Raw genomic sequence first — 60,964 nt, forward strand, 5'->3', positions numbered from 1 at the left:
CACCTGAGCCCACTTTTAGCAGGAGGTTGGACTAGAGAGATCCCCAGGTCCCTTCCAATTTGAATAATCCTTTGATCCTGAATCATGTTTTTTCCTCATCATTAGCTAACTCTCTGTAAGTCAAATATGCAGGGTCAGAACTGTACAAGTCCTCTATAGTCTTACATATAAGACTGTATAAGTCAGTCAAATCAGAACTGAAACTTTTACCTCGCTCTTCTCAAACATTTGAAACAAGTCCAGATTTTCTTACTCTGATTCATTTTTTTTCACATTTTATGTAAGAATGAAAATCTCCTAGCCCCTAAACAGCTAGCTGCAAACACTAAGAAGGCTACCTCATCAATCAATGCAATAGTCAATTAAACCTGTAAAAAATACAAAACAAATAAAAGAGCAATGTAATGTGTTCAGTTTCTCACAACTCCGTTTCACTATCTGAGCATCACCAATGAAGTACAAACACACAACTCAGACACAAACTGCAGGTGCATCTGAGTTCAACCTACTTTTCTCTTTGTGACTGTTGCATCTTCTGTCGAATTTTCCAACCTTCTGTTGATGACTGAGACAAAAAAGTATTTTCCCCTTCAACATTCATTTTCCACATAAATATAATTACATGTTACATTGATTCAAAGCAGCATCTTGATTAAAAGACATCATATGAAGCTATTCTTTTGATTTAATGAATGTGGTTTACTCAGGTATTTATAAAGTATATTGTGTAGCTATCCTTTCTTTTTTTTTTTTTTTTTTCTAGATGCCTTAGTTCGCTATGAGCAAATCTCTCTTCAAAGTCTACATTATACTTGTTTTGTTCATTTAGGCTAGCTTATAAAAGTTCTTGATGAATCACACCAAAAATTTTTGTATATTTATGTTTCTATGGAGATTTTGAATAACTTGTACAAGCCGGGCTAACATACATTGAGAGAACCAATCAGGCATAACTCCATTGTGTGTTAAATATCTAAGGAGATAAATCCTCTCTGAAAAAAAATGAATTGATTCCCTTCGCAAGAAAACCAACTTCATATATTTTTAGTCTTTTCTGCTCTTAAAGCAGCTATGGAGCAAAACACTTTTTTCCCCCCAAATCACAAGTATTTCCTTATACTTCCTCCAGTCTTTTGGGAGTTCAAAGACAGGTTTTATGAAGTTGAGAAAAGAGCACAGCTGCAGATGCCCTCACACTGCTGAGGTCTAGAACCAAACATTTCATCATCTATTCAGGCAATCCAAAACAGCATCTCCATTGTGAAAGATTAGAATGAGAAACGCAACAGCTCTACTCTTCTCTTCTCTTTTCTCCTCTCATCTTTCTCTTCTCTTCTCGCTTCCCTTCCTTTCTCTTCCCTTCCTTTCCCTTCCCTTCACTGTCCTTCCCTTCCTTTCCCTTCCTCTCCCTTTCTTTCCCTCCTCTCCTCTCTCCTCTCCTCTCCTCTCTCTTCTCCTCTCCTCCTTCTCACACACTCTACCCTGACAGTGCCTCCTTCACGAAACAGCCATTTAAGATGTTACATGCAGTTGTATAAGTAAAATATGTGATTGCCCAGTGAGTACCAAAGCTACGGCTTTGTTTTCACATAGTCTCCAATCATCCTCCAAGAAAGAAGGTTTTGCCTGAGTTCAGAGAGTGACCTAGAGAAGAAATATTTGCACTCTTGGCCTTAATCACAACAAACTAGTATACTACTTATCACCTTTTATCAGCTGTACAGTCTGCTTGAAAGTCATACATAGAGATACCCATATCTTAGGTATATCTGAGGAAAAAAAGTCATGGAGTAACTTTGAATTGCTGCCACTTTTCTTCTGCAGGGCATGTATCTCATTAAGTTTTTGATCTGATGAAGTGAAACTGGAGATACCACCTTCATTGGACGTCTCTGTCTCTTTAATTACAGCAGTTTGTCTGAGTAGCTGCTGACCTGAGACATGAAGTACTACTTGATCTGCTTTAGTGGTTGCTGCTGTTTTCACCTTTTCCAGATACTTCCAAAGCCTTTGCTATCTGGAGGCATTTCTCTGCAGTGGCATCCTTTTCAATTACCCATTTCTCTGTAAGTTAGAATCAAAACAACCTATAAATAATTTTGCCTCAGGTTATACCCTTCAAAGTCTCCAGAGTTGCATGTGATGCCAGGGTTCTTATTTTAACAGCATAATAACAGTATATTGTTCTTTAGTTTCTTGGTTTGGGGTAAAAATGGATATTTGTCTATATTCCAACTTGGAAAACAACACTTATTAAATACTTTATTGGCAGTTCCAATGCTCTGTGTATTACTCCTTCTTGAAGTTATTAACCTCTTTGGGCCAAGGATTTGTCTGAAAAATGTCTTTCTTCCTTTTCTTCTGAGACAACAGTACCAAAATACATTTTGAAAGTATGAACACCAAGACAACAATCAGGAAGTGGCATTTACATTTTTCATAGGATCTGCCACTGGTGGAGCCTGCAGCATGGAGTACTCTTCCCTTTGATCTCCAGCTGGACCCTGTAACTGTTTAAAAGCTAGAAGACTCCTATCAGATGTTACTTAGTACATTTCTATGGAGGCTGCATAGCAATTTTCTAAGATTAGTAATTTTCTGATAGGATCATTACTCCTGAAGAAACATACCCTCTCTTTTCAGTACAGCTTCTACTAAGCTAGATTCACTTGCTGGCAAACATCTGCAGAATGCCTGTGTTTCGAAAAACTAATGTAAGGGCTAAATCTATCCTCTCAGACAAAAAATAGTCTTTTTGTAGTAGTAAAAACCGCATTTGTCCATTTTTCAGATTAACTTCTTCACCCACTGTGAAATACAAAAAACAATGGAACTCTTAAACAAGAGTGAAAAGTGTCACTTTATTTTCCCCACAGAAATCTATCCTCATATGGGTTTTAGTAACTAGCTTGAAATCAAACTTTAGCAACCTTCAAAGAGTTTTTGCAAGAACCAAGTTTTCCAGAATCCTGAGAGTATCACAGTAGTAAGCTGAATGCATCTGCTGCACTGTTACCACACATATCTGCACTTGTGACGCATCCTCTATGGATGTCCATGCAAGATACAAGGAGGAGGTAAGGTCATTCACTACTGTGGCTTGTGGTGATAAAGATGGTAAGAGGCAGCCATCCCAGCACGCAAAAGAATTGTATTTGGAGCCCAACTGCAGTTGCGACTTGTGTAAAAGCAATCAGGGCTGGAGGAAGAGGAATTCTTGCACCTAGTCATGATCTTTCATATCAACACAGGGATTAGTTAGTGCCTGGACCTAAGCTGAAATTTAACGCTAAACTGACTGTTCAGCAAGGCATCAGTCTGGGCGCTGATGGGCACAACTTAGGCAGCCAATTGAAAAAAGACCTGTTCCACAAAGTCTACAGTTCATTGTATAAAATGACATTTCATACAGGTTTTGAGCATATGAAAGGCAAGCATTTCTGGATATTAAATTCTGTTCTATTTCTCATTACTGTTTCAGTTCACAAGGTCACAGACAGTGGGGTTGGCAAAAGCAAAAGTTTTAGACACAATCATTTTAAAAATTAACCTTCTCTCTATTTTGTTATAAGCAATAAACCCGTACAATGGAAGAAGGCTCGGAGGAGATGGGCAAGGGCGGGATGCCTATGAAGCTCAGGAATCGTGTAGGCTGACTCATTAACCACAGCTGTTGCACAGAGACCGATTTTATCTCAACATGAAGGGGACCGGAGGGTGACCTTTGTTTTAGATTTGCCACCAGTCAAGTGGATCAACGAGTGTAAATGTTTCTCCCAGAGATGGCCAGACCAACATGGTGGAAATATACATGGCTCAGCCCAACACAGCATATAAAACCTGAACTAATAAAAGAATTTCGAAGAGAGCAGTGGACTTGAGCTTGTCTTCAACCCACACATTCTTTCCCTGCGATGGAGGATGCCCAGTGTCATGAGGGTAAGCATGTTACAGAGACCGGTAATGGGAACCACACTGGCATTGTGATTGAACTGTACATTGCAATTGCTATATTTTGTTAAGTGTAACTTACACTTGCATTGTGATTTCAGTATATTGCTGTATCACTCTGCTAAATCAAAAAAACACAAGTAACATCAAATATCTTCAAAGAAGTAAATTTTGGTATTGAACATTACACCCTGCATGTGGAATATCTAATTCATACGCCTTCCATTGCTGGAATATCTAAAAGAACCTGGTCAGAGAGTATTGGACTCTGACAGTTGTCTCTTCAGCTTTTTCTCCATACAAGCTGCTACTGTTAGATGGAAGATCAAAGTTACTCTTTTCTTTACTTAACTGTATGTATTGTTTTAAAAGTATTTTTATTTCTCCTTTAAAGATCACATAAGTTTTCTGATATCTTCCCCTGAAACAATGATCACGAATCTCCTTTTAGAGATTAGGTGGAGTCTGCTTCTGACCCCCCATGGCTGTGCTGCTCGTGAAGGCAAGAGTAACTCCCAGTTTCAAGACAACTCTCTTCCCGCCCGAGCCCCCCCTGTCTGACCGCGCTGCGCTCATAGCTCTCGCCAGCGCTGGCGGGGGCTCGGCGCCGCCGCCAAGGCGACCGTTACGGGGCGGGGCCACTCCTCCCGCCACGCAACCGTTGGGCTCTGCGCGCGCCAGGGAGCGGCAGCCAATCAGAGGCCCGACTCGCGCCCCCCAGGCGGGGGGGGGAGGGGCAGGACACGGCGGAGCTGCCGCGTCGCTGAGGCAGCCTCGTCGCGTGGCGAGGGCCGTCGCTCGAGCGGCGGCTGGTGGCTTTTCTGCTCCCTTTGGGACGTACGTTATCCTCGTGTTCCCTGCGCGTTGTTCCCCGAGCTTGCAAACCGCAGGTTTAAAAACATGCTGTCAGAAATAACCGATAGTGTAGTTCTATTATTTATTTTAAAAACATGACCATTTTAAGTTACATTTTGATTTTCTCATACCTACATAGACGAGTGTAGCTCCCGCGCCTATTTAAATTTGAGACTGTGAAGTGTATCTGATGGAGATGGCCATGGTATTTACTGATTAAGCAACTCAGTTTTAAGAAGCTAAGAATATTTTTAAGTGGCTAATAAACACTATTATTACTAGAAGTATTAATTCACAATTATATCATTGCAAGTAATAGTTGTAATTTTGTTGTTTAGTATTGATGCACAGTTATACTACTATAAGAAATCCTAGAAATGGCACACTATAAGTTTTAATGCTCTTCCCTTTCTTCCTGCACTTTAGTATTAAGGTACAAGTCTGCCTCTCTTTAAAAGCTTATCCTGTCTTACACCACCTTCTCACAGCGAGTCTTTTGGATGTGGAAGCGAGGGAGAGACCAGCAGGTTGTCCAAGGGGATTGACTATCCAAGGTGTCCCTGATGGTTTGGATCCTCAGGTCAGCCTCATCACTGTCTGCAATCACGTACACTCCTACCATCAGAAGACCCCCTCTTTCTTCTCTGCCTGTTTTTATACTTTATTTCCCTCCCTTTTTTTTCTTCTGTTCCTGAACCCACCTCTTCACCACCCCAGCATCTCTTTTTCTCCACCCAGATGCATCCCAAATAAACAACCAGTGCTGAATCACTTTTTAGTCCTTGGTCCCGGGTCTGTTACATTTGTAACCAAATTTAGTGTTTCCCACACTGTTACCTAAGCAATTTTGGTGTCATGTGGTATTACTTATGGCTGCAGTGCCAGATGCTGGCACCTTGAGTCCCAAGAGTCCCTGCTGACTCTACCTTTCATGGAGTAACATTTTGTTTCATTTACATTATACAGTTTTGGAAAAAATTATCTTACTTTAGCTTTGACTCCCCTACCTGATTGTAATTAACCGCAAGCAGTGTCTCACGCATACCAGAGCAGCAATATAACCTGTTTTGCGCACATATCCTATCTCTGCCCTTGAATAGTTTTCATCACACTCCTGGTTCCCAACAGAGGCTTTGTTTAGAGGTCTGGTGTTACAGCAGGACCTCTTTCTCACAACCAGCCAGTACAATCCCCTTCCTTCTTAAACTGACATAGATTTTAAAAGGTCCCCTTATTTTTACGTAAGTCAATGTAAAGTTAATGGTATACATAGTTAAAGTGCTATTGTTAAATTAGAATCCATATAAATGAATTAGATGAGTTCGGGACTCATAATTACTGTTTAAGACTCTCCTAATTCAGGGGAGTTACTTTGTATGCTTACATTCACTTAATGTTTTGAAAAGTTTTCTGTGAAACTAACTGTAACAGCAAGAGGTATAGCCAAGAAAACCCCAGCTCATTTAGATTAAAATCAGCTGTCCATGGTCTGTAATTAGTCTGTTACATTTTTCCAGAGGAGGAATACTGAATGCTTGAATGCTTTGGGTAGCAGTATTCTAAGGGAAATTCCTTCCAGAGTGCATGTGCTAGCAGAAATTAGGAAGTTATTATTGGCAAATTATAATTTCAGCTTTCTCTTTTATCATTTTTGTATAATACAGAGGGGATTAAATAATTCATATTTTATTTTTAGACAAAATCCTTTCTTTTTTTAGACAAATGAAGTGTTGAATACATCACAAAACAAAAAAGATGATGTTTGCAGCTTTTAAGTATCACTCAACAGACTATTTATATGAGGTATGGTTTTATTATTTCTCTTAATCTCTTTCTACAAGACATAAGGCAGTAATTAAGTAAAATTTGGTACACATTAAAAAATACAGAGAATACTAATTTCTTGGGAATTCTGTTTTAGTGAGTTTGTTTTACTGTACTTTTGCTGCAAATAGGACCTTAATTCTCTTACTGATGGTGAAGTGATGCAGTTTTTTTAATAAAAAAATTGGAGTACAGTTTTGCCAAATCTGAAGAGCATCAATTTTTTGATTTTCTGTTGGAGAATCATGTTTTATAGCTGGTTTCTTGTTCAGTGGAAAGTGCATTGTGACTTCTAAAGCATGGAGGTCAATCAATTATCTTTTCTGGAAATGAATCCAATTTTCTAGCTACCTTAATATCCAGTAGGGTAAGAGTATCCAACACTGTATTCCCTCCAGGTATTACAGAGGAGTATTTCTTCATAATGTTTTAGATGTAATTCAAATTTCATGGACTGCAAATATTTTTTCACATTTACGATGAATATTTTGGCTTTATCGATGTTGATTTGTTAAGACGTAAAAACCTGATGAACTCCTGTTTTCCTTCCTGTCTACTTTTGTGTGGTGTGATGGTATGAATTGCTTATCACTGCATCACACTGTTTTGCCTATTTAAGTTCTTATTTATTTGCATTTTCAACAAGAAACTATAAGCCAAAGAAAAAACTTCTCCAGCACAGTGAGGCTTTGCTCAGAGGGGCTGTTTTTGGTGTGTGGATGGAAGAGGGAGGTATTGAGACATGACGCTTTAAAGAGTTCAGGGAGCGTGCAAGTACACATACAAGTACTCATGCACACATTCGCACAGCTGAAAGAAATGCAGCCTGAGACTGGTCCAGTGGTAATACCTGATAATTACTAAGATCCACAGCATAAAATAGCTTGCCTACATCCCTTGCCTTTGAGTGCAGAAATTGTTCCTTATAGTACCCATGTATGATGTTGTAGTATTTTTCTTGAGTTATAACGACAGAAACTTCTAACTCTACTGTAACTCCAACAGTATGCAAACTATCATTCAATATTTGTGTGAAAACCTTCTCACAGTAGTTCCATTAAGTTTGCTCTTCTGATGCTTCTGTGTGAATAAAAACTGAAGTACATGAGCAAAATATATAAGAGGCTATTGTGGAAAAGAATTAAATTTTGGGCTTTTCTGGCCTGAATTTTGAGGAGTAGAGCAGTACTGACTAGAACAGAACAGGGCAAATGAAAACACGTAGAAGAGAAACGTCTAGTGACCTGCTGAATGGCAGCTCTGGATCTGAACAACAATATAGCTCTAATATGAGCTGTGCTGCAGCATGCTTTCTTACCACCAGAAGGGGTCAATAGATGGATCACACACTAAAAGTATTAAGCAGTAATCTGTCTGTACAAGCAGTAGGCTCCTTTAAAACTGCAGTGTCTTGTCCAACTCTTATTCCTAACTTCTATTCTATTAGATTGTAGATGAGAGTTAGATTGATTTTTCAGGCATCTGTTACAGCAAATGCACTTGCTTAGTGTTTCCAGTTCTTAGAAAATATTGAAGTGCAATGAGCATACCACACTGATTCTTGCACACATCTGACTCAACTGGCTGTGGAATCCTGGTCTTAATGTACTTGTTGTGCATTTTTATCACCCAACAGAGACTGTTTTTCTAACTGCCCAATATAAATGAATTACTGAAGAAAGGGCATGTTTCAGTCATTAAAGACTCAGCGTTAGATTCCTTATGCTAGAAGTTCAAGCTTCTCTTACGTTACAAACTGACAATACATGCAAGTCATGTGGAACTGTAAAAATACTCCATGTTTTTTGCTTAAAAAAGAAATCCAGGTTAAAAAAAAGAAATAAACGTTTAGATTTTCTTAAAAGGAGTATATATGCATGGATTAAATTATAGCCATTAGTAGGGACGTTTAAAAACACTTTCATCTGAGAAAGGCAAGAGTATATGGTAATCGACTTCGTAAAGTGAACTGATTCGTCTTAACCTTTACACTCAGAACAATTTCATTTTGAAATGTTCTGTAACATGCACTTTTGCTCTTCATAAGGCTACCATCTGTCTAGATAGCCCTAGCACATACTTGTTCCACTTCACAAACATCAGTGATTGAAAATAAGCTTAATTCTGGGCTGTTAGTTTAAAGTTATCCTCAGTAAAACTCCACACTTATATTTACAGTTTCTTGCTGATCTCTGTCATTTTATTCCTTATATTTATCTCTTTAGAATTTTCTACATAAACCCCAGCAGGTCATTTATTTGTAACCCCAGAGTACTTTAAGAGCTGTTGCATCACAATCCTTACACCTTGTTTTACTAAGGACGAGTTTTTACCAACTCTTTTTCTCTTTATTTGATTTCTTCCAGGAACTTCACTAGCTGTACTTTATTTTACTGTAAATGTAATAGTTTTTGTAACAGTTACTTCATAGGCTACTTAATCTAATATATGGCCAGCAACGTGTAGCAGGCCTAGATCCAGTTGTCACTTTCTGCTTTTTTAGTACAGAATCAATAGAGAAGGCGATCATACAGGAACTGTCATGCTTTGACTTAGGCAAAAGGGAATATATTGCATCAGTATGGTGTTTATCAAATATTGATAAGAACCTTCTAAAGCAAAGATTGTATTATGGCAGTATTTTTTGCCTTTTGGTTAGAATTAACTGGCATTTACAGGACTGGGAATTATATCTGTTGTATCACAGAGGAATGAACTGAAAGGGGAAAGGTTCCGTTATGGTGAACTTTCACAGAAGTGACTGTGTTTGTTCACATTGCTTCCTGTATATTTTTTTCTTTCATTTTCATTTTCTCCCTGCCTATACAGAAAGGTTTTGAAAAGTGCAGCTGACAGCACTGTTCTTCTGGTAGCAGTCCAAGTCAGTGAATTATCTCTACTTTGTCACCTAAAATGTCTAACTTTACAAACTGTAACTGACTTGACAGCGTATGCTGAAGTGAGTTGACTGAAGTAGGAAGATCCTAGGACCTTAAGCAACAGAGTTGAAGCAGGCCATGGACATAGAACTACAAAGAGATTTCCAGTCTCGCTGATAACATTCTCCCACATTTATTGCCAGTTGCATTTCCCAGTATGTCTTTTACACCAGAATTTTGGACAACTTCTTCCTAAGTTATAAACTTGTTAAATCCAAACGTCTACTTAAGGTTAATTTTTCTGTAATTCCTACTGTCAGTGTTTCATCCTGGTTCTGTACCTTTTATATAATACTACATGTGGGCTTTTGTGACACAAGAGCTGTTGGATAGTTTGTTGAAGGTGGTCTTGAATGAAAAGTTACTGAAGTTCCCATGTTGAATATTTAATTCTAGAATTCAGTTGATTGTAACTAATATCAGTGGCATGTTTCAGAAGGCTTTACATACATTGCATCTGTCTAAATGTGATGAAGCTATATTGCCTACCATGTTTTTCTTGTTACTTTTAATGAAGGTAAATTAGGTAATAAAGGTAGATTTATGTAAGTATTTTAGCTTAGCTTTAGATTTATTTAGTTACTTTTAGCTCTGAGAGTCTTTAAAAATATTTTGAGCAGTTATGAAAGCAGTAGTAGGAATCATTTTAAACTGTTTCTAGTCAGCCTGCACGTGTGTCTGTTAAACTGTTCAGGAGGTGTATGCAGTTGTTACTATATGCACTTGTAATTGCCCATTAGAAGTTTAGATAAGTATAACTAAGTATATGTGCAGTTTTGCATATGCAGAAATATAGATAAGGCTGAATATCAGGTCTGATTAAAGGTTAAGCTTGTATCCTAATTTCAACTGTGTCAGTTTTACAAAAAATAAAGTTTAAATATATAATATAAGTAGTAAAACCTTGAAAACAATGGGACTGTTTGAACAGGTAGAGCACAAAAAGAATAAGGATGGAAGTTTATCTCTCATAATTTTATCACATACCTTTTTCTTTGTGCAGAGCATAGCAAGGCAGAAGTTTTCCATCGGTAGATTATCACTTTGCTTTCCACCCTGTTTACATCAAGATGAAAAGTATCATCTCACCGGACTCTTTGCTGATGATAAGTATAGGAGGCCATGGACTAGAAGTAGGTTATATTGTCCTATATAGTTTAGACTCACTGTAGATTAAAGGAGAAGCTGGTGGTTTGGCTTAATATGATATGTCTGGTAGAAAAGAAAGTATTACCAAGAGTAGCAGTATACCAGTTCATACAGCACTTGCAGATAGCATATGTTCATTGCCAAAGTAGAAACAAATGGGTAATGGATATTTATTTTGTATAGCATCACAAATAAGGGTAATTGATTAGTTTTTAGAAGTCTCTGGAAAATTTACTGCTGAGTTAATCAAATACAATACAATATGTCAGGAGTATGCAGTTGTGGAAGGAAAGGACATGAGTAAAAGGAGATGAGAAAATGATAGGAGAGGAGTAAAACTGCAAAAATTGGTAAAACTGATTAGTTGGGAGAGGTTTGAAAGATGATGCTGAGATTCTGAGGTATTGTAAAAAGGGGGGGATTTCCAAGCTTAGAGGTAAAAGTAAAATAAATAAGAAAATATTTGCATCTTTCTGGTGTATTTTTAGTGTTGCTAATGGAAACTAAAAGCATTTTTTCTTCTGTACATACTAGCCACGGTTTTGTTAGCCTCTGCAATGGTTTGTCCAGTACATAAAAGTAAAATCTCATACATTTGTTTGATTTTATTTGTTTCTCTGTTTCAGCCTCAGTTATTTCAACACAGAATATGACAGATATTTCTGTACTGGATCAATGGAAGAAAAGTTTATCTGTGGAGGATTTCCTGGAAAAGTCAGTAACCTTAACTTAAAAATATACACAGTTCCTCTGGTATCATTCAAGTACTTTGTGAGTCATAAGCTAATGATGATAACAATACAGAAATGTTTTCTGTCAGTTATAAGCATATCATGCATGAAGCTGTGTTAGCGAACAGCTTGAGGATGCCTTTTTCACTAAAAGTAGTACTGTATTTTTATGGAGTTCTTTGCTTTCTTACCTACTTTTTAAAATTGATCTTGCAATATATTTCTGCCTTTAGAAAAGGTCCCTGAAATCTATGCATGATCATAAAAGCAAACCATGAGGACATTTTTCCTCCTACCCTCTTTAAAAAGGCAGTTATCTCATCTAGAGCCTGTTTAAAAAGGCTGCTTATAAACCTTTAAAAAGGTGTCAAGAGAAGCTAGAAAAAGTCTAACTTGCATTGCAATGATAGGAGATAGAAATATTTATTTAAAAGTTCAAATAATAGCAATGCAAATGTCTAGTATGGCAACATAATATGAAAATTGTATTATCTCTGAAATACAAAGTTTGTTTTAAAAACAAGTCTGCAACTCAACCTTCATAGTCTGCATAGAACATGAAAAAAAATGTTTCCATGAAACTAGTAAATTGTGTGAATTTCTGCTCTCAAAATTGTGGCAACCTGAAAGAAATGGAGAAATTATATTTGTGGTTTTACAGACTAGACTGAAATTTGTGTTATCTTCAGAACTGCATAAAAAATAAGCTTTGTGAAGAAGAAAACTTATGGTTGCAGAATTAAGCAATCATATTTAGGAAATGTCAACACCATGCTTGCCAGTGCCTTATTGTGGCACTCTTCTATGATTTCCCTGTGGTACTGGCTTTAATTACATTACTACATACTATTTTTTCTGTATAATCCTCTCCCCATTCATGGAACAGAAATGATCAAGCTCATGGAATTGATCAGAGCCAGGTAGTGAATGAGAATATTGTCTATAAGATTACACCTCTGGTGTAGCAATGGAGAGGTGACTTCTTTGTATATGTGGTATTGCATGAGAAGGAAGTATTTATGCCTTAAAAACAAAAATTTGTTATTTCAGATAACTAATATCCAGAAGATAACTGGAATAAAAGGACATACATAGGGGGGTATCTGGAAGAAAACCTTTACCCGAAATTTAAAAGGACTGATAACTCCCTTAATGATCATCTGAGTAATTCTTGGATCATAAGTTAATGAAGATAATAGAGTCTGGAGAGGCTTTCTTTTCTTGCTAGTATGCAATTCGTGGGGCTTGGTTAAGGAAGTTGAATGCTCTCTGGGGAATTGTTTATGTTTTTGGCTCTGTCCAAACTCCTGTGCGGTTTTGGGTAAATCACTTGAACCAAAAGGTCCACAGTGATCCATTGAATGTGATTCTCTTATTTTCTGGAAGACTCAAAGACATATGCTTATGACTGAAGTTGACTGGAGCAATGCTTGAACACTGAAAGTTCTGTAAAAATGCCAAGTGCTTTCAAAGAGCAGGGGATGGTGTCTCAGGTTGGGCACCCATCATGAGTACCGTGGTCCTGTTCTAGAGAATATAGATTATAATATTATCTGTTTTTATGAGAATCTTGTGGAGACTAATTGTATTATTTTCTGTTTTTCTTTCAATGCTTTTTGAAGTATCCAAGAAAAAATTAACATAGTTGTTTTCAGTTGGTTATCTGTTAAATGGCTGATAGCCATATGCTGAATAGTGAAGATAATTTTCATTATTGGGTAAGTCAGCAGATTTGTAGAAAAAAAATCAATGTGATCACAATTATGCCAAGTGCAGTAGCCGGTAGGGTATAACATGCTGTCAGTCTCTAAGTAGAGTCAAAGTCAGGTTAGAAGTTCTCTAACATTTCAGTGAATTTATTTTGAACTTCTAACTTTCTTTTGACAGGGACATTTTGGCCCAATGCATAATTAGCCCAATACCATGATTTTTTTCCTGTAGTCACAAGATTTGCTGTTTATCTAGCAATCAGTTTTTCTTCCTGATAAATAATAGTAATATTGAATTTAATATGAAAGGTAAAGGGAAAACTAAGTGTTTTGTTTCTTCATTTATTCTGTCTTTTCTCTGACCACCATTGCTGCTGTGCTTTCGATTTCTGCATAATGTTTGAAACCTGAATATATGTGTAACCAAGCAACAAATTTTTGTCATAAATGCTATGATTTTGTAGGTTTCCTGCCCTTTTCAGCCATTATCCTTTTGTACTGAGGTGAAATTTGAGAAGCTTTATTTCTTGGACAAAAATATTTAGTTTGACCATAGAGATGCAATCTAATGAGTAATGATAACAACTGTAATTTCCAGTCTTTTCCAGTGAATATAGTGATTATCAAAGTTCTTAGAGTATCTTTTTTCAGTACTCTTGATTCACTGAGGAGTCAGGGAAGTCAACTTTTATCTTACAAAATGTATTCTTAAAGTAACTTAAGTATCAGAAATCTTTTTCTGCTTTTTAGGAAACCTATCTCTTGTGCAAAATTCCATATTAATAGTGAATTAATAGAAGTTATTCCAAGTTCAAATCCCTGTTCTCAGACTGACTTAGAAGCAGCTTATTTACTAATGAAGAACATTAATAAGGAAGAATTCACTGAAGACAAGTATTTAAAGACTGACTGTGCCATTGAACTTAAAGAACAATGTCAAGGTAAAGTGTTTAATTTACTGTTTTCTAACTTTTTATGATGTCAACTTTATAACTTCCATAATTTCTACTACAAGATTCATAGAAGTTGAAGAGATCTTTTGGGTGACCTCATCCTCTGCAATTTCAGTAGTTATAACCGTTTAAGAGGGATTTAGTCAGTGTAGAAGCTTGTCTGAACAGTGCAAGATAGATGCACATCAAAAGAAATTTCAGGCTGATTAAGCATATAGCAGAAGGTGTACAAAAAGAATCACAATAAATAGTCCATGTTGGGCATTGATCAAAATGGTCACGATCCTTTTTAGTTCAATAAAATTAGATCCCTATTGCATGTTCTTTTACCGTATAAAGGAGGGAAAGGATTAAGCAGTTTTGTCTTTATTGCTGGGATGAAGATTGTTTAAATAGGGTACTGTTCCTCTGTGTTTTCTGAAATGTTCTGATCTGTAGTGCCTTAATGGATAGAAGAAATTCTGATCACAGAAACCACAATGTTGAGAAAGTGCTTGATTCAACCGTACTACAGCTCATTACTCCAAACTATCTTTTTTTTTTTTTTATGAAGGGTTTGGTGGGAGAGGTTCTACCTCTAAATAGATTAGTATAGAAAAGGAAAGTAATTTAATCATTTACTAAGAGCTTTGTTCCACAGTCACACAGGGAGAAGAGCTGGTTCTTGATACAACATTGTACAAGATAACATTTATTAGAAACAGAGTATCATTAATGCAAGTGTATTATAGTTAATAATTGAAAGACAGTAATCTTAATTCATCAGAGTAAGTAATTTCTGATGTTTTTCTTAAGATAGGCCTATGGCAGAAAAAGATATTGAAGGATACTTATTGTGGTTCAAGGTCTCAATAATTGATTAAAGTTCTGTGTGTAACATATCTTTACAGAGAGTGTAAAAAGAATTCAGATGGTTTTCCATTTCTTAGTTTTTACTTTCTTAGAAACAACCTCTAAATTTCTACTGATAAGAGTCTCTGGAAGAAAAAAAAAGAGCATGAAATTCGTAACACATTTTGTATTTTTAAAGTTACAGATAAATATAATTGCAGTGCTTAAACAAAAGTAAATAGGCAAGCTAAAGAGACTAGATTTTGTTTTTATAAAAGTATGTTAAAGAGTTCCCTGTTTTGTTGAGCGGTTTATTGAATTAACAAGTCAGCAAATATCTATCAGTGTAACTAGTATATTACTGCAAAATTTTTTCTAACTTACTGTTGTATTCAAGAAGTAAAAAGTAAAAATAAAGTAAAAAAAAGTAAATAAAGTAAAAAAGTAAGTAAAAGCCAGTTAAATTTTGAGGGAAGTCTTTATTATAACATTATTAAAAGCTCCAGTTTTGAAAGATTTGCAAGTTATTTTGTCTCATTGAGAGCCTGCTGCTTAATGCCTACTAGTCTGCTTGCCAAGTAGGTTTCACTAAAGACTTTAAGATACATACAGAGAATGCCACAATGCAGAAATTCACTGAAAGGTAAAAATAATTTGAACTGGGCTATTATGAGCGATATGACATAGCTATCCAGTCTTGGTTTAAAAGAATGTTTAATACAAAATTAAGAAAGATAGAATTTGGATGATAACTTGAAATTGGTATTTCCAATAGAGGAAGGCTAAGTTTAAATTCTAAATAACTTAGTTTATTAGTGCAGGGGATTTTTTATACCTGCTTTTGCATATTAAAATATTTCATGGTTATTCCCCTTAATATAAACCTGTGTTTCCTTTCAGAGACCAAAATCAATTTCTTGAGTCATTTTACTTTTTGAGATGTAATATATGAAAGTAATTCTTAAAATAAAACAGTTGTAGCACTGCACATGGTATGAAGGTTCTTGTTTAAAACAAAATTGTTTCCAGTAAGGTTGTGAAATTTAGCATAATAGGTTGTGCTTACATTTAAAGTGTAGCTAGTAAATTATTGCTAGACTACAGTGGCAGATGACTGTAAGCGGGTTAAAACTGTGAAGTATGCCCAAGCAAATAGAATGGACAAGCTGAAAACCAAATTTGGTTCAGTCAGTAACGTAAATTTCTAGACTTCTTCCCCATTTATGTCTCTTTAAATTAAATTAGAAACAAGTTCTCAATAATTAATGTACAGTTAATAGTCCAATTTTGTATTGGTTTCTAACACTGGCATTTGTGAATCTGTAATTTCAGCTATTGCTCCAGTTGTAAAATTCAGTATAAGGAAAACAGTTAGATACATGATTGTATCTATTTCTTTTCAAGAGGGCAGTTGAGTACATGCTTAAGTGCATTCCTGAATAGACATACTTTCCTGAGTTGGGGTATAAGAGATTAAATGTGTTAAAATTAACAAAGAAATGCACTAATTAAAATGTTTGAATCACATTAGTGTAATATTAAGACTAACTGAAAAGAAAACAGTCCCTTTTCATCCATTTCAAATAATAGAGCCACTTACAATAAAACCATACATAAATTAATATAATCAAAAATTAATAGAAACTATAGCTAAATTGTGATTAGAAATGCAAGTCAAGAGCAAAGTTACATGCCTTATTTGACCTGATTTAGTGTTGGCATGTTAGAAGTTATCCTGCTTTCTCTGAATTACAAAAATGAAATGAGGAAGAAATGATAGAAGATATTTTTTGTGGACAACATGATCAAATTAATGATGCCAAAGCAGTTTTTATTTTCTGAGTAATTTTAGTGCTAATTTTGCAACTACAATTTAAATGAATATTGAAGTGCTTCTAGGCTGTTTTCCTGATTGTCTTAAGAAAAGAAAGAAGTACAGATTCAGAACATGTAACTTGTAGTTAGTTAATAAGATAGTATATTTCTTTCCTGGGAGGTATTCTAAGCTTTGTAGGCTACTATAGGTTTTAGTAGCCTCCCCTGAACTGGTCATTTCATTCAACACAGGCATATTATAGCAAGGCATTTATTTTTGAATTGATAAATTTCCTTATGGGGAGCTGTTTGTGTTATGCAGCATAAAATTTTAAATAGTTTGAGGGGCCATATTGGGTGCCTGTCATTTTCAGCCACTAGAAAGGAAAGGAGGGGTATTACAGATAAGGAGTTATCTAAGGAATGAAGAGGAATGTGGGAATCAGGAGGCTTCCAAGTTAGTAAAAGAAAAGGGAGTTCTTTACTCTCCTTCCTTACCCTTTCAGTGTAAGTAAAGGGTTGCAAGTGTAAAGGATTGCATCAAATAAATCTGTGATTCCTCTATCAGTTTCTGTCTCATGGAGAGTAGCAATCTGAATTCAAAAGAAATTTAAGTCCTTAATTTTATCTTTATTGAAATCATATTAGTTTGTCACCTCTATATTTTTGACTCTCTGTTTTTTAAATAAATTGATCACTGTTGCAGAATTACAAAATCCATGTTTAGTTTTAGATATACAGTAGTACAGTAGAGACTGCTTCATTATTGGCTGTTGGAGTATGTGAGCCTGTCATAAGTGGCACTGAACTAAGTTACTCAGTCAAAATGCACCTCAAAAGTTCCTTTAGGATAGCTTGATAATGCAAATAAGGGAGTGACAAGAAATTCATTTTTCTTTTTAACGAGTGTTACATATAACAAAAGAGGAAGCAGACGAGAATCAGAGCTTAGTAGATGAACCACTGGCAATCTAGGCTTTGTTGCATTTACAACTTAAATCATAAAACATGTGAAGTAAAAATGTTACTGTTGTGCTAATATTTATAGCATTTCAATAGTTGTTCAACAATTATCTTTATTCTGATAATGCTTATTATTTTTATACCACTTGCTAATGTATTTTATTTATTTTCAGATTTATATGTTGGAGATGAACTTGTTTTTGTTGATAATCTTGAAAATTACAGTAAAAAACTCCCTACTTTATATGTCCTTCTGGACAGGCTACAGGTTTTTTTAGTGAAAGATCCCCTTTTAGATTCTGAAGGACAGAATTTAACAGAAGAGACCATTTTCAGGTATATACAAAATTGTTGTATATTATTTAACATAAATAATAGTCTCTGTGTAATACCATTAACATTTTAAAATCTTAACTTCTGTTATATGTTAAACAATTTCTTTATATTTGCAATGACTAAAGATTTTAGCTTTTCTTATATAGGAAAAAAATGAGCAGGATGGAATTTATATACACTATTAAAGAGAAATTAATAAATCAAATAGTGTAATTTTTAGGTTCTGTAATTGTCAAATGTGATCAAGATTTTAGTTTTGGCATGCGGAAAAATGCTTTAAAGAACCTTCATCAGACTGACTAATGCCTTATCAGTAAAATTCCACTGAATTTAGCAGGGCCAGGAATTTGCCCAAGTTTGCATGTTCCTTCTTCCTCTCCTGCCTGTCCTCCTTCAGTAGATCCATGCATCCTGCTGAGTCGTAGTTCTTCAGATTCAAATTTTAATTGTTATTGTTAAGTTGATTGAACTTAATTGAAATGTGTCCTTTATGTCATTTGAACAAACTGATACAGTAAAACATATCAATTATATTCAGAACATGGCTAATATTTTGTGAGTATATTCATCTGTGTATATATTTTTTAACAAATTCTGACTAAATTTTGTGCTGATTTACTCTATGCCTGAATGACTCATATAACTTCCTTTGCGCTTGATAGGATTGCATGTCTCTCAAGCAAGGCAAAGCAGAATTTAACTATGTACCTATACAGTAGTAGAAATGGTGGGGGGAAAATGACTTTTTTTCATGAGTCCTGATCTTGCAATGCATGCCAGGCATAAGACTACATGCACATGGTAGAGTACTCCTGCAAAAATGTTATGATCCAAATTCTACAGTAATTTGCAGAATTGCTAATTACAGGAGAAAAAACGCTAGTGTGATCCTCTACAAAAATTGTTCTGACCTTCTACTAATCCACTTCTTACTGGCAAGGCTGACAGCCTTTCTGAGATGGGAGTTCAAATCTCCTAGTGGAACTCACAGAGAGATGCATCCTTTAATCAGACAAACTTCTGCTGAAAATAAAATTGGATGAGAATCCCATGGCTAGACCTTGAACAATTTATACTCTTCAATCTAAAATATTCCTTCAGTAAAATAGTGGTTCCAGGAACTTACGAGGAATCTCTCCCAGTTAAAAGTGATTCTTTTCATAGTTTCAGTGCTTGTAGTGGCCACCGGAAGCAAGCCCAATAAGAGGCTTTCCAGTGGTCTCGAAAAAATCTTCAGACCTATCCTGCTGCTTGTAGCCTAGTTTTTCAGGGCTAGAAATAGCCTGATTCCAAAGTTTTACTTGTCAGCATTTTAAAAGTTCTATCAGTTTAACTAGTGGTTATTTGTTATTTTAATAAATAGTGAGCATATTCTGCCTGGTTTGATGCTGAATGATTTCTGGAAACAGAAAGTTCAAATGTTGAATGATATGAATGTTAGCGATAAAAGAAACTTTTTATATACTAGAAAAAATTTGTTTCTAGAAGAAAATAATGTCTGAAGCATTTGTAGAAACAGTTTCGACATGCCAGGGGCCTTAAATGTTGGGCCAGTGAACAAGTTTAATACTCTTTTGCATTCTTTAAAGACAAGTCTCAATATTAAATTGCTATGCTTGTACAATTTTCTGTGAAGATTATTTCATTTAGTTACACAGCTTGTTGCAGCATGTCTTGGAATTGTTTTCCTAGGAAGCAATGGGTTTAAAGAAAAACTTCCTGTAAATATAGTTATCAAGGTTACTGTTAAGACTTTTAATCCTACATATGAAATAATAAAGAGTAGTCACTTACTTTGTTTTATGATCTTTTAAAGGAAATATTTGACATTCCAAAATGAAATGGAGATGCAAGAGAGTAAGAAAGAATTACAGGGAATTAAAGAGAACTTCAGTCCAATATCTTTAAAAGATGAAGAGGTATTACAAAGCTGTTTCTTTCCAGTTACATTATTGATTGTTATGCACAAGTGTTTTTTCATCTGCAAGTCATTTTACTGAATTCTTTTCATACTTGACAAATATTTGAAGCGTTCCTATTTCTCAGATAAAAAGCAACTATTATTATACGTATATTTTTAATTACTGGATGCCTGTGTTATGAATCCCCACTTCAGTCAGCTGTTTCTGCTGGGATCTTACTGGCATTTTTGTGTAAGTACCATTACACTAAGAGTAGAAATAAACCAGAATAAAAAGACATGATGTGTGCAAGGGAAAGGGAAAATCCTGGTACATGTTTTAGGACTTGGGAGGCTAGTTTGGCCACTGTGTAGAAACATAATGTGACTCAATGTACATTTTTAGGTAGAATTTTGAAAAATGGAGCAAAAACACAGACACAGACACAGACACACACACATATATAAATATATATATATATTTATATTTAAAAAGTGACCAAACTAGCCTCCCAAGTCCCAAAACATATACCAGGACTTTCCCTGTCAGCGCTATGGAGGAATAGTGGGGCTCAGAAAATACTGAGAAGGATTCTGAGCATCAGAACTACCCTCAGAGTATTTATGATGAGTTTTTATTCAGCATAACCAGAAAGCTATCACAGTCATAGTCTCACACCACTGGGGAAATACATTTTGGTGCCAGTAACAGTGCTGATAACATGATCCAGTTATATACCAAACTTTCAGTGAAATAAATGAGGATTTTGCTTGATGGGAACGGTAAGTTCAGATCCAGTCTTCTTACTCTACTGGCTCATTTTGAAATATTGTAACATTATTTTATTCTATTCTATTTTTTTCTTTGTCTTGAACTAAGCTTTGTTTATACTGTGTGCACATCATATGACATCATTGTTAAAAGCACCTAAATCAGTTTCGAGTTAAACTATTTCAAGATTTTAAAAAAGCTGAATCTCTACAGTAGCATCAAGAGAAATCTAGAATTTACTTTCCCATTGTGTTGTGGTTACTATTTTTCAGTATTTAATGTTGCCTAATGAGTTAGAAGTCTACAGGACAAGCAGATCAGAAATCAAGATTCCATCATACTTGGAACTGAAAGAGTTGTTAAAATTAGCTCCAGAAACTATGGGTGATGAAGCTACATGTGAAGAGTTGATCAAAGAAAGTGAGAGCTGGTTTACTTATATGCTTGACCTGATTTTACTACACAGTCCAGTCCAGGGTTATGTTGTAATCTTGAAGTCAAATGTTACATGAGCCATAATTCCCAATGTCCAGTCCTCCATGAAGACAATAATTTAGTGTTATGTTTTCTTATCTGCAATTAAATTTACTTCCAGAGATATACCCAAGAGGATTATATGCAGTATAGTCATGCCATATAAATTGCATGTAATGGCAATTGCTTGCATATGGCTTCTAATGACATTTTAATGGCAAAAGCCAAAGCAGGTTTCTAGGAAAAAAAAGGTTAAATGTTTCCATGAATAATCAGAACATTCTAAATTACAGTAGTCATTTCTTTAAAGGACTTTAGGAGAAGTTACTAAATGCTTTTACAGTACAGATAAGAGGTGTATCCTTAATGACAGTTATTGGCTATTGAACTTATATCTATGGCATATATCTTGTATAGTTAAGAGAAAAAGACATTATCTGAGATTTTAATTTTGATGGAAAAAACAGCTTAGTTTCAGCAAACAAGTGAGTAAAGACTTCTTTGGTGGATGGGAAGCAGGCAGTGTTGCTCAAAGAAGTAAGATTCATGCTTTTAAATATGGTAGATACATGTTGAATTCTGCTACTGTTAGGGCAGCAGTTTTGGGTAATCCAGTCACATATTAAAGATAAGACAAAACTTTAAAAAGCATCTGCATATCTGACTAAGGCAGTTGCATGCGCATTTGTCTGATACATTTAGTACTTACATACCGTGTTTCAGTACTAACTAAGCCAAATGATTCTACCTCTACTGCAGAGGTTTGCGGATTTTGTATAGAGACTTCAACCTATTCTTTTTTGTTTTGTTTTTGGCCTTTTTAGTAGCAAAAAAAAAAAAAAAAATGCATAGACAAACTGCTAGTGAAATACTTTGAGACCACCTGCTTGTTCCAGAAATCACATCACTGTAGTCGTACATACTTTGAGTGGTTCAGATAGTGACCCAAAATACTTATTTTAGCAAGACTATATTATATTGCGTTTGTTTTCCAGCACTGTCAAGGGGAGACTGTGAACTGCTCTAGTCCCCTGCGGTAGCCTATTGCAGGGTTACTAAACATACCTGCAGTTCTTCATAGTGAGGAGTTATGGACATCCAGTAAAATGGAGACCCAGTAAAAAAAAATCCTGAAAAAGTTGCTTTGGTAGGAAAAATGAATAAATGGCTAATTTGTGACATCTTTTAAATTTGGTTTTCAGCTCTCAATGCAGAAATTACAAATGAATCAGAAATTGCCAAATATTGTCCGAAACTGGAAGAGATTTGTTCCAGTAATAGCAGAAGTGCGTTGGATTTCTGTGAGTCAGGTAGGAAGACCTAGATAAATCCAATGGTATTATTTAAAATAAATTCTTCAAGTAATTGTTCGCCTGTCCTGTTCTTGGGTTTATATGTGCCACGTGTACTTAAGATCAGAACATTTGCTCTGTGAAATCTACTATTTTGTAGTTGTACCATAAGGAGGTAGAAGTGCCATACTCCTTTCAAGAGTTTTACAAGTGAAGCACAACTTTTCACTTGCTTTATGTTGCTTCTAGCTGCAAGTACTGTCTATATCTTTTGCGCTTGAATAACTTTACAAGCTTTTTTTTTTTTTTTTTTGTCTAACAGCTTCTCTACCCAGAGAGGGCAGAGGAAAGTTAAGGCAAATTGATTCAAATTGTGGAGTGAAAGAGCACAGTTTAAAGTTTATTAAGGTCCTATGTAAGCACTGTGAAAAGGAGTAGTGGAGGACAGTTCAGGGAGAAGTACTTAAGATTTCGCTGCTGAGTCAATACTTTCTAGAGTTAGAAAACTCCTGAGCAGAAGTTTTGTTTTATGAATGGTCCAGTATAGCTTTGTGATCAAGAAATAAAATCAGATAGTCACAGAGCTGTTTTCCACAGAAGTAAACTGGAAGTGTTCAGTTTTGCTTTGTATGAGTTGAACCCTGCCTTTCAATATGTTGGTCTTAGGAAGTTCTATGTATACACCTTGAATAGCTTGAAAAAACATCAGTCAAGCATGATGGTAGCTTACAATACAAACTAATGACAGACAGTTTTGGTGCTTGTCTGTTCAGGCTTACTATCCAACCTCAGTTCAAATATTTTCAGATTCCAGAAATAATCTCTCAAAATAACAGATATTCTTCCCATCCCTACTGTTTTCCCAGCTTAAATATTGGCTGGCTAAAAGAGAGAGCAAAATGATCCACTGATATTTTTCAGCTTTAATTCCAAGCAGAAAAATTTCTACAAAGACTGACTGATCTCAGGAGAAGCATATCAGTGCATTGGCCTATGCACGGTAGCAGTGTTACAGTGTTAGCCTCCAGTCCATGTTCACTTGGTGGTCTTTCATCCAACAGTTACTAGAATCCTTGAGATACTATGTTTTCCCTCCAGACCACGATGCCTCTTTACCTTGGTTTGTGTGTGGTTTTAACTAGACTAGCTTTCCTCTTAAAGCTGATAGCATAGTGCTTCTGATACTATATTGTAGTGAAAATGGGCTTTTGGTGGGAGCAGTCATATCAGCTCAAATTGTCAGATACAAAGGCTCAAGGCAAACCCACCATACAAAGTTATACATAGGAACCATCTGGAAATTATTGCCTAGCGTGATTAACTTCAGTCTGAACCCAGTGAGCCAGCTGTCTGCTTTTGACTTCTAAAATTTATTATAAAAAAGGGGAGCTCAAGTGTAGTGGTAGATCTGAGCAGTTTGAGACCCTCCTGCTGTATGTAGTAGTTACAAGTTGTCTTTGAGCTCATTTAGGATAGTTTCTGTCCTTCAGGAGTAGGTTAGTAGTCAGACTGTCCTGTCTCAAATTGTTTTCAAATGAATCTGACTACATTAATCTGTGTTACCAGTTTGCTGGCTCAGCTGTACCATTGAATCAGGCAAGACTCATTCAGCAGGTCATAGGTAGCTTCTGTGTCTCTTTTCTTCGAAAGTACTCAGATCTTTAGGATGGAGACCTGCAAACCTGCATATGCATTGGTAAGACACTGTTTTTAGCTGTATCAGGTGTTAAATTTTAGCAGAGATACCTTGCGGTCTTTTCCTACATTTGATTTTGCTATTTATGAGATACCACGAGTGAAATATATGGCCAAGTACTCAGAGGAGAACCAGTCATAAAATAATGGCATTTTTGATACACATTTGTTTGCCTTCCTATCCTGCTAGCTATGTGGATTCTCAATTGATAAAGGAGTTGAGGGACAAGAAAAGTCACTCAGTCATTTATCTTCTTAGAAGTGGAATGGGGTATAGACTCCTTGTTTGTAGGCAGAGCTTACCTGATGTTACTGGTCGAAATGCTTCAGTCTCAAAGGCAAAACAGAGAAGAATACAAACATTATTGCTCAAAGAGAAATAATTGTTCTTTTTAAATATGTGAGGAATTTTTGCTGTTCTAAGAACGATTCCTTGTCCTTTTGGGAGAAAAGTGTTCATATAGTTTCTCGCCACAAGAAACAGTCTGTGAAATTCAACCACTGCTAAGTCTCGCATTTCTAAGTAAATGGGAGAGAAAATGTATTGGTTGGAAGACTGTTTCTTTCTTGTACAAACACTTTTTCTTATTTTTTTCAATGCGTACTGTACATACTAGAGCTTTCTACCACTGTCCTGTATCCTTCCTCCTCTATCTTCTAACCTTTTTGCACAAGTAGCAGCTGTATGCAGCTGGGCAGATGGCTGATTCAGAGCCAGCTATGTGCCTGTTGGCCAAAAAATGTGTATGTGGTGATTGCAGCTGCTTGCTGCCTGTTGGAATGGATATGGAATTTGTTACAATTCTTTTTTCTTCATGAGGGCGCTGATTTACTTCTGATTTTTCTGGCTATTGGTTCTCACAGAACATATAAGACCTGGGATTTTTTTCTGATCTCTACTTTCTGGTCCAATTTGACTAGAAAAATTAGAAGAATGTCAGAGAGATGAATACCAGGGCAATCACATAAACCACCGGTTTTTAAGAAACAATGTCAAAAATCAACAAAAATACAGTTGTGTCCTAGATTTTAATTTAAAAAAATATTAAAATGTCTGCTTTAATATATTTAGCAAGAATGGCATGTGAAAAATGACTTGCATGGGATTTTCTAACATCACAGACTTGTATGTGTACTGTTTTAAAAATAAGATATTAGAATTAATTTCTTCCCTGAAATTCCAATGAATATTAATTCTATTCAACAGAGTAATTGTGTCCTTAAACTCCTGAGGTTTCTATTTCTGGAATTCCTGGGTTCATTCATCTGTATTTGTAATGTTACAGGCCACTGCAAAACTGCTCGAGATCTCTCTCATCAGAGTAGTTTCATTTATGTGGGGACTACCTACGAAGGCCATCAGTGATCAATACTTAATATCAAAACCTTATCCTTATAATATTTGGTGATTTAATCATAATCATTACCTTATGTGGGGAGTGTACATAGACAGAATCACATTACAGAGTGAGTGAAGAAATATGACCTATACGTTAGTTTCCCCATAACTGTCTGGAAATTAAAATGTGAAGTATGTCACTCTCTGATTTTTACTGCTTTAATAACAAATTGTCCTATGCATTTATTTTACATGTTAATACAAAGCTTCACTAGTGTAATAAAATTCATAAAATAGTAACTTTTTTTGGTTTTGGTGGATTTTATGCAATTTCTAGCTAAATATGCTGCGTATCTGAAAGAGGAAATGGAAGTACCTTTAAGTCCTTCTTGCATACAACAAAGATCTCAGTTGAGTTTTCTGGGTACAGGACTCCAAGAGGAACCTCTTTCTGGTAACAGGTAATGAAAACTTTGTAGGGATAAATGCTATCATAAAGTAGTCTTAAATTAGTGTAAAAATAACTTTATTCTATTAGTTGGTGGTCATATTCTTTTAGACAGTTCTATTTACTTTGAGTTTTGCCTTAAAAAAAGGGAAGTGTTTTAAAGAAAAGTTGCACCGTCTGTATTTTGCTCACAGAGGGCACAATCCATATCTGTGACCTTCTTTCAGGGAACTTGAAAAAGAAATACAGCCTTCTGCTGTAGAATTCTCTTCCTCCTAGGAGGCTTAATAGCCTGAAAATCCAGTTTCACTTTTGGAGTAGGCAACAATAAGTATTTGTGGAGCAGCATCACCTACAAACTCTCCAGAAGAGATACAGTGCAAATGTATTGTCCAAGTTCTAGAGAAATGCAAACAGCAATGAAATTTAAGTCTTTTCTCACTGGTGTAGAAGCAGGATTGCTTCACCTTTTCTTTGTCATCTTGTTTGTGAGACTAGCCTTTGTTCTGTTGCCAGAGGCAGGAACGATTTAAATATCTTTTGGGAGAGGGAACCACAATTTACAGAGAATTATTTTTCAGTACTCTTTTAATTCATGAGATACATGTACAACCTTTCTGATTCCTCTTACCCCTTTCTGCTCACAGTAGTCTTGCATGAAGTGACCCTATATGTGCACAAGAAAACTTTTCATGAATGGATGGATGAATGAGTGAATGAATAAATGAGAAGTCTGGGGAGAAAGCAGACATTTTACCAAGTAATTTTGTATAAATCAGTTGGTTTTGAAATTCAACGGATAATACTGTTAAAAGTCATTCCTCCAAGTCTTGTTTTTATGTTCTTCTTAGTATTTTTATTACAGAGCCCTCCAGAGAATACTTAGAATGTTTGGTATGGCAATCGGAGAAGTACCAGGATGGTGTGAAATCTCTTTTGCTTAAAGGTAAGGTATAGATTTTCTAATTGATGTTGAAGACTTCCACAAACATGCAGGTGATATAGTGAAAAAGATAATGATATATTATTGAGCATATCTTCTCTTCAGCTCTTGAAGTTTATCCAACTGGTGTAACCCACCAAAGTTTGGATTACCTGATTTTTTTTTTTTTAGTGTAGGTATTAAATTATGTATACGACAACAAAGAAGTTAGTCTGTCACATATTGTTCCATGGAGATAATTTGAATGATGTAAGGGATTTACTTCATTATGAAAATAACCAGTTCACTACTACCAGCTTTTTTTTTATTGAGTATGGTAATTGAAATTCAGTAATAAGATCTGTTGAAGTTAACTTTTTTCTGTTAGCTATTTATCCTTAAATATTTTTTCAAACAGCTTCTATAGAAAAGTACTGTTATTGGAAAACAAGTTATATGTTGACAACACCAGACTGCCTGTTAAGAAGCAAACTATATAAAAACAAAATAAGCCATGGATGGTTTCTGACAGCAACACTTTATTTTATTTCATGTTATTTCCCTTTGTTTTATAAGTCTCAGGATTGAGTAAATGACCTGCTACATCATCCAGTTCATTTGTAAATTTGTTTATGGTTGAAAATGTATAAATGTATTGTAATGTGTAAAAGGTATAGTAGTCTCATTACTATTCAATTTCAGTTTTTTCCAGGTAAGGATTATATAAAGTCGTTATAATTTTGACAGGTAAACCCATTTGTAACCTGAGAAATGCAGCTATACATTAGTAGAGCTGAAAAATTTTAACACAAACACACACAATAAGAAAAAAGCACACTTGCTCAAATAATGCTAGCTGCTTTGGACTTAAGTCCATTAATGGACACCAAGTTGCTAATGAAAGTGTAACCAAGGGATATATGTGGTAGGTCATGAGTACTTGGGGGCTTTCATTTTCAAAATGACATTCTGTTTTCATGTTTCTCAAATATTAATATTATTTATTAATTTCTCTTTCTTCAGAGTGTCAGACTGTTAAACTTACCTGTCAGCATCATTCGCTTGCAGAACTGAAAGAACTACTATCTGTTGACATAGAAACACCAATGCTTAGCTCACTGGAAGTGGACTGGTGGCTTCATTTAGGATTAAGTCCGGTCTCCTTAGAGACTTTAGAGCAATTAAGTTTAGATTCTAGTAGTACAAATAGTTTTTTTCCTACAGAAGTAGAAACATTCTCTGTGTTTACATCGTATCAGCTGGAATGTAAGTATGTTTTTTTTTTCAAAAAGTCTTACTGATAGAAAGGCAAGGATAGTACTTTAACAGAAAATTGCACAGTGACAGTCACATACTTCCTACAAGGTAGGCATGAAGATTTCTTATTCTCAAGAATGAAATGTGTATAGCGATATAAAGTAGAAACACTACTATGTTAAGATCCACTTTTGGAAACTTAGAGCAAATTAAAAGAACTATGAAAAGGCTACAGTGAAGATTCTTTATTTTATGATGTTATTCAGAAATTTTTTGTTCTGGTTATGGTTTAAAAGATTTGAACCACTTCAGAATTTCTCATGGGCCACAATTCATACTTATTATCAAGCTTCAACAGAAAATACTAAACGGTTGTTTAAATTTTATTAGAATAACTGCAGCCTGGCTGCAATGTGTGAATCATGTCTGTAGAACACCAAAGACTGACAGACTGCAATTTCAGAATTGTAGCATACTGTGCTACAAATAGGTGCTGCTCTCATGGAAGAACATTGCCACTTAACTGCTATTTACATATTGCAAAGTGTTTAGATGCATGTATACATAGAGAACATGGATATGCAGCAGCAACACGAAAGCTTACAGTTCTAGTAAAGCACATCTTTAAAAGGCAGTAATTGCATGCCTTTTTTCTTTTTTTTTCCTGTAAGAATGCTGCTGTTAAGCATTTCGCCTTCTTCCTAATCAAACCCCTTTGTTCTCCATTCTTAGGAAGATAACATCAATGTATAATGGTGCAAATTTTTCAAACCAGTAGTGTGACCTTCTGTTTTCTCAGCATTGTAGATTTTGACTTGGGAACAATCAGCACAAATGTTCTAAAAGTAGATTGTAATAGTCTGGGAAGGCAGAAAGAAGAAATAAAAATGTATTTTCTCTGTAATTAATCCAAAATAGTGTACTCCAGCCAAGAAGGAAATGAATCCATGTTGCAATGTAGAAACCAAATTTTATCTTTTAGGGTGGCTTGAGGAGAAGAATTCCATAGCAAACCAGGAATTGCTTTCTGCAGAAAAACATCAGTTGGACAAAATAACTAATCTTTACATGTCACCTGAGACTAAAAGGCAGCACTTTTCCATGGATGTGAATGCTGCCTCTCCTGTCAAAATACACAGTGCAGATACAACCGTAGAAGAGTTTACTGGAGAAAGTATACAAATGAGTAATGTAGAAGAACCTATTTATTTCTTAAACCAAGAAAAGAAAATCCCCAAATCACTTGAATCAGTTGTCTGTAAAGATGTATTTTTCAAACAAGACAATTCTCCCAGGAGCCAAAAGCCATCATCAGTTGCCGTAGCTCCAGCATGGGATGATGATGATTCTGATCTTCTGAGCAGCTTTATTAAACTGAGATCTAAACATACGTTCACCCAAAGAGAGATGAAAAATGACATAGGTAGCTCTGAAAAGGGTATGTGAATCGATTTATTATGGCATAATTACAGTTTTAATTCTGTTCTCTCACACCAATTAAAATAGATACTAGTACATACTAGGAGAATCACAGAAGTAAAAGTTATTTGAAGGCGATGGTAAAATTTTTATTGTCTTTTGTGTGGCCAAATTTTCATCTAAGGATCATACCTTTAGGTTTTTTCCTTTAAATGTTTTAGTTAGTTTGCTTGTCTGTTTTAATAAAATATGCATATGAGTTTAGTGCTGTTCTGAAAAGCAACTCTAAGTGGTACTTTGTTACTCTAGATCTGTTCACATGTTATGAATCAGATCTCCTGATTTTCATGGAAAAACAGTAGTTATCAGTTGCTTTTTACTCTTAGTGTTGTAGAACCAGCAAAACCTAGAGAGTGAGCAAAGGTTACATTTCTTCTCCAGAAAGAACTGTTTTAGCCTTTTATTGTGGTGAAAACCCCATCAAACAATGGGGCAGAACAGGCGTTACAGAAAACAGAATGTTGTTTGCAGGCCTGGTATTGTTGATAGCAATGCTTATGAAGTAAGCCCAGGCTTCTCAGGTTGAGCATTGCAGGAATGGAAAATAAGAGTGAGGAAAAAGAAGTAGAACATTTTTAAGAAGAATATTCTTCTTAATAGAAGAATAGTTGTTAAAATAAAAAGGTATATTCACAGAATCACAGAATGGTTGAAGTTGGAAGGGACCTCTGGAGATCATCTAGTCAACCCCCCTGCTCAGGCAGGGTCACCTGGAGCACGTTGCCCAGGATTGTGTCCACGTGGCTTTTGAATATTTCCAAGGATGGAGATTCCACAGCCTCTCTGGGCAACCTGTTCCAGTGCTCTGTCACCCTCACAGTAGAGTTTTTCCTCATGTTCAGATGGACCTTCCTGTGTTTTGTTTTGGGCCTGTTGCCCCTCATCGTATTGCTGGGCACCACTGAAAAGAGTCTGGCCCCATCCCCTTTACATCCTCCCTTCAGATATTTATACACATTGATAAGTCTTATCTTCTCCAGGCTGAACAGGCCCAGCTCTCTCAGCCTTTCCTAATATGAGAGATGCTCCGATCTCTTAATCACCTTAGTAGCCCTTCGCTGGATTCGTTCAAGTAGCTCCATGTCTCTTGTATTGGGTAGCTCAGAACTGGACACTGCACTCCAGATGTAGCCTCACCGGGGCTGAGCAGAGGGGAAGGATCACCTTCCTTGACCTGCTAGCAATGCTCTTCCTCCTGCAGCTCAGGATACTTTTGGCCTCCTTTGCCTAAAGGACACGTTGCTGGTTCATGGTCAGCTTGTTGTCCACCAGCACCTCCAGGTCCTTCGCAGAGCTGCTTTCCAGCAGGTCAGCCTCCAGCCTGTAGTGGTGCATGGGGTTACTCCTCCCTAGGTGAAGTACTTTGCACTTTCCTTCATTGAACTTCCTGAGGTTCCTCCCTGTCCATCTCCCCAGCCTGTCGAGGTCCCTCTGAATGGCAACCTAACCCTCTGGTGTATCAGCCACTCCTCTCAGTTTTGTATCATCTGCAAACTTGCTGAGGCTGCACTCTGTCTCTTCTTCCAGTCATAATATTATATTTATACAGAAGTATACACAGGTATACACAAGTATGACAGAAGTATATTAAGTATATTAGATATATCTATGTGTGTGTATATATATGTATATATATATAAGTATATTAAGTATAACAGAAAATATAATAAAAATGTAAAGATAAAATATGTAAATAACAGAAAATAGTGGGAGACAATGTCATATTTCTAGATTCACTTTCCATGGTAAAGTTGTATTAAAGTGAAAATTTGGCATGGCTTAGACCTTATATAACAGAATTTTTGACAATAACTTTTATCTGTTTAAGATATATGCCCCAGCATAAAAAGAATTTGTTACATAAAAATTTTCAGCAATAATTAGGTTATCTGTTTAACTCTGTGCTTATGTAATCTTATGTAACAAATCATTTGTGGGTAAAATTTGTCTGTTACTGATGCTTGCAGACATGAAAAAACTTTCATGGCTTCAGAAAGTAACAATCCTACTTTTCAAAGATCAAGATATCTGAACTAAAGTCTTATGTTACCATCTAGTGAACTCTGAGCAGAACTGCATCTCCTAAAAAGAAAACTACGAATGTGTTAAAAGGCAAACTATGTTACATTTAGAAATAAAAGGCAAATAGGCCTGTGGAGGTTTACACAAGTTAAATGTAGTATAAAAAGATACATGTTTAAAGGTAGACCCAATTTTTGCAGATCAGTGATGTCTGGTATATAGAGAACCCATTCAAATGTATCACTCTTAGCACAGTAATGTAGAAATCATGTAAATTGTTTTATATTCTTTGAAAGAATTAATATTTCTTATTAAGGGTGTTTCTAAAATTAATTGAAGAAAAGAAATGACAAAACTGCTTCTAGGGCTGTTTTTTTAGCTTTTTTTTAAAAGATATCATTCTGTATAATATTTAGTTTAGAAAATAAAAGGGAGGAATTTAGTAAAAATAATTTATTGACCCAATTTTGAACACTGTATAGCTTTTCAAAATCAAGGAGGTGTTTTATCTTAATCTAAAAAAATGTTGGGTTTATGTTTTTCTTCTATCAGTTTGTTTACTGAGGAAACTGTAGTTCGTAGCTAAAAATAGTCAGTAATGTTTCAGAGCCACCTATGCAGCCACAACCCCTCTCAGAAATAAAGAGGTAGAGCTACCAAAGGCACCTTTGTGGGAAGAAGCTGTAGCTGAGGAACACGTATTTATAAGGAAGAAGGGAACAAGCTGTTGAGATACTAGGGAGTTGCAAAAGATAGCTGTAAGAAGTGAGAACAGATTCTTTTCAGTGTGCAATTTCCTTCTTTTTTCTGCCATTTGCAGCTTCTATGTTCTTTCTGGGTTGCGCATGGTATTTAACATTTTCTACCCATGCCACTGATACATTTTTCTTAGTTTGATTGAGCTCATTATAGTTAGAAGCAGCTTGCTTGCTCTCATGCATGTTTTCTCTCTCTATAAAGTCCTATGAGCTTCACTATAGAGCTATACTGTAGAGCCATAGTAACAGCTCCTTCACAGCTCCTTTTCCCAGCTCTGTACGTTTGGTCTAAGAAAGAGGAGGCTGACAGCACCTGACCTCTTGGGAAACATCATCTACTCTCTGAATCATGGTGCTCTTTCCAGAGTGTACAGGCACATGAGGACAGTAAAGAAGTTCATGAAAAAAATTGTAATGTGTGCCATTGAAACTACTTCATTTGAAAAGTTATTTGCATGCAGTGACATGTGAAACAGTTTTCTTATTAATTGAGCTGGTTTTGTGATACTTGTATATAAATGTTCACCTGTGATTTAATGATTCAGTACTGCAGCTTGAAGAAGAGCATTTGCGTGTTCACAAAGAGGATAGTTCTGTTTGCGAGACTGTAACAACAGAAAAAACAGAGCAGGAAAATGAAAGCAGCATCACAGTCAATATTCAAGCATCAGGTATACAGCATATCCAAAACTTGTATCTTAGATAGCATTGCAGTATAATAGAATTTGATATTAAATCATGTCCACTCGCACAAAACAAATGTGGAAATTATTAGGCTTAGTGTCTGTGGCTTATGACTGAAAAGCTTCGAAATAGATGGATATTTATTTTGTTACAGATCATATGCAGACTGAAAAGTACTGCCTTTGAGTTATGCCCAAACTAAGTCACCTGACATGGAGTCTTTTCATGCCAATCTGTCCCTCCAAATTATTAATCTGCATTTTTTTCTCTGGCAGCCTAAATGACAGAATTGGAGATGGAAGGAGAATAACAGTGATTTTGGTAGGAAATGTCTTTAAAGTCTTTAAAACAGTAACAATCCAATATGACTTTATTCAGTAGGTGACTGAACATTACCCAATGAACTCTTGAGGTTGTACTTTTCAAGGCATTATATCAAGAAATATGCACTCAGAATAGTAAGTTTTGCATTGCTGGGCAGTAGAAATGGTGGAGAAGCACCTACAAGGTGTTTAGCCATGGTATTTTGCAGTCCTAATGTAAGCACATCCAGTACATGAAAGCTTTAGGCCTAGTATAGATTGTTTTTGCATGGAAATGCATTCACGTTACACATTTGCTTGAAGGGAGTCCCCTTCACAGAGCCAGTAAAAGACGTTAGCAGTATTTTCATCCATTTCCAATTGTGAAATGGGTTTATGAAGTATCACATAATGTCTGTACAAACTTATTTTTTAATGGTTGTTTCTATCATTTTGGAAACAAGGCTCCTTTAATGTAACTGAAAAAAATTTAAAGCTTTTCAGCAGTCAAAACAAAAACTAACATTTTGCAAAGATAGTATTTAATGGGCTTGAATGTCACATAACAGTCCTTGAAATGAAGGATTCATCATAGCCTTGCACATGAAGGAAAGAAAACTTTCTTAAAAACAAGCTATAGACAAAAGAGAGGTTAAAAAGATTCACACAGGCATTTTTCTAACCAACAGAACAGTAAAGATACATGACTGGAAATATGCTTTGAAAAGAAAATGATACATTAATATAGGAATGCTTCCAAAATACTATAGCATCTGACGTAATTCCAGAAAGGATGAAAACCTGTATGTAATGATAAACACCTTTCTTTTAGAATGCTTAAAAATATGAGCTAATTAATTGCCCTTTGGAAATAGTGCAATGACTAAGGGAAGTCAGCTACTAGTCAAATTGGATGACTGTATAGGTCAGTTGGATATATTTTTCAAAAAAATAGCAAATCCTTGAAAGTGAAGAATCACAGAGTTCTGATCTTGTTGATATGATGAACTAAGTTATAATGGTGAGTACATTAAAAAGTTGGTACTGAGGAGTTTCACCTATTTCCCTGAGAAAAAGAACATTCCTTTCTACTCGTTCAGCATTAAACAGCTCTGTCACATTGCTGTCATGGATTCTAATAGCAAGAAATTCAGTTGTAATTTAGAAGGAATTACGAAATACCCACTCAGAAGCTATTAAGGACTGCTAGCATGAATGAATGATGAGACTAAGAGCTTGGCTGGCTTAGCCTTGCTAAACAAAAGACATCAGAATTTAAATATCAGTGAAGGAGAATGGCTGTTGAAGTCAAAATGATAGTGACAAATGGATATCAAATGGACTAAGAGCAAGATTAGACTACAAAATAGAAGAAAGTTGTAAAAAAACTAATAGTGCAGTATGAGTGGGAGTTTCAAGGGTAGAAAACCGTAATATTTAAAGATGGCATTTAGTCACTTTATGAAATGGATAGAATAACACAGCTGTGCGTTTTGAGGAGCAGCTTATTTCTATGACACAGAGGCTCCCAGTGAGCATTTAAGTTACAGTTTTCACAAAGAAGATGGTGCCTCTTGCAGCTTGGTGGGCCTTTTTTGTCCAGTATTTTGTTTTTGTCCAATAATAGTATGTGAATCCAGACTCTATTGCAATGTTTTCTTTATTGTGTTATCCAGAAAGCCAATGCCAAGCATACTGTCTCTTGGAAGCTACTGCTGCACCTGTTCTAAAAGATTTGACACATCTGGGCGTACGTGCAGCTGTAAATTGGAGCTTTATCAACATTGAATTTGACCACACAAGGTTTTTCTTAAAACAGCAGGAGAAAGTGATAAGTGATCACTTTAAAGAAGGTATGTTTGTAGAAAATCTGGATGTTTTTCTTCTGCAAGATTAATGTGGATTTACCTGGTGACACGTGGTTCAAGGTGTTTGATAAATTAATGATAAACTTTCAGCAGTTTGTCATATGGGGATACAGTAATTGATTAGCTCTTTTACTTCCAAAATAATTTGTTCCCTTAGTATTACATTTATTAACATAAGTATTGCAAAAGAAGTTCTAATTGAATTTCTAAGGAAGTTTTAGATATGCTTAAGAAATGTTGCTAATACATCAAGCAATATTTAATATTTTTTCATGCTAGAATTTAAAATAAAAAGCTCTGCATGTGTTTTTGTTATATATTCCTGTTTAATAGCTATTTTTTGTCATATCTGCATGATTACAGGGAAAATAAATGAAAAATGCTAAGCCTGGGTTAGAAAAGAAGAGAATATCATCTATTTAGTTTCTTTCCAACTTCATTTTTCTCCTATCTGGTCTGTGCAGACGTTATAGAAGAAAAGAAGAATTTGCTTTCTGGAATATTCATAGAAACATAGAGATGAGGAAGACGCTAACATATCCAGTCCATTCCTAATGAGTATTTGTATAAATGTATAGAAGAGTCCACAGACTTCCCTGTTTTTAAATACTTGTGTTGTATCCAATCTAATTCCTCTTTACTTCGAAGTGTGCTGGGTTTTTTTCCTTACTTCCCCAATGAACATAGAAAACAATAGTTCACAGCCTGGTTATGATGTATTAGAAGACTATTATTCTTCTGTTAGTCTTTCCTTTTACACTAAATATCACCAAGTTCTCCAGTCTTTCTTCGTAAAACATGTTTTCTTACTGTCTTGTTGTTTTCATTCTAAATATTCTGTATTCTATACTCAGTTTTTAAATATTTATGGTGAGCGATGACAAGAACTGGACAGAGTCCTTCAGCTTTAGCACCATCACTGATACTGAGGAACAATCACTTCCTTTGTTTTGGTACAACATAGTACCAAGGTCTTTGTTTCTCAGTAGTTCTTCCAAATTTGTACTTAAAAATTCGATTTTTCCTTCCTAGGTGCTTCGTCTTTTTGAACTAAAAGCCATCTTAATCACAGTACACAAAAGGGTTTGTTCAGAGTTAGCTAACATTTCAAATTAACTGTGTAGTAGTACATCTCTGAGTAATTCCTTAATCAGCTGTAGTCATTTATCTTCCCAAATATTTTTTTAGTATCCTGAAATCTACTTTCTTTTCTTAAATCCACTTCGTCTGAACCATTCACATCTTTCCTTTATTCAGATAATGAATGGTACACTTCATGGTTGCAGTTCCACAAAATGCCTTCCTTCTTCAGGCTAGTAATTCCTCACTGTTTACTAAGGTCCTTGCAGGTTTATTCAGAATGGATGCAGAATACCCTGTATCCCATAAATTGTTTGATTTATTCCATGGACTTTTTCAAAGATGATTAAGATTCCCATTGAGAAATATTAATTAAGTGTGGGAAAGGTGATATCATGAGTTAAGACTTGGATCATTGGAGGACAATAGGAATGCTATATGTGAAAACTAGATGGATCCAGACTACTTCCTGTAAAGAATGTAGGTTTAAAATTTATGGTTTAAATTTTAATGAAAAGGTTCTGTGAAAAGTTCAATATGAGGTTACCATTGTTTTAAAATTGCTTATTGGTTAGCAAATAAATAAGCAAATAAGTCATTTTGGTTTCTTGGGAAGAGTTCTGAAATGTTTGGAAAACTGGTTAGATGGAGTTATGGTGTCATTGAAAATTTTAGTGATTTGTCTTGTTGGGTGAGGAAATAGTAAGATGAACAGCTGGGCTTATATGGAGGGCCTACAGCACAGGTAATTTACCCATTTCCATGCATATTTGAAGTTTCCCTTAGTGAAATCCATGTGTCAATGGGGATTTACTGGCAGACCTATGGGAACTGTTATCCACTCCTCCAGCAAACACTGTCTGTCTCCACACACCTTTCAAAAACACCACAGTGTGTTTTACTTGCTCTGGGTCAGATGACAAGGGAAAGGTTCTGCCATTTCATAGTCACTTGCCACCAGCATCACATCCAGCCTTCCAAGCTTATATCTGCTTAATTCTGTTTAGCTAAAATTCTGAAATATTAAGACCTTTTCAGATGCTTACATATGTACAGCATAATTTTTGAAATTTTATACAGACCACACCTGTATCTTCTATTTGTAAAGGTAAAGTAGATGAGAAAGAGACTATGCTGTTCAGACATGCTGCTCTGGTGCATCTGTTGGTGACCGTTCGAGACCTTCTTTTAACATGTGGCTTGGACACAGCATTAGGTTTGTTTTCAAAATTTAAAAATACTACCCAGAATCGCAATGCTTGGTGTGTATTCTGCAGTCATTCCTTCATGTTTGTAAGCTGTGATTATTTGTTGTCAGTAAACTTCCAACATAGCTTCGATATGTTTTCCAGACACCTTTGCTTACCTTTTTCTGTTCCATCTTAGACATGAATTCACTGCAGATTGCATGTTGGTAGTGGGTGTGCTCACTTCACTGTTTATGTTTTTACTTGGATCTGCCTAAGAAACATTCATGGGAACTTCATCCACATACATAATGTGTTTTCTCACTGTGTCTCAGAAAGACAAATTTATGTTGGAATCTCTGTCTGGAAACTGAGAATCACACAGAAATGACAGGTGCTTGTTATTTTTACAGTCCACCCACTGAATGGGTAGAACAATTTCTGTTTAAAAATATTCATAGACTACTTGGAGATGAAGTACTTAGCACTGAGAGCATTTTAAGCAAAATATGAAATATTATTTAACCTATCTCAGGGATGGGGGTTTTGAAGTTAGAGGTTAATTCTTATCATTGAGCTCAAACAGAAGCTTTTTTGAGCTTTCTGCTATTATGTTAATCAGATTTGGGATATGACAATTTTTAGCACCTAATTTTATGCCTGAAATCAGAACACTATGCTTGTCAAATTTGCATAGCTATGTATTGTGAATTTTCACACTAATGTATCAGAATAGATTTCGTAAGAGTATAAAGTCAGCTTGTAGGAATGCCCTGGGAAAGTTAGACTCACTCTGTATTTATGGAAGGAGATAAGGCACACTAGATCGTAGTTCAGAACACCTAGCATTAGTCTCTTCGAATTATCCCGTGAAGGAGGATGTTTCTTTAAAGCTGATATAAATTGGAAAATACCTGTGGTAAACTGAACTGGGTGGGTGAGAAGATTTTGTATTCACTTAAATATTTCTAGCAATAAAAGAGTGGGAAGAAAAATATAAAATGAATATGAAAGTAGGGTTCTCAGCAGAATTTTTCTCTGAGATTAACAAACTAGCAGGATGATAGGGAGACAAAGGAGCAGTTCCTTCTCCTCGGTTAGCAATCATGTTTTATCCAAAGCACTCCTACATGCTATTTCATGATTACACAGCACCTGTCCATCCAGATCCCAGCAACACCTGCCACAGGAAACTTTGCACAACTAAAAATGATCTGAGAAAAATTTTTAAAATTGAGCCAGATACTGAGTAAACAAACAGTGAAATACCCTTTAGTCCTCTTACGTTGTGATGTTATGCTAACATTGAGCACATGTGTATTTTAGATATGTATTTTGTTTATATGTTTTCAAATATCCCAGGCATTGTTCTCTGTTTACACACAAAACACATCATTCAGAGATATCTGTCTGTTGAGAAATAGTTGTGATAATATGAGGAGACTGATGAAAGCCACTGTGAAGTTAAGTTTTGGAGAGTGGTGAATATAAATAAAGTTGTAATTTAGCATAAGCCGTATAGACTACTTAAGTATAAGAGCACAATTCTGGTATCTGCAGCTCTAGAATGTGAAGTTCTGTGATTCTGGGAGGAATCATACAGCAGATATTGCAGGAGATATAGCAGTTTTCTAAAGGCCACTTATGTACCTGATCAGTGATAACGTTCTTCCATATTTGTTAGTCATTAAATTTTCAGCTTTTCTGTGTGAATTACCTTCATGTAAATTTTAGCTTGAAAGGTAGATTAGATACAAACTTTGGCAAATATCTTTTGTCACTACGATTACTTTTTTGTGTTTCTTTATTAACAGGATATTTGTGCAAGGCGAAGGATATCTATAAAAACATCTTAGAATCCTGTTTGGATAAAATTTGGAGGCAGCTGAAGATTGTACAGTACAGCAGCCAGAACAAGCATGAAACAAATCCCAAAATAACAGAGCTTCGGTGTCAAATGCTAAATTGCATGCAAAGTAATAGAGAGGAATGCAGTGTTAAGGTTAACAATGTAAACACATTTTCTAAGCAAACAAAACTCTGCCAAACTGTAACAATAATTATCAAACTAATTTCTTTCAGCAAGGGATGGTTTATGGAAGGCAGTCTTATAATTAGCTCTCTAATTCACACTATCTGTTAAATTTAGGTAACAAAGTTTAGGACCTCTAGTAGGAGCAACGCAGAGTTATGTTTCACTGGATCTCCCTTGCCGCAAGAGTTCTAAGGTTTTAGCATTGCAAGGGTTTCATATTATTGCAGGTGTTTTTTGTTCATTAAGTATACTGTACCACATCACTTTTTGAAAATTATAACTTCCCATTTGAAGGCCTCAGTCTTCTGGTGCAAAGAAATCCAGAGACAAGTCAGGACTGTGTACTTTTGCACACACACAGGGGAACATATGCATGTTGTCATCTAAGACACCTGTGCTTGACCTCAGTATCAGGCCAATTTCCTGCCATTATATGAAAGGCGAATACCCATAAAAGATAGTTACAGTATTGAAGATAGAGTTATCAAGGAAATTCAAGTTACCCAGAGATGCATTTTTTTTCTGGATATGTGAATATTTTAGATGATACAATGCAGTACAAAACATCATTTACCATGGCAGCTTATCATTTTTTTAATAGAATATTTATCACATAATGAAAACAGGGGAAATACATATTTTCTTAAACATGTTAACTGTTTGCAGTAGAATTTATGCTGCTAAACACTCAGACAAAAATTTCACTTTCATATTTTATAATTCCTTTCCATGCTTCCCTTTTTGGAGCTTTCTTCTTCTTTAGTTTCTCTTAAAAGAGTTGCACTAAGAGCTCTGGACACATTTTGATACAATTTTCTTGAGAAGAAAAATAGAAGAGCTTACTGTACACCCTTTCAGAAGTTAAAATGAAAATGAAGCAACCAAAACAAAATGTTTTTGATTGTTTTTGGTGTCAGCTTCTCAGTACCCCCTCTAAGCTGCCTTTAGCATTATTTTCTTAAGAGAGTAACACATTTTGTTTTGTGATACTAGGGTTTACGCTGTACTAGGGGGCATAGGACAACTTTGCCATCTCCATCTCAGTCCAGTGATAATTTTCTTTTGCTACTGAACTCCACCAGATCTGATTTTTGAAAGCATATGACTCTCCTCAGTTTTGACTTGCTTGTATGACTTAAACAAGGTCATACATGTGTGCTTACGCAATCTAAGAGTATGTGTAATTTTATTCACAATTTTACTATGCACTTTCGGAGGCAGAATTCAATGACCCAGAATAGACAGAAGGAATATTCCCATTTTAATGAGAAGTAGAAGTTGCATTACATAAGCTGTTTCCTCTTCTATCACATCACATCAGCATCGGTTAATGTGATGTGAAATATGATAATCTGGTTATACTTTTATTAGCCAAAATTTGCATTGATGCAGGATTATCATGGGAAGTTGCCTTGCAACCAAAATTTGCTAACAGAATAGTATAAACATATTTGAAATAAGCTTCTGGGCTTTATTTTTTACTTCATTATCATTTGTATTTATGATTATGTGAAAGAGAATATCACTAAAATACGATCTGGCTCACAACAGTACGTAATAAGTACAATGTTGGATGGTACGTGAAAGAGCAGGTCAGCATTTTAAAATCTTCTGCTTTGAAAGGAGCAAATGGCTTGCCAGGTGTGTGTTCCATGTACCTACATATGGAAATAGATACCTACTTTAAGCTTGTCACACAGACTGATACCCAAGAGTTCTTCTATGACAAGGTCTAGCATAGTGTTAACATTTACATAAGTAATTTCTTGTGGTTATAAGTCTTAGAGTTAGAAATGCCATGTGCCTTCTTAAACATCTAATCCATGGCATATACCATGAAAAGGGCCTATAAAATGGCATAAATGGTTCAAATATCATCCTATCTGAAAAAGAAGTTATGATGTAAGTCCTGTGTGTGTGTACATATGCTCCTTTACACAGTGTGATAATATAACACAAATTCAGCTTGTGTCATTTGAATCGTTGCACAAGATAAACCCTTTCTCCAAAGCCATTCTTTTAAAAAATATCTGCAATTTGGTAGATTGTAATTCTTCTCAGTTTTCATCTTAAGCAGTATTAAATGAGTCACAGAGATATATTATCTTTAGTAGTGCACTCAGTGCAATTCAGTGCATTCCATTTACCATCTGGAAAATCTCGCCAATTAGCTCAGCAGTACATCTAGTACCTCCCTCCAGTTCATCACCATCTTGCAGGCTAAATTTCTGATGTCTTCGATTTAAGTTTTGTTTCCTTAAAGGTATCAGATTGGTCTGAAAATCTCATCCTTTCCCATAATCACTCTACTGCAACAGTAACCTCTCTAGTGTGACAGTAATAATGTGGTATAATGTCTTTAGAAAATATCTGTAAATAGTGCTTTACTTTGAATTAAATGTTCAGGTTTAAGATTTCTTCCAGAACAGCTTTGTTCTTGAATTCTGCTACTGATGTCTTTTGTAGTGTCATTTCTCCAACTCTTGTAAAATTATGCACATAAACTTATTCTTCTGGAAAATTCTGAAGTTTACGTTTTTGTTCTCCATTTAGTCAGTCTTGTATTTTCTGTGCAAAGGAGGAAGAAAGATGTATGCAGACTGAAAGTACAATTTTTACAGTACTACAGTTTCTTTTACTTGCCTTCTTTCAGATACTAATCATAACAAGAATGGACTGTGATAGAGAAAAAGCTGCCCTCATTCACAGTTTATCTACAGTGGAAGGTAAATGATGTTTTTACATGCATTTTTGAAAGAGGAGGAAAGTGGTTTTCATTCTGTTTCACATTCCTGCTTATGTGTTTTTCACATGTGTCACTGCTTTTTCTCTTCCTCAGGCACCTTTCTATATACTTTCCTAGCTGTTTTCTGCCTCCTGACTCTTCCATTTTCCCTTTTTTCTTTCTTGTCATTTTAGTTTCCACTGATTAAGAGTTCTGGTATGATGTCTTCTCTTGCAAGAGCAATGATAGCTCATCTGTCAAGTCAAAGATTTATTTAACAGAACACACAGGAGGTGTGGGCAGTTCATTGCCTAATTATAATTGTGTCGGTTCTCTCAGTGGGTTGTCCCTTTTTTTTTGGCTGAGCAGTGGTCATAATTTTTCTTCCTTATCTTCCTTCCTAACAGCAGTCCAAGGCAAATTCAGAAGTCTTAACTAAGCTTTCTAACATAAAACCCTAACTGAGCAGTAGGTGCCTGTCATGATTCCCCTTAGCCATCTATTGCTGACCTTGTTTATTAATTTGCTGAATGTGTAAGCATAAGCTATACCACTCAAAAAAGTTTCCTGTTTCCTGGACCCACTAAGCCAACCAACATTTAGATCAGTTGATCATTTTACCTGTGAGTAATTTTTGTACGAGCTTTTTCAACATTAGAGATTCAGCTGGCAAAACAAACATGTTTCAGTAAGATTGTTATTTGAGCCTGTATTTATGCCTAGGGAAGCCTACTGACTCTTTCCTTCATAGATATTTTTTTAATCCATTTTTATAGGTCCTGCTTGATTGAGCCTTATCAGCAATGTTGTATGTTGTATTGTTCTTTTCCTTTCAAAATAAGCTTAAATTGCCTGTGCTCTTAAAAGATAGACATGCTGTCTTTTAGAATGCTTTGAAAGGAAGAGGCATGTTTGCAGTGCTTTCACTAATTATAATAGTATTTAGTGAAAATTACTTGGTTTGTTTTAACATTTTAAGACTTGGTTACAAATACAGATGAATTCAACTAACTAAGCTTTTGAAGAGAGGCATTTGTGGTACTCAAATATCCCTTATTAGCCACATCTTCCAGTTATATTTTTGTAATTTGAATTATACAAGCAGTGCCTTCAATTTCTTATTTAAAGTTATTCAGAAGTATTACTTGAGTACAAACTAGTTTAGCCTTACTTCTTCCTTGGGCTCTAAAATGGAAGTCTCCAAATCATTATACTTGCCAGTGCAATACAAACTAAAATTATGTAGGACTTTCTCAAGACACACAATGTAATTCATAGAACTTAAATATTCTGTGTTGTTCCACATTTATTGCGTATTGCTGTGCATTCACTTATGCCAGCAGAAGCTCATTTATCTGATTAAGGCTTTAATTCTTTTTATGCAGGTTTAAAAGCTGTGGATTTGAGTACTGAGAAAAAAGGAGCCTTTTTAGGCTTTAAAGACATCATAAGCAAGTAAGTTAAATTCCTGATTTTTGAGGACATAGCCTGAAGCTAACTTTAGTGAAACTTCCATTCATTTCCGTGGGAGCGTCCAGTCTAGAGTAAAAATGTCAGCATATGGAGCTGCAACTCCATTCTGAAAGGTGAAAAGTATGGCCAAACACAAATAACATGTTTAGGTGTAGGGCTGACAGGAACTTCCACTGCTATCAGCCCTAAGTGTTTTAGAAAGACTCCTCAGTGAGGAAAAAAGGCTATAGTGTTGTGATAATGCCAGATTATAAAATTGCAGGAAAATATGAACATTTTAGGTAGATATTTGGAGTGGGAAGGGAAAGTAAAAAAGGAAATCACAGTTTTTAAATTCAGGAAGGATACCTTTTGTAAATAGGCTTCTTCAAAGTAAAAATATGTTGATTTTGTTCTGGCAGTAGTTATACATGAACATAATTTTCTTAATTTTTTTTTAAGCCTCAGTAGATATTCCTGTGTTATTGTACATAATCAGCATATTGGAGCAGACTTCCCTTGGACACACTTCTCATTAGTGATGGAATATGATTATTCCGAGAACTCTTGCTGGAAAAGTCTGTGCAAAAATCTGAATATTACTTACATGACTTTTAAAACCACCCTCCCTGAAACAATACTAATGGGTAAGTGCTCTCCAGAATTGTAATAATACATAAGCAGTTGGCCTGGCATCTGAAAGCAAAGCATTTTGTATTCGCTAAAATAGTTCATGTGCCTGTGGAAGAGAATGGTTAACAAATTCTGAAGGCTCAAGCTAAGCAAACAGAACTGGTTTATCTCTTGGACTGTACAGCAAGATAGGAAGGTATTTTTCTTATGAGGCAAGCTTTGTTTTGGCTGGGATGTAGTAGTAAAGGTTGGTGATCTCTTACAAAGGACTTTTAGGTTATTTACAGTTGATGCAAGCTGTATCCACCCTTCCTCACTATAAGGGAATGTTGCTGCAGATCTGAAGGAATAAAAGTTACAGCTTAATCTGAAAAGCATTCAGAAATATCTTATTCATAGAAAGCATAAAATGGAAGCATTTTCTTAGGACTGAGTAAGAAGCTACATTTTTAAAGGATATATCCATAGCAAAATTGATACATCTTTTAAAATATTTTTTAAATTTTCTACTTATGAAACTATTACCTTATGTATACAAAATGTTTTAGGCAATCACTGTGGTTCCTTTCTTCTGGAGGTGCAGATTCCCTATGTATTTCTGACATCTGAAGGACTTGTGAACATGCCAGATATCCTTCAGCTTTTGGAATCGGAGTGAGTGAAAATGACTTCTTTAATTTTACTGTTTATTTTCCATTTTCCAGGACATGCATCATCTATCTGGCTATAATCTACACATTACTGCAATTATAATATTAACGTTGCAAGAGACAACAAGATAATTTTTATACTGTAGTTGATAGCTTCATTCTGTAGGTTCGCACAAATGTCAACCAGAGCAGAATTGGCCAATTCATTAATTTTAATGATAAGCTGGCACTTTTAATCAAAACGACTTTTAAAATTATCTACCTTTCCCTGAAAATAATAATTTGGACCAAAACATATTTGCTTGAATGCTTCTTTATGCTTGGAAGAGTTTGTATTGTCAGTTTGCTTTGTATGTTTTTTTTTAATTTTAACGATCAGTGCACTGCTAAAAAAGTGCAAACTAAAACAGTCTCATTTTCTGATCCTACATAGATTTCAGGAAAAGATAAGTCAAAAAAAAGAACTACTTTATATGTGAAATTCAGATTTAATATTAACTTAATCTTGAATAACCCTTCAACTTGCACAAACAATTTAATGTTCAAAAATTGTCACACATGCATTATTTCCTTTGCCATAGTTTTCTTGCATTTCTCAACAGTAAACACCTATTAAAAGTACCTCTTATCATGAAAGGAAAAAAAAGAAGAAGAAATAGAGGATGTAGCAGTTTAGTCTTTCAAACCTGGTATCAGAGACATAGATGGTTGATTTTACCAGGTTGCTGAATACACTTGCCCATATGGACATTCACTGTATCCTACAGTCAGCTGTGAAGCCATTCTTGAGTTGTTTCTAATTAAAGTTCAATATGCTAAACACACTTAGAAGTTTAATACTTATAATTTGCACATTTAATTTGACATGCTCTTTAAAAGACTGAGCTGTTGAAAGTCATTGTTCAGCCTGGCCATAAGTGAAATAGTCAGGGATGCTTTACAGTTCTTTTTCACTAGACCTCCTAGCACTGATGAAATAATTAAATAGTGTGTAGTTTCAGAGAAACTTGTAATTCACCTTTTTATTAATTTCTGGATACACTGTCTATCAAGTTTCTATGAGACTGCTGGCAGATTCAGGTTTAGGTCTCTTGTGTTTCCTGGAGATTGGGTGTGTGACTGTTCTCTGTTCTCTACTTCCCTTCATCAGTCAGGACTCCCCTAAGACCATAAACAAATGATGTTTATTAAATGAGTCTTCTGCTAGCACAGCCAGTAAAAGCAGGCTTTGCTCAGAAAAAATTAGGATCATGCAAAGGACAGATAGGGAACTTTCACTCAGTTTATTTTCCCTGTGCTGTACAGTCATGAAGAAAAGGGATACAGTTTTAATTAGAAAAGAAGGATCAAGAGATCCTATTGCTAAAAGCGTTTTCACTTTCAGAACAAACACAATATACCTTTAATTACTCCAAGAGATATTAAGGAGATTTTAACTGTTACTTCATAAACTTCAACATAGGTGTATTTTCTTGATTTATTTATTTATATTAGCTTCCATAATACATCGTAATTTTTTTGTGCACTCACTGGCTGTGTATCAAGATAATACTCGGTTCAGTTAGCAATTTAATTGAATCAATCTTGCAGTATTTTAGTAAGTCACTGCCACACTGATATTTATTATTAGAATGTGTCTCAATTTAAAGTGAACTTGGGAATTTGAGAGAGCTCAAGGTACAGTAAATACTGTACAATTTTTTAAAATTTTGTTCAGAGTTGCATGTTATTCATTTGCTTTAAGAAAATGTCATTGTTTTACTTAATTGAGATTTAGTAACAAGATTTAACTTCTTCAGGTACAACATTACCTTCATTGAAAGAAGCTGTAATCACTCGTTATGGCTCTTTGGAAGTACAGATCGATATGTTGTTTTAACAGTAGATGAATGTACTGCTATCTTTTTGCAGGTACAAAATGAAACTAGTATGTCCGAATTCTGCACTGTGTTATGTCATTTCCAAGTCATCTCTGCATCCTTCTGACATATGTTTTGTTCCTCTTAATTATATGGAATGCATACATGACGCAAGTTATTTCCAAGTTCATTATCTCAAAAAGTGTGTCTGTGCCAGTTTGACTAGTTTAAAATGCTCCCCTGTCTGTATATACATTTCTTCTCAGAAATGTCACATTTGAACTCCAATTGAATTGTACTAAATATTGTTAAAGCATTTCCAAACTTGCAAATAGGGTTGTACACAGGAATATTGTAATAACCAATCAAGTATATCAGTAAGGCTACATAATCTCACTGGCGTATCTGTTAATTCCTCCTGATTCATAAAGTTATCTAAATAAATCTAGAGAATAGTTTGTCCTAGTTTTTGTAATAAGTAACAGCTTAAATAATAGTTTAAAGTGGTTTATAAAATGCAAAACAAGACCATGTCTGATTGAGGTTGCATAATACTTAAATTCTATTAATCTGTTATGTAGTGAGACGGATGACTTTAGGGATAGCATAACTGATCCTGAAAGATATATCAAGAATAACATAATTACTTGTGCAAGCACAATACAGATGAGCATTCTCATGTGCTAGCATTTAGCAATGTTGTACTTCATAAATTCAGTACAACTATAGTATGATTTATACAGGTTAAGAAAATGCCTTGGAGGCTTGTAACAGTATTTTGCATCGTTAACGTTCTCAAAAATCTTAGAACACCCTGAAAAGCTTGTAATTAGTACCTCCATTTTACAGAAGGGAAGCAGAGCCATGAAGCAATCAATCAGTATTTTAAAGGTCATACAAAATAAGTTGGGAATGCAGCCTAGTTTTCCTGACTTCCAGATGTGTCTTAATACCTGTAATGTTTGTTCTCACTTATGTATAATAAAGTGATGCACATTAAAATGTTGCAACAGGTATGGAAATATATTTCTTTAGTTTTTACTTTTTATATTAATTTTATGTTAGAATATAGATGAACTAAATTATGAGAAATCCTGTGATAATGTAATATTGAAGCTGATGGCATTATCACTCCAGTATACCTGCTGTTGGATTGTCTTCTACTCCAGAGAAAGACTGAGTTCAGAGTAAGTTAAAAGAGATAATTTTGCTATCTTGGTATTTTAAAACAAATTTATCACTAAAGAAAGCTGCATATTAGAACAAGATAACATTCTTTGTTTTGTCTTCTCAGTCCTTTTGCATCAGACCAGACTTCTTTTCACTGAAGGCTGACTTCATATTCTTCCTCACAATGCATCTTTCACTATTCAGTTGCTTAACTATATTCTAATTCTCCTTTCACAGATAATAATGTTGAAGGCACTGTAATTAGTATTCTAAATTCCAAGAGATTAAACATATTTATTAACACATGTAGCGAGTGTTTTTGAATTATTACACGTTTGTATTTAATATTAATGGTCCAATGAAAATATTTTATAGGTACAGTCTCAGGGGAGCTACTGTGCTTCACCTTGTCTTAATTTATGCCACTTTGGTTCAATTTGCACAGAGGTCAGAAGACTTTGAAGTAAAGGTAATTTTGTTGGTAACAGTCTATTTACAAGTCTATTTAAATCTTTACGGTGTGATATTTCTGAAGCGTTTAATAATGTGTGCATTCTACATCAAAAACATGAAATAGCTCAACTTTATTAACATAACTCTCTCTATATACATGTGTGTATATATATACACATATATATATATGATAGAGGAGTTTAGTTCAGTACTACTGAAGTCAGTGAAAAGACTGTGGTAGCCTCTAGTACAGGTTGAATCAGGTTCAGTAGCAGCTGAAAACAGTGTTTTACCACTAGAAGTTAAGAAATTATATCATCCCGTTAGTTTTATAAATGATTAGAATGTTTGTTAATTCTCCTTATGTCTTATTTTTAAGTTTTTCAGATTAATAGTATGCTATTAAGTAAGCAGAAGAAAATACAGTGTTAGTTTTCTCTATTATATCAGCTAGTTTGCATGTTTTTTATGTACCGTGATAAAATATCTATTTTATTTTTTTCTTTAGAAATATAAAATCCAATATCTAAAGCAATAGACATTAAAAAAATGGGAAGAGGTTTCATCTGGCTCGTAAAGTTGATGTCTGTAACTTGCTTCTTTTACATGACATGACATCTTTTATAAGTGATTTTTTATTTGCATATTAAAATTTATTTCAAAATTGTCTAATTAAATGAAGGTTAGAGAGAAGACAAAGCTTTTTTCATTCCATGTACACAGCAGTGTAGCTGACAGTTCATTTGAAAATTACTTATACCTCCAAATTTTTAAATATCTTAATTTCTTTAAACTTGTTCTATTTTAGGCATCTTATATTTATCTGTTTTGTAATGAACTGATGTTATATCCATGAACTTGATCACATATGAAAGGCTGTAGGTGGAACTAACTTCAACTACGTAAGATTTGCATAAATAAGGAGTGTCATTTGGAGGCAGACTACTGGTCAGAGGTTGGATTTCTACCATGTGACATGCCTGGATCAGCTTTAGTGACTCTGCATGACTAGCTGTTGTGTTCAGGGTCAACTTTAAGCTTTCCTGTTTGTTACCTTCTGTAGCCAGTTAAGACATTTGGAGTTTTACTCCTTAGTATAAATGCTAATCAAAAATACTGTGTATCAATGCTAGGTGATTCTTATGCCAGGAATTGAAGAAACAGCACTGTTAATTCGTCAGATTGCTGACAACATTTTGATAGCATCTGATATCGATCCTCATGAGTGGTTGGACAAGTCCTGGCTTTCTGTCTTGCCATCTGAGGTTTGCTTATCTTTCTCTTAAATTATACTGTTTTCTTCTTGTTGCTAAGACTCAAAGTTTTAGGTGCTTTTTTGTTTTTCTGGTTTTTTTTCACATCATTTGTGCTTTAAAATACAAGTAAAGTATACAAATAAACATAATGTAAAAATATATGCATAATGTTGCAGGCATCCACCAGCTAGTCAATCTAACCAGCAAAATTAGGTGCAACTTGGACTGTGCCTGTGCTTTCATAGTTAACCAATAGAGAAGTGTATCTTCCACATTCGTAGACTGATGCATAGAGTTGTTTAGTTCTAGACACTAAATTTGAAAAACTGTCCAAATTGCAAAAGCTATCCTACAGCAGCTTCCTTGGGCAGGAAGACAGATTCCTCCATTACTGAAGCCAGTGGAACTGATTACAGGCTTGCTTTAGCAGAAAATAGGATGAATTTGCTTAACTTCTCATATCGTAGTTGATATTAGATATTCACAATAAATGATGGAACAGGTCAGTCAATCACAAGTTAAATATATGATGTGCTTTAACTTGTATATTAATATTTTCAAATTAAATGTGTGGATTTAGGCATTTTAAGCATAATTGTGTGAAAGCCAAGATCCTTTTTAGCTTTTGCAAAACTTAGAAATACTTTAAAGCAGGTTTTGGTACTTCCTGTGAAGTGTGGGGTATCAGATTATAGCTTTTCCAAGTCAAAGGTTAAGGATACTGGTAAAGAGTCAGAAGAGTAGTTGGTTGTATTTTGTCTCTGTTCAAGGCATTGGATCCTGGCTTCTGTTGAGTATGGAGCTCTATGGAAGTCAGAAACTGAAAGCTGCCATTCTTAAATCCTAGCTCTCAGCTTGGTGGCCTCCATGTGACATTCAGCCTGCCATGGTACTGTATTTGGCACCTGTCACATAGCTGTTTTAAAATCTTACTGTTTTGTCAGACGAAAACAGCTTTCTCAGTTTATCTTAAGTGATTCTCTTAAATGGAGAATAAACATGAGGATTCAGTAAATCTGGGAATGCTTTCTGAAATCAAGTTTACATGGTTTGCTGGTCTCATCCTTAATTATAGAAATGTCTGTTGGCTGTGCTTCCTTTTTACCAATCTACTGTGCAAAAGTTACTCTTTTGCAAGAGTGATACTATACTGTATTTGTAGCAAAAAAAAAAAAAAAAAAAAAAAAAGTTTCCATGTGGCAGATGCAAAACAGCTATATAAAGTGCACAGATTCAAAGCTCTGCTTCTATGATACATTGTATGTCCAAAGACTTCAAAGGGGTGTCATTCTGCAGGCAGAGGGAGGGGGAGAAAAAAAGAAACAGTGATCAAATACAAATCTGACAATATTACTTCCACTTCCAGACGGAGAAATGTCTGCTTACTTTTCCATCTATCAACCCTCTAGTTGCTCAGTTTATGTTAAAGAAGGGATCTTCACTGGAGAGCCTGTTTCTTGCAAGCTTTAATCAACTTCAGGAACTCCTGCCACAAGTTCCAAAAAAAGTTTTAAAGGTTGGCCAAAATGAATTTAAGTAGTAAAGCAGCATTTTTGCATTGTTATAATATGGATTTTTGTCTGAAACTACATGTCTATTCCTCATATCATTTAAAAAAATGAAGAAAGTAATATGTTATAACTGGCATTGCTTTAGCATATCATTATTCATATCTAAATTGATGGGTCTGCTAATTCTCAACAGATTTTATTGGATCACAGCTATGTTCATGTGAAGGTTATTAGAACATTTCCTTAACTTGGAAAATATTCCATTGATCAGCTTCCTCTCCAGGCTTCTTAGTATCAAGTATGCTATCAGCATGCAAGCCTGTATGTTTCCCTAACACAAGAGACTTTTTCCAACTAAATGTTTCCACAACATTTTAACTTCCTTCCTTTCATCTAAGTCTTCCTTACACAATAATATATCCATCTCTCACATATTAATAGTACTAAGCATTTGGAAAAGCCCTAGAGATTAAGATGAACAATTCTGTCCAAAAGAGTCCACTTTGCAGTTAAAACTGTGTGCTCCTGCTGTTTCACTTTAGCCAAGTCTGGGAAAATTATAGCATGATTATATTCTGCTAACTAAGCTTAAAAATGCAAAGCTTTTATTAGTAAGGAAAAAGGGAGGAAAATGTCCCATCTCCACATCAGTTCCAGATATCACTCACTGCACCTCTCTGTATCTGCTCATCATTCTCAGAGAATTATCAGTGATACTACCTTGGATAACTTTAGATGTAGCAAATATTTGTAGTTTAGAAAATGAGCAAAAAAATTGAAAACACTTACTTTGTTGACCTTTTTCTCCTCTTGACAGTCCTCTAGTAATTTATTATTTGACACAGTCAGTCATATTGTGGCTAAAACATTTTTTTTCTGAATAGCTGTCCCATTTAGGGAATACTTTAAATAATATATTTCTTTTCCTCTGAGGCAAAATACACAATCAAAGTGTGTCTAACCACTTCTAAAAATGTGTTGGAACAAGTTTCAGGGAGTACAGACCATTTGTTGACTCAGAAACATTCAGTTAGGATGAAGGATCAAGCGAACAGATACTTGGGCACTGAATATCAATTTGTGCATGTTATTAGGATAATTGCATGTGTGTATAGCAGTGTTTACTGATGGAAAAACAGAAAAAGATCTCATGAATTTATTTCCTCCATTGCAACCAGTATTACTTGCAATCCTGGACTAACAAAAGAAAAGAAAGTATATTATGGTATTGATTTTCCTTTGTTTTAAGTGATATGCTATTATTGAGTCTTTATAGTTTTAAAACAGTTGGCTTATTGGCTGCTCTACGTGCCTCTCTTTTGTTACTGGTAAGCCATTTTTTTTGTCTTTCCAGCAAGCAAAAATGATACATAAATCTTAGAATCATGACAACTTATTTAACTTTTCATATTTGGCAGTGTAGGCATGTACTATAAACACTACTTAAATATCTTTCTTTGATTTCAGCATTTTAGTGACATCACATCTTTGTACAACCTAAATCCTCCTGCTCCACCAGAAGTAGAAGTAAAATGTGCATCACCCCCAAAAAACTGGAATAGCTTCAACACACTCTATCCAAGTTATGATCAGTATTATCAGTCTTTAGAGCTGCATGATAAAGGTACAAAACAGCACAGGTAGTACTGCCACAATATGTCTACTTTGAGACCAGGTGAAAATCAAAGAGTATTGGACTCTTAATTGTCTAATCCTGCAAAGATCTATCACTGAGGGGATACAGATTATAATTTAAATGCTCAGTGGTATCTTGTTTTTTCTGAAAAAGGTTAGATAAATATGCTAATTTCTTATTCTCCAAACAAAATGGTTCAAATTTTTCTCCACCAGGTCTATCTAATGTGAATCCTGAAGCCATGATCCCACCATTAAATCATCATGAGGATTTTATTAACTCTGACCTTTCAAGTTATATGCAAAAGAAGTCATGTTCTTCAGATGTAGTTGTGGGGAAGAAGCAGGACTTCTTTGTTGTGCCAAAGGATTATGAAGATTCTGCTCATCCAGATGTTAAGGATTCTGTTTATGTTCAACGACAGCCCTTCATGATGTGCTCTAGCTCTGATCATTATTCCAAAAATTCTGAAGAGGATTTCCTTGCAACTTTCAGTGAATATGCATCTCCAGAGAGATCTAAGAGTTTTCTAGAAGAATTTAGAGGTGTGACATCTAGGAGCCCAGAAATTCTAATTGACAAGACCCTTTGGAATGACTGTTCATCCACTTACATATATGATTCATTTGCCCCTGTTGATCCAGATGAGCTTCAAAGTCCAAACTTTCACCAAACACCTAGAGAATCTTCAGGAAGGAGAAAAAATTGTGCATCATTACTATGGACAGAAGAAAAAAATGTGACAGGTATGTGCAAAGCAAACAGAAATTGCTGAAATTCTGTTTGTAACTCTACCTAAAACAGGAGTATATGTAAGAATAGATTCCATATTTTGTCTAAGGAGTTGTTAAATCCAACCCAATAGTTGCACTTTTCCCTTACTACTGAACTTACTTGCACATATATTTCTTGTGGAAAAGTTCCTAAATTTGTACTTTCAACAATAAGAATATTTTTAAATTGTTTTTCCTTGTTAGAATACTGAAACTTTAGCTCTCCAATTTTATGAACTTCAACCTCTTCTCTCTTTTACAGAGTCTGAAATGTGCATAATAAACTTGCCAGAATTATTTTTAAAAGCTACAGGAAATACTGTTTTATAAACATAGATATAAACATTTTAGACAAAATGCAAAAGAAAAGACTAGAAAGCACTTTTTCAAAGGACAAAAAGTAAATTCAGCAAATTCAGGGAATGAAATTTAGATATTATTAATGGCTGTGTTTTGCTGTTGGCTTTAATAGAGTCAGGATTTCATCCTAATAACTTGCTAAGTTTGTTTCATGCAGTTTCCTTATTCTTTGAATCATTTTTTTATTTGCTAATGTCTCTGGGGCTAAAACACTCTATCTTGAAATCTTTGTAAAGCATATTTCTTTAAATAGATAGTGTATAAAGTGTACTCCAAAACTTTGTTAACCGTGAAAGTGTGTACAGTCCTTATATAAAACCTTCAGCTTTCTCTTTTTTTCAGCCACTGCCTTGTTTTCTTATCCCTGATATACTTTCTCAAATACGGTTAGCCCGAGATGTTTTTTCATGAGGCATAATAGATATCTATGAAATTTTAAAAGTAGGAAAGGATCATTAATCCCTCTCATGCTAAATATTACTGAATCATATATTATAGTATTTTTTTAAGCTCTGCTGCTTCTTTATAGGTAAGACACCAAATTCTTTTACAATCCAAGGCTGAGTTTCTTGAAAAAAAGCACCTAACTCCTTCCAAGTACAGATAGTTCAATTTATATTTTCTCTGCTGCTGTGTGTGATTAAATCTCTTGGTGGTACAGCAAGGTTAGCGCAACACTAATGTTTTCACTAATTAAATCAGACTCATTCATGAAAACAGAAGTAACTAATTGATATCATTATGTTTCATGGGCTGCTTAAGGCAATGCTGGCAGTAAACAGAGGAAAAGTTAATTGCATGTGCTTTTAATTTTCAGCCTACATGAATTAAGGTATTTATACAGAAATTGTGAACAGGGCTGTTGCCTCTTCATTGGGATTAAAATTGAGATCTGGGATGGTGCTAGGTAGTTAACAGTATTTCAGTAACCTGTAGATGGAACTATTAGTAGAAAATTCTAATTGTAATAATTTAAATAGAGATTGGGGCAAGTTTTCATGGTACCATCTGTTAGAGTATTTTGAAAAGACTGTGATCTCTTTGTGAATGGATTTCTGTAATACTGTGGCCTGATATGGTAAAGATGTTCTTAAACCTGAATCAAAGAAAGAAAGGAGAGGTGATTTTGCCTTAGCTTTTGGGAGAACAGACTTATTTTACTTTATTGTTCAGGAGCCAACTGAAAAATAAGTATACAAGATACATGTGCATGCTAATGCAAAAAACACCTTAATATATTCTGAAGCTTTCTGAAATCCCAAATTTCAGAAACATGTGCAGGGTCAAGTTAGGTCTTTAAAAATCCATGTTAAGAACCTTGAGGAACTTCTGCAGGCTTCAGATCAAACTTTTATTAAACCATAAGCAATTAATGCCAATATGCCAAGTCAATATTTCCACTCAAACATATGAAATTCTTAGGTCACTGGTAAGACTTTCTGGTAATACTTTTTGCAAAGGCTAAACAGAATTTTGTTCTAATAGCTTATTTTGAATAGGAACGTTTTCAAATATTTTATTTTAAAAATACTTGAATTATAAGAATGTCAGTAGCCTTTTTAACTAACTTGAAAACACTGTGTCTCTGATTCAAAAAAATAAACTTTCACTGTTACTGAAGATTGAGTGAGATAGAGATAAGCATGAACATCTTTACTGAAATAATACCCTTAAATGTACTGCAGTTTGATGTACTGATTTTGTACATAAGGTGCTGTGTTATTGTTACAGGATAATATGCATAAAACTGTTCAGTAATAAATATTAGTTAATCTGTGCACATTTGTTTTATGTTATTTTATGTGCTTTTCATACAAAGCCTACTTATTAAAGCTAAAGTCAGTTAATGCTGAGAAACATAGTTAAGCTTGTACGCCAGTGGTGTTTATAGTTTATCATATCTATATTTTTTTCCATTTTGTTTCCAGATTTAGGATTTGCAGAAGTACCACAGGGCAAAAAAAGGAGACTGACATTTGAAAGAGTCCCTGGAAGACGTGATGGACAAACACGTCTTAAATTCTTTTGAGTGGAGTGAGGAGCTGCATACCATCAATACTTTTTTAAATTTTTAAAACATTTATAGCAAAATCGATTAAATTCAGTTCTTTGTTCATTTTTAAAGAAAAATTGGGGTTGAGGAAGAGTGTTGGCAATTTGCTCATTAAGGACTTTTATATATGTTTAAAATTTTACTAACAAAGGTGTTCCCTGAACCTGGAGAATTTATTGCTTTTCTGTTTGTTCTTATAAGTCATATAAGGTACCTTATCATTCTTCATACAAAAAGTAAAATATGAATGAAAAACACAGATGCGGAAGCATGTAGAGTATCCAAAGTACCTGTGTTTGCTCCCTAAGGGTGTAGGCTTCCGAACTTGCAGATGAGCAAAATCTGCCAGAATCTTAAGACTTCTCAGAAGATGTTAGAGCTTTCTTTCACATAAAGCCTGGAGGCTTTGCATTCTTCCTTTAGGCTCAGCTGCATTTCCTTCCTTGTGACAGCTCACTTAGAAGCCATGTGATGTTATGAGCTTCTGAACTGGCTTTAGTCATGTTCAGGCTTCAGGAAAAAAGCATTTGTTTTATGGATGGCATGTGAAAGATATGTTGAAATTTAGGATTCTAATAGTTTTGATTCAAAGTTGTGACCCTAGCGCTCTCTGTAAGCCGGTGGAGACCATCTGTTAGTGAAGACCATTTGTTGGCATCCAAGCTTTTCAGCCTCCTACAGTACATCTGCAGATGGGGAAATGAGAAGCATTTGAGATGTACTGCCAGCCATTGTAGGCTAAAGCCAGAAGGAGTAGAAGATGCAGGGGAAAAAATGTCGTCTGCATTGCAAGCTATAGAAGGGAGAGGGTAGAATAGTAACTGAATTCCATATTCCATTAAAAAATTTGGTAACAATACTGGAAATACAGATGGGAGCAATGGTAGACAGTAACTCCATCCCACTGCAGGAACAGGTGTGGCGATAACACAGTTTGCAAAGGAATGTCAGCCAGCTCCAGAATGTCAGTGTTCATTCAGCGGCCTTTAGTTGAGATTATTCAGTTTTCAAACCCACTTTTTAAAAAAAAATTTTAATGCAATAACAGAAAAAACAGGTGTTGCAAGATGGTTTATGCTTGCAGTAAAATACTTTCTTGACCATAGGCTTTCATTAAGTGCATATTCACTGTCTGGCTACAAAACAAATTGGTGCTCAGGGGATTAACTTTGGTTTCTCGGGGAAAATTGGATAATGATTTTTAAGTGAGAATTCCTAAAAGCTATAGTGACAGCCCTAATAGCAATTTTAACTTAAAATAATATCGCCAAGTTATTTGTATCCAAATTGTTTACAAGATTTTAGAAAACTCCTTTCACATGTAACTTGAAAAAAAGATTTTTTCCAGAACTAGAAACAAGCCAGTGTTTCTCTATTTTGCCCAAAATAAGAAAAATTGCAGTCCACTCACTATTTCTGGCCCATTTTTGTGGTCACTTGACCTAACCATTTTCCATCTCTCCTGTCTCCCAAATTGCTAGGCTCAGGAATCTGTTCTTTTTAGAATGCAGCTCTGCAAAAACTCAGTCACAGACAACCACAGTGGGGAAAATTATAGCTGCCACTGCTAGCTATGTATTTACATCCTTCTTTCAGACATACAAAGGTTGAGACCAATACTTCAGTTTGAATGCTCATGAAAAGCTAGCACACATAATCCGTACAGTAGCAATGACAGTTCGCTTCAAAAACAGAGGCAACCCCTATCTTGCTTGCATTAGATCAGTGAAGAAAATCCAAGTGCTGTCTGCATTCAGTTTCCATTAGATAGAAAAATGTCAGTGAACGGTTAGTTATTGGCAGCATAATGGAAAATAAGACTAAGGGCCTGCAATGACCATTTGTTTTTTACTCTGTTTTTGACTTTCAGTCTCACAGATGCATACATCTGGACACATTCATCACATGTAAGGTTCTTTCCCTCTCCTGTCAGCTTGGTGTGAAGGAAAGTTAGTATTGTACTGTATAAACATTTTTGTGTCCTAAAGTATGTGTAACTGAGAAGACTTCCACCATGTTAGAGTATCAAAAGAATTTCATCCTGGAAGGGGAGGCAATCAGTGCTGACTAAACAATGACTGACTGCTGTCCCTGTTTTTCCCCAACTGGGCCTAAGAAGGGAGTGTGACTTCATCTTTGCACTGCATCTTTTTTTGTCTGAGAATGAGTTGCTTCCATCAGCAGCAGGAATAATCAGGTCTTGGATCAAATTTGCAAATTGCTTAGTGAACAGGCAGGTGGAAGTGAAGATGGAAAAAGAGCCTTGCTGATTGTTTGTGAGAAGTGATGTTGAAGGGCTTTGAGAGAGGTGACAGTGAGAAAAGATGGCCTTGTGGCTCATGCTAGAGGCTTAGTGTACAGATTTTTGCATTCACTTAATTTGCTTTATCACAGGCATCTTGTGAAACCGTCAGTCATGAGACTGGTAACAAGGCACCCTGCACTGCCCCAGCAGCTGGGGAAACAACTTCTTCCATGGCCTTCATTAGAGGAAAATAAGGTGTCCTTGTCTGCTGTAGGCCAGCCTGCTAGAGATTATACCTGCTACAGCAGGGGCTACACAGCAAGATGATTATCCCCACCTAAGCCATCCCAGTGCTCAAGCAAATTAGTGCAAAGCTGGCTAGGTCTTCAGTTTGAGCCAGGACATTGCCCTATTGACTGGACAGCTGAAATACCATATTCTGCTGCCTATCGAGGCAGGCTGCTGCCTGTGTCCATCTATCAAATTCCTGTTGCAGGGGACCTGCAGTAGCCAAGCTGCTAAGATTCAGGCTGCTTCATTTAGCCAACACAGAATAAACAGGAGTGGGATGCCTGTTAAAACTCACTCCACACTGGCACTTACGTGCCACAATGCCAGGCAATCGTGATAGTATGGGGAGGTAGTATTGCTGCCATCCTTCCCTTTACTTCTGCCCAGTACTTCAGCTGTACAATGCCCAGAAAGCGAAGGGGTGGGGAGCACACCCGTCTGAAGAGACCTGAATACATACCTTCTTCCTGTAGGACTGTGACCACCATGCTTTCTGGTGTGATAGGACAGAGCATACTCAATCTGTTCTACCACTGTTGTCCAGGTCTTTTTATCCACTGCTTGCACTGGACGTAGATGCAGTCAGGATCCTGCAGAGGTTCAGTTCTGAATTACCTGCTTAGCTCAGGGTTGAGGGTAATCTGGATTTTGGATGTGGGTGACTCTGGGATGCAGCTAGGCATAATTTAAGATACCTGCACTCTTTTACAGGCAGCCAGTGAAGCAGTGTTTGGCCTCCACAGTACACTTGCAAAGTGCTGCTCTGCCATCACATGTTGACTGCGCTGTTGCAGCTGACAGATGTCGAATGGTGCTGGGCTGGGCAGCCAAGAGGCAACACCATTTGATTGACAGGCTAGTGACAGCTACTTTTTCTTACACACTGTAACTTAAAAGCTCTTTGTGCCAGCTCATCAGTGAGTCCAAGCTTCAGGTGAGGACACAGTGCAGAAAAGGAGGCATAGCAGGTGGGCCAGGGGAGAGAAATACTTGGGCTGGAGAGAGGGTTTATTGCAGGAGGTAAAAGAAGTATAAAGGGCTTACCTGGGAGGAGGCAGTTAGGAGCAGCAGAGAAATACCAGTAGCCAGATGCTGGTCAGTCAGTCATTTGAATGTGTACCCTCCTCTCCCTCCCTCCTCACTGAGTTGAGCATTTTGACTGCAAACGAAGCCTCTGATCACCTCTCTGCAAATAGGAATAACTATTTCCTGTAGATTACTGCAGTAAGTGCATGTGTCAAGTACTAAAAGAAAAGCAGTCAGACATACTCAAGTGGCTTACAAAGAAAAGGAAGCCAAAGAAAAGCTCTTAAAGAAAGACAGTCTTTTCTGTACTTGGAGGCACAGTTCGTACTGGCAGTATTAATGCTTTCTTTTCAGCGTCTCCCTGCAGGACAAGTATGAAAAACATTTATTAAAGACTGAACTGTCTGGAGGACATTCATTACTCTGTTTCAGTTAGTATTTATGAAAACTAGATATTCAGCTCACCTAAAGTGACAAATTTCTTCCGTACAGTTGCAAGATGTATTTGTTTGCCTGGTCACTTAGCTACTCTGTGCCCACAAAAATGATAAATACCTGCAAGTAGGAATTTTCTATTAATGAGACACAAAATTTTCTAAAAAACCATCAGTAACCTTTTCTTCCCAAAAACCCATGAGGGCTCCTCTCCCACCTTAAAATTAAAGTATCCTCCTAAAAGCTCACTAATGGGTCTGCTCTTTCTTATAATTAAACAGGAGTTCAGAGCCAGTAGGGAAAGGAATTTTATTTCCAAACTTCTAAAAGATTAATACAAACAATGGATAGTAAACAAACTGAAAAAAACCTAGTAAAAAAACATTAATGTTGTCCTTGTAAAAGTGCTCTATAAAAAAAACTGAAGGCACATAACCAAGTACATTTTATTTGCAGAACTTGCTAAATTACATGTATTTCAAACCTGGACATATATGCATGCAAATACCTTTGTGTTCAAGTGGTTTTAATGTCTGGTCACATTTTAAACATTTGTCAAGGATTTTCCACCAAGGCAGTATCTTTATGAATACAAATTAGGAGAAGTATTAAACCCATTGGAAGTTTTGTAAGAAACATGCCTTAAGAACCAAGCCTGTGCTACATTTTCTGTCAATCAGTTTCTAGTATGCGTCATTAAATGCACTTGAAAAACAGTCTAGCTGGTTCCAAGACTTGCCAATTTTTTTAAAAAAAGAGTTCCACTTGAGAATAGTATCTTACTACAAAGAGCAATTACTTTTGTATTTTAACAGATCATTTTATGGATATTTTACTTTGGAAAATACAAATATTTTTACTTTCCC

The 60,964-nt window shown here is 35.5% G+C and overlaps 1 protein-coding gene across 1 annotated transcript; it reads left to right on the forward strand.

The window, feature by feature from the left end:
• The first annotated feature begins 6,549 nt into the window (after positions 1-6,549).
• SHOC1 (shortage in chiasmata 1) lies at positions 6,550-56,277 on the forward strand. Its single transcript, XM_064501927.1, has 28 exons — positions 6,550-6,609; positions 10,573-10,702; positions 11,351-11,432; positions 13,909-14,099; positions 17,894-18,056; positions 19,873-19,975; positions 21,001-21,148; positions 22,405-22,512; positions 25,866-25,989; positions 26,828-26,922; positions 27,922-28,164; positions 29,138-29,593; positions 32,960-33,085; positions 35,077-35,253; positions 37,457-37,564; positions 39,350-39,537; positions 42,224-42,296; positions 43,681-43,750; positions 44,210-44,394; positions 44,929-45,034; positions 46,830-46,941; positions 47,955-48,076; positions 48,435-48,528; positions 49,646-49,777; positions 51,135-51,284; positions 52,747-52,894; positions 53,128-53,661; positions 55,977-56,277. The coding sequence occupies exons 1-28, from the start codon at positions 6,562-6,564 to the stop codon at positions 56,075-56,077; spliced, it is 4,317 nt and encodes a 1,438-aa protein (XP_064357997.1). The 5' UTR covers positions 6,550-6,561; the 3' UTR covers positions 56,078-56,277.
• Positions 56,278-60,964: the final 4,687 nt, after the last annotated feature.

This window comes from Dromaius novaehollandiae, chromosome Z (genome assembly GCF_036370855.1).
Source record: "Dromaius novaehollandiae isolate bDroNov1 chromosome Z, bDroNov1.hap1, whole genome shotgun sequence".
Taxonomy (NCBI): Eukaryota; Metazoa; Chordata; class Aves; order Casuariiformes; family Dromaiidae; genus Dromaius; species Dromaius novaehollandiae.

Excerpts from the sequence above, each read along its gene's own strand:
- SHOC1 (XM_064501927.1), top strand. The coding sequence starts at position 6,562 with ATGATGTTTGCAGCTTTTAAGTATCACTCAACAGACTATTTATATGAG. Across the intron at positions 18,057-19,872 it reads ACAGAAGAGACCATTTTCAG|GAAATATTTGACATTCCAAA; the intron begins GTATATACAAAA and ends GATCTTTTAAAG. Across the intron at positions 45,035-46,829 it reads CTTCAGCTTTTGGAATCGGA|GTACAACATTACCTTCATTG; the intron begins GTGAGTGAAAAT and ends TAACTTCTTCAG.